The following is a 70710-nucleotide window of genomic DNA, read 5'->3' on the forward strand; positions in this document are numbered from 1 at the left end:
CAGCGCTACCACAAGACTGGAATGGGACGGTCTTGGCTTACTAATTAGGCCATTTTGGTTCGGGAGTAACTTACCGACGGGGCATGGGGGGTGGTGAGCTTCAATGGTGGCCAGGCTACGAGGCTGGTCTGTGTGTCTTGTACCCCCTCGAGGTGGTTACCATCGTTGCGGAGCCTGATTCCTTAGCGGTTACACCTTACCAACGTGTCCTTTGTAACGGCCTCGTAGTGAGTCGCTAGTCATCTCACCTAAGGAAGTGTGATGAACATCTGGCGTAGCTCACGACTTGTGGGTAAAGATGTGCAACCTCTGCAGAGTGTAAAACTGGTATACTAGCCGTGCTCACGGTTATGAGCGGCCCAGATCCTCCTTTTGATTAGTGAAGTTATCTCCTTCCGACGAGGGAGGTGCTTCTCGGGGTTACCTTGGTGGTTTGGTCTTGGTATGGTCCTCAGTATTTACATAATTAATTCTGATTAATTACTATGTAACTGGGTTAAAGGTAATCCATCCACTTGTAGTAAATAGCTTTAATAAAATTTTGCCAAGATTAAAAGCTAATGCAGTCAGTCAGCCAACCTAGAGCCTCATAGTTTGTGTTATACTTGTTGAGTACGGTTGTGTACTCACTCTTGCCTCTCCTATACTTTTTCCTCTTGGGATACTCTACTGCTGCTCAGTTCCTGCCGACGCGAGGGAGTTCGCTCAGCGCTACCAGGACTACGAGGACTTCTAGGTGTTCGTCTCCCAGTCGACGTCCCTGTGGCGCCCTGCTTCAGCTTCGGAGAGTCTTTATCGTATTTTGTACTTCGCTTCCGCTGTATCAGACATTTTGTCATTATTATAATAAATAACATTTGTATTCGTTTTATTATATCTTTTTACGTGATATGTGCTATGATATACTGTTCATTCTGTTGTATATACGTGTGACTTGATCCTGGCACGTATATGATTGCTCGGTTTATGTTCTTTTATAAACCGGGTGTTACAGAGTGGTATCAGAGCCGTATCGACTGTAGGACGAAGCCTAGATAGAACTGGTCGAGTTTTAGGACTTCTTCTCACCAATCCTTGACTGCTGAAATTATTTTACTATTATACCCCTTGACTTCTATGACTTTTATCCTTCTTGCCCTGATTTCTCTCATATACGTGCCATCTGACTACCATGAGTATTAGCTAGGTGACCCTTTTAAAATAATACGATAGCACGTTCTGCGACGCGTTGTGTTAGTCGAGTCTTTTGTTAAACTCGGCTAAGTCGTGAAAATTGTCTGCTTGTTATTATGCTACATGGTTGATTTGGATTTTTGAATGATTGCATAGCTTAGTAGTTTAATTTTGTGAAAAGAAAATCACTCTGATGTTAAAGTTAACTAATTAATAAAATGGTTAGAACGTTGGGGGCAAAACAGTCCACTCTATCCTGTCTACTTTATCATGGCTGAGTCTTTTTCCACAAAGAGTTATCATATCCATCTGAGTTTATTCCTGCAATATCCTTACTCGTGAAATCTTTTGATCAAATCAGATGGTGAACACCAGGAGCACCGGTTCCGGTTCTGGCCAGCAGCAGGGTCAGAACAACCAGGGTACTGGGATCCCGATGTCCGCCGCCTTTGACTCCGGAGCAGTACTTCCAGCTCCAGATGCAGATGATGGCTACCCTGAACAACACTGTTCAGGCTCTTCAGCACGCTCACACTCAGCCTCCGCCTCCTCCACCGCCGCAGCCTCGCGACAGGCGTGCTGAGTTCCTGAGGGGTCACCCGCCGACGTTCTCTCACACGTCCGACCCTCTTCAGGCCGACGACTGGCTCCGTGCAGTGGAGCGTCAGCTGGACATCGCCCAGTGCGATGATCGTGAGCGCGTCTTGTACGCAGCAGGACAGCTACGAGGGGCAGCTTTGGACTGGTGGGAGTCCCACCCAGTTCACGACCGCGAGGCTCTCACCTGGCTCCAGTTCAGGGAGCGTTTCCGTAGCCACAACGTCCCCGCGGGTGTTATGAAGATGAAGCAGAAGGAGTTCCTTGCACTGAAGCAGGTAATCTTAAATATAATCATTCAGCGTTTTCTTTTGAGCTAATGCCCCTTGTTCTATCCTTATGAATCTTGAGTTAATCTTCCGATATCTATCTGTCTTTGCGAATTCAGGGGACTATGTCGGTCACGGAGTATCGTGATCGCTTTCTTCAGCTGGCTCGCTACGCCCCTGCCGAGGTTGCGGATGACCGCAAGAAGCAGGAGCACTTCATGGAGGGTCTTGAGGACTACCTCCAGTACGCGCTGCTCAACCTCCGCTTCGACGACTTCAACCATCTGGTTGACAGTGCGCTCAACACTGAGCGTAAGCACCTGGAGATGGAGGACAAGAAGAGGAAGATTGTCCCCGTTGCTTCCGGCAGCAACACTCGCCCTCGACTCCAGCCGCCCCAGCAGTACCAGCAGCCTCAGTACCGGCCTCCTCAGCAGTACCAGCAGAGGCCACCACAGCAGTACCCGCCTCGACAGCAGCAGCAGGCGGGGCAGGGCCAGAGGTTACCGGCACCTCCGGCTCGTGCTGCTCCACCGGCACCGCAGGCTCCACGTCCGGCAGCTCCTACCGGACAGCAGGCTCAGGGACCTCCTCGCACCTGCTTTCACTGCGGCCAGCCGGGGCACTACGCCAACGCTTGCCCCCGGAAGGCGCAGGCGGGACAGCAGGGGCGCCCAGCTCAGCCCAGGGCGCCACTTCAGGGCAGAGTGAACCACGTGACGGCCGAGTCAGCGGCCGAGGCTCCCAACGTGGTTATTGGTACGTTCATGGTCAACTCCCATCCAGCTACAGTGCTTTTCGATACTGGTGCTACTCATTCTTTCATCACCAAGTCATATGTTGAGGAGCATAGTTTCTTTACCACTGCATTAAGGAAGTGTCTGCTAGTCTCTTCACCGGGAGGGGAGTTGAGATCCCATATTATTTGCCCCCAAGTCAGTGTAGCCATAAGGGGGGCAACGTTCAGTGCTGATCTGAGGGTGCTAGACACCAAGGGTATCAATGTGATTCTGGGAATGGATACTCTTGCCAAGTGGGGAGTCCGTATTGATTGTGCTCATCGGGCAGTTCACCTGACAGCATCTGATGGCCAAGAGGTGACAGTCAGTGCTTCAGAGCCTTCTGGATTTCTTCATCATATGGAGGCTAGACCCACGGACGGTATTCGCGTGGTGTCTGAATTCCCGGATGTCTTTCCGGATGATCTGCCAGGTATGCCGCCTGAACGCGCCATTGAGTTTTGTATTGATCTCTTGCCTGGCACAGCTCCTATTGCAAAGCGGCCCTACCGTATGGCGCCTATAGAGCATGAAGAAGTAAAGAAGACTATTGATGAGTTGCTAGCCAAGGGCTATATCCGTCGCAGCTTCTCTCCTTGGGCTTTTCCATTATTGCTGGTAGATAAGAAGGATGGCTCGAAGAGGATGTGTGTCGATTATCGGGAGCTGAATGCAGTTACTATCAAGAACAAGCATCCACTGCCCCGTATTGAGGATCTCTTCGATCTGCTTCGAGGTGCTCGTATATTCTCGAAGATTGATCTTCGTTCGGGTTATTTTCAGCTGAGGATCCGTCCTGGGGATATTCCGAAGACGGCATTCACCTGCAAGTACGGGCTATATGAGTATACGGTCATGTCCTTCGGCTTGACTAATGCCCCGGCTTACTTCATGCACCTGATGAACATGGTCTTCATGGATTATCTGGATGTCTTCGTGGTGATCTTTATTGATGATATTCTGATCTTCTCCAAGACAGAAGAAGAGCATGAGGAGCATCTGAGACTCGTGTTGCAGAGATTGAGAGAGCATCAGCTGTATGCCAAGTTCAGCAAGTGCGAGTTCTGGATTGACGAGGTTCCATTCCTCGGTCATGTTATCTCTCAGGGAGGCATTGCTGTTGATCCAAGCAAGGTGAAGGATGTGCTCGAGTGGGAGACACCGCAGACAGTGAAGGAAGTCAGATCTTTCTTGGGCTTAGCTGGATATTATCGGAGGTTCATTGAGAATTTCTCCAAGATCGCGAAGCCTTTGACTTCTTTGCTGGAGAAAAATGTGGCCTTCGTATGGACTGATGAGCGTCAGAGGGCCTTTGATGAGCTGAAGAAGAGGTTGACTACGGCGCCAGTCCTGACTCTGCCAGACCAGACGAAGAGGTTCACGGTATATTGTGATGCTTCGAAGGATGGTCTTGGGTGTGTTCTGATGCAGGAGGGCAGAGTGATTGCTTATGCTTCACGGCAGTTACGTCGGCATGAGCTGAATTATCCCACTCATGATCTTGAGTTAGCCGCAGTTGTGCATGCTCTGAAGATTTGGAGGCATTACTTGTATGGGCAGCGGTGTGATATCTACACCGATCACAAGAGCCTCAAGTACATTTTCACGCAGAATGAGCTGAACATGCGGCAGAGAAGATGGCTAGAGTTAGTCAAGGACTATGACCTGGAGATTCACTATCATCCGGGCAAGGCCAATGTTGTAGCAGATGCTTTGAGCAGAAGAAGTTATGTCAACATGGCCGTGGCTTTCCAGATGCCTCCAGAGTTATGCGAGGAGTTCGAGCAGTTGAGTCTGGGCTTCTTGCATCATACTTCCAGTGCAGCATTTGAGGCAGTACCGACTCTAGAGGCAGAGATCAGGCAGCATCAGAAAGATGATGAGAAGCTGCAGGAGATCCGTGAGTTGCTCAGGAAGGGCAAGGCTCCTCATTTCAGAGAGGATGATCAAGGTACTTTGTGGTACAAGAACCGGATCTGTGTGCCAGATGTGAAGGATCTTCGGAAGTTGATTCTGAGTGAGGCCCATGATACAGCATACTCTATCCATCCGGGCAGCACGAAGATGTATTATGATCTGAAGGAACGTTTCTGGTGGTATGGGATGAAGCGTTCAGTGGCAGAGTATGTGGCTATTTGTGACACCTGTCAGCGTGTCAAGGCTGAGCATCAGAGGCCAGCAGGTCTGTTACAGCCTTTGAAGATTCCAGAGTGGAAATGGGAGGAAATCACTATGGACTTCATTATTGGATTGCCTCGTACTCAGAAAGGGTACAACTCTATATGGGTAGTAGTGGATCGATTGACGAAGGTTGCTCACTTCATACCAGTGAACACTACTTACTCCGGTGCCAGACTTGCGGAGTTGTACATCTCTCGGATTGTCTGCTTGCATGGTGTGCCGAAGAAGATTATATCTGACAGAGGGTCTCAGTTCACTTCTCGTTTTTGGGAGCAGCTCCATGATTCGTTGGATACGAAGCTGCGTTTCAGTACGGCTTATCACCCTCAGACAGATGGGCAGACAGAGAGAACCAACCAAGTGTTGGAGGATATGCTGAGAGCTTGTGCCATTCAGTACGGTACTAGTTGGGATAAGTGCCTGTCATATGCTGAGTTCTCATATAACAACAGCTATCAGGCCAGTCTGAAGAAGTCTCCCTTCGAGGCATTGTATGGCAGAAAATGCAGGACTCCTCTCTATTGGGATCAGATTGGTGAAAAGCAGCTCTTCGGCCCTGAGATCATAGATGATGCAGAGCAGATGGTTCAGGTTGTGCGAGAAAATCTGAGGATTGCACAGAGCAGACAAAAGAGCTATGCTGATGGCAAACGGAGAGACCTGAATTTCAGTATCGGTGATTATGTATACCTGAAGGTGTCTCCGATGAGAGGAATCCGCAGATTTAATGTCAAAGGGAAGTTAGCACCTCGTTATGTGGGGCCATTCAAGGTGCTAGAGCGGAAAGGCGAAGTTGCTTATCGCCTAGAGTTACCTCTCAGTCTCTCAGGAGTTCATGATGTCTTCCATATATCTCAGCTGAAGAGGTGTTTGCGAGTACCCGAGGAACAGGCACCTCTGGATGGAGTGGATGTCCAGGAGGATCTGACCTATACTGAGCATCCGGTGAAGATTCTGGAGACGTCAGAGAGGGTTACTCGGAACAAACGCATCAGGATGTGCCGAGTTCAGTGGAGTCACCACAGTGAAGCTGAGGCTACATGGGAGCGAGAAGATGAGCTAAAGAAGACATATCCAGATCTCTTTGCTAGCCAGCCCAGCTAAATCTCGGGGACGAGATTTCTTTAAGGGGGTAGGGTATGTAACACCCTAATTTTAAATTTCAGTATTTATTAATAAATTAATTGGCTTTATTTAATTTTCTAAGGTTTAATGTGTTTAGTTGGCATTTAATCTAATTTTTGTTCCTAATTAATTAAAATTTATCATAGGTTTAATTTTTTTGTTGCATTCATGCTGGTGCATAATTTGATTTGAGTGTGGTTTGAATTCAAATTTAAATTTGAAATCAAACTTTGTTTGAATAAGAAATAGAAATAGAAAAGGAAAAAAAAACCTTAACCCGGCCCAACCCGCAGCCCACCTCTCTTCCCAGCCCAGCCCGCTCTTTCCCCTGCGGCACAGCCTTTTCCCTTCTCTTCCCGCATGCGGCCCAGCTCTGCACGGCCCACGCCGCAGGCCTGCCTCCCCCACGCTCGCGCAGCAGCCCGTCACCCCGCGTCGCCCCGCACGGGCCCGCCTGCCAGCGTGCGCCCGCTCCCACTCGCTGCCCCGTCTGGCCCACACGCCAGTTTCTTCTCCCTCCTCCCGCAACGCCCGCCCGCGATACTCGCCTGAGATCTCGCCGGCCTTCCAACCGCGGGCGCGCACGCCCAGATCTCCCCGCCGCCTTACAAATAGCCCCTGCGGCCCTCCGCGCCTGCCATCTCGCTCAGCCACGGCCGCCGTAACCCGAGCTTGCCTCGCCTGCGCCGCTCCGCCCTGCGCCGCTCCCCTGCTCCGCGTGGCCACGACGCTCCGCACCGCCGAGCCCCCCCCCGGAGCCGTGCACTAGCTCCGCCCGAGTCCCAGGAGGCTCCCCGAGCTCTCCTTCCTCGGCCTAGGCCCCTGCGGCGACCCGAAGTCACGCCGCACTCCATCGCCGGTGAGTAGGGCCGCCGTCGAATTCTCTCGGTTCCTTTAGTACTCCGGCCGCCCTGAGCCTCGCAATCTCTTCGCAGCCTCACCGCGCGCCGGTCAGTGGAGCCCAGAAGCCCGGATCTCTCCTCTGCAGCGACCTCCCCGAGCACCGCCGCGACTCGCCGCCGGTCCGCGACGCTGGGCCCCCTGCAGATCCTCCCTACTCGACACAGGCCCTCGGTGAGTATCACCTAGACCCGCCCCTTCTTTTGCGCTGGTAAATAGGACACATAGGCCACCTTGGCGTGCGGAACGCCGCTCACCGGCGGCCACGACCTGCAGAACCGCCATCGCCGCCGTATCCATGCCTCCGAGCCTTTCCCTAGCCCCGCCGATGCCACAGGTGGATTACGCGTGGTGCGTAGATCCTCCCTGGCCAAGACCTGCTCGTCTTCGAGCCCGGGAACGCCAGTTAGGCGAGCTCCGGCGAGCTCCCAGCCGCGCGCCGCCGCGGAGCAGAGAACTCCGGCACGTTCCGCCGCCGGCCACGCCCCAAAACGCCTGAGCCGTCCGATCCAGAACCCACGCTCAGGATTAGATCAAACATACCCCTTCGTCCAGAACCCTCCGATCGCGATCCAACGACCGAGATGCGAAGATACCGCTTCAGCCGATTCTTTTGCCAAAGAGCCCCCCAGCTTGCTTGAAATAAACCCGCCGTCCTAGCCTGCTCAAAAATATTTCTAACCAGGCCCAGTTTTTAGCTTTTAGGCCCCTGGCATTCCTGGTTTTTGTACCCGCAGTCCAGACAGGTAGTTTTTGTGAGTTAGACCTTAGATCTACCCAGTAATTACATTTCAGTCCCTAGTTTTTTGTAGAAAAGCCCCTGAAACTTCAGTTTTCTTACAAATAAGCCCCTGAACCTAGTTTTTAGCCTAGAATACGCGTTTTAGCTCCGTTTTTAGCATTCTTTTTATCCACGCGATCGTTGTAACGCGTAGAACAGTATTAGAGTAGTTAGTGCGCTGTTTTTATGTATTGATGTACTGTTTCTTAGCTTTTTGTTAGTGTTTGCTTGTATGCTTATTTTGTGCATTGTTTTGGCCATGTGTTCGTGAGTAGACGTTGATCCATCTGAGGAGCCCCAGTACCAGTACCCGAAGCAGCTGTCTTCCGAGCACTTTGAGCAGCAGCCAGAGCAGTACGAGGAAGGCAAGTATAATATGAACATCCTATCACCTTTAATTACAATTTCATTCTGCATTTTAATACTGTATGCCTATAAGGACATTCCTAGCCACTTCATATCCTTTATATATACCTTGGGTTGCATTTTGGTTAGTTGTGCTAGGTTGCTGCGCTACAACATATTCTGGTCCTTTTTAATTAAATTGATTAATGGATTACTTGAATTAAATTCTGAGAGTGGCACTCTGTGTGGCTTGAGTGGCTCACTTCTCGTTAAAATTGGTTTTGTTAGAAACATGGTTTAGGGGGCCAGCACGGTGCTTAGTGCTTGGTTGGCCACTCTCCATAAGGACCGGTTCATAGAGCGACAACCTGGGACAACAGCGCTACCACAAGACTGGAATGGGACGGTCTTGGCTTACTAATTAGGCCATTTTGGTTCGGGAGTAACTTACCGACGGGGCGAGGGAGTTCGCTCAGCGCTACCAGGACTACGAGGACTTCTAGGTGTTCGTCTCCCAGTCGACGTCCCTGTGGCACCCTGCTTCAGCTTCGGAGAGTCTTTATCGTATTTTGTACTTCGCTTCCGCTGTATCAGACATTTTGTCATTATTATAATAAATAACATTTGTATTCGTTTTATTATATCTTTTTACGTGATATGTGCTATGATATACTGTTCATTCTATTGTATATACGTGTGACTTGATCCTGGCACGTATATGATTGCTCGGTTTATGTTCTTTTATAAACCGGGTGTTACACAAATGCTACTAATGCTTTGCCCGAGCTTGCACCTTCTAGGGAAAAGGAATTGATGGATCAAGTGGCAAGCCTCAAGAGTAGTGTGGAGAATCTCTCAAGAGGAGAATACATCCACAAGGAGATTCTCTTCAACAATGCCCGTGACTATGGCAAGAGAGGTCTTGGTTCATTTCCGGAGCCAAACATAGCTACTACTCCTTCTCCGGAGATCAAGATTAGCTTCATCAAGGAAGTTGGTTCATATTGCCAACATTGCCAAGTCACCGGGCACCACACTAGGGAGTGCACTTTACCATCACGTCCTCTTCCTAATTTACCCAAGAATTACTCATCAATGTTTCAAAATAACCATTTTCTCTTGAGTAAAGTGAAGGGCAAGGTGAAGGCCCAATTCATTGGCAAACTCACTAAGGAGTCAAGAAGAAGCTCCCCAAGCAACTTTGGGTCCCAAAAGCTCTTGTCACACATGTGCAAGGCCCAAAGCTTGTTTGGGTTCCTAAAACTCAAAAGTGAAATCTCATGTGTGTAGGTGAACTACAAAGCCGGTGGAAAACATTGGGTACTTGATAGCGGTTGCTCTCAACACATGACCGGCAATGATAGCATGTTCACCACTCTTGAAGACCCCGGCGATCATGAACATGTCACCTATGGTGATAACTCAAGGGGAAAAGTTTTAGGTTTGGGTAGAATAGCAATTTCTAAAGATTTATCTATTTCTAATGTCTTGTTTGTAGAAGCACTTAGTTTTAATCTCATTTCTATTGCTCAATTGTGTGATCTTGGACTAACGTGTACCTTTGACAAGAATGGTGTTGTAGTAACTCATGAAAAAGACAAGTCATTGGTATTCACGGGGTTTAGGCATGGCAACATTTACTTGGTGGATTTCTCTTCAAAGCAAACAAGTACAATGACATGCCTCTTCACCAAGTCTTCTCTTGGGTGGCTTTGGCATAGAAGAATTGCTCATATCGGCATGAGCAACCTCAAGAAAGCCCACAAGAGAGGGATGATCACCGGCTTGAAGGATGTCACCTTTGACAAAAACAAGTTATGCAAAGTATGTCAAGCCGGGAAGCAAGTTGCAACACATCATCCCATCAAGACGATGTTGTCTACCTCCAAGCCGCTCGAGCTACTTCATATGGATCCTTTGGTCCAACTACATACAAGAGCATTGGTGGTAACATCTATTGCCTAGTAATCGTTGATGATTTTTCACGTTACACTTGGGTCATGTTTCTAGGCGATAAGGGTGAAACTCCGGAAATCTTCAAGACATTTGCAAGAAGAGCTCAAAGGGAGTACAACTCTCCGATAGTGAAGATCCGGAGTGACAACGGCACCGAGTTCAAGAATATGAAGATTGAAGAATGGTGCGATGAAGAGGGCATCAAGCATGAGTTCTCCGCCACCAACACGCCTCAACAAAATGGAGTTGTAGAAAGAAAGAACAAGACACTCATCACCCTAGCAAGAGCAATGTTGGATGATTATGGCACGTCTGAGAAGTTTTGGGCGGAAGCAATCAACACGGCGTGTCATGCATCCAACCGAGTGTATCCTCACTGACTCCTCAAGAAAACTCCATATGAGCTCATCACCGGGAGGAAACCAAATATATCCTACTTTCGAGTCTTTGGTTGCAAATGCTTCATCTATAAGAAGAAAAGGCTCGGTAAGTTTGAGAGTAGATGTGATGAAGGTTTCTTTCTTGGTTATGCATCAAACTCCAAAGCATATAGAGTATTCAATCAAACCTCCGGGTTAGTTGAAGAAACATGTGATGTAGAGTTTGATGAATATAATGGCTCCCAAGAGGAGGTTGTTGGCTATGAAAATATAGGTGATGAGGAGATTGACGAAGCTTTGAAGAAGATGTCCATTGGGGATATCAAGCCGGAAGAGGTGCATGAAGGCAATGATCAAGGGGGAGGACCTTCCTCATCTACACCAAGCACCTCCATGGCACCCCAAGTGGATGAAAATCAAGACAAAGATGATACACAACCTCAAGAAGATGTGCCAACGCCAACACCCCAAGTCCAAGAACAAGAGGAGCAAAATGTTCCACCACAAGCGCAAGTCACCCATGATCCACCCCAACAAGCATCCACGCAAGCACCGCTAGTGAAGCATGGTCGCATCTCCAAGGATCATCCAATTAGTCAAATCATTGGTAGTCCTTCCAAGGGAGTAAGAACTCGCTCCAAGCATGCTTCATTTTGCGAATATTACTCGTTTGTTTCTTGTATTGAACCCACTAGCATAGAGGAAGCGCTTGAGGACTCGGATTGGGTGATGGCCATGCAAAAAGAATTGAACAACTTCACCCGCAATGAAGTTTGGGTCCTCGAAGCTCCTCCGAAAGACAAGAACATAATCGGCACCAAGTGGGTCTTTCGAAACAAGCAAGATGAACATGGGGTGGTGATACGCAACAAAGCAAGACTTGTGGCAAAAGAGTTTTCTCAAGTCGAAGGTTTGGATTTTGGTGAAACTTTTGCTCCGGTCGCAAGACTTGAAGCTATCCGCATCCTTCTTGCTTACTCTTCACATCATAACATTAAGTTGTATCAAATGGATGTGAAAAGTGCATTCTTAAATGGCGTTATTAACGAACTTGTTTATGTTGAGCAACCTCCCGGGTTTGAAGATCCGAGGAATCCTAATCATGTTTATAGGTTGCACAAGGCACTCTATGGGCTCAAACAAGCTCCAAAGGCTTGGTATGAGAGGCTTCGTGACTTCCTAATCATGCAAGGCTTCAAGATCGGGAGGGTGGACACTACGTTGTTCACAAAAGACGTCAACGGGGATCTTTTCATTTGTCAAATTTATGTTGACGATATTATCTTTGGCTCAACTAATGATTTACTAAGCCATGAGTTTGCTACCATGATGTCTAGGGAATTCGAGATGTCCATGATTGGCGAATTAACCGTCTTCCTTGGTTTTCAAGTCAAACAAATGAAGGAATGGACATTCATCCATCAAGAAAAGTATACTAAAGATATCTTGAAGAAGTTCAAGATGGATGAGTGCAAGCCAATCAAGACACCCATGGCAACCAATGGGCATCTCGACTTGGATGTGGACGGTAAACCGGTTGATCAATCCCTCTATCGTTCTATGATAGGGTCTTTGCTTTACCTTACCGCATCTAGGCCCGATATAATGTTTAGTGTGTGCTTGTGTGCCCGCTTTCAAGCTAACCCAAAGGAATCACACCTTTCGGCTGTGAATAGAATCCTTCGGTATCTCACGCACACCCCTAGCATAGGCTTGTGGTACCCCAAAGGCGCTAGTTTAGATCTCTTGGGATACTCGGATTCGGATTTTGCCGGAAGCCGTGTGGATCGCAAGAGTACCTCCGGGGGTTGCCACTTGCTTGGGCGTTCTCTAGTTTCTTGGTCGAGTAAGAAGCAAAATTCCGTGGCTTTGTCCACCGCGGAAGTGGAATATATAGCGGCCGGTGCATGTTGTGCCCAAATTCTATATATGAAGCAAACCCTTTTGGACTTTGGTGTGAAACTAGATAGGATACCACTCCTTTGTGACAATGAAAGTGCCGTAAAAATTGCCAAGAATCCGATTCAACACTCTCGCACAAAGCACATTGATATTCGCAATCACTTCTTGCGTGATCACGAAGCCAAGGGGGACATTTCCCTTCAAGGTGTGAGATCCGATGAGCAATTGGCGGATATATTCACAAAACCTTTAGACGAGAATACTTTTGTAAGGCTAAGGAATGAGCTTAATGTTTTAGATGCGGCAAATGTCATGTAAGATTGCTATGTCATATAGAAAAATGCATACATATAGGACACTTGTCTAACCATGGTAAGATAGTGATGAGCAAGGGTTTAGCTAGATGTGGTGGTCCACTTGTTTTCCTCTAGGCTTGTAGAAAGGCTCATCATGAAGAAGCTTCCCGTGGGTTCAAACTTGACAAGTAGATCTTAATTTCTTGTTATGCATTTCTTGTCATATAGATGTGCACTTCATGTTTATTCTTTCTTTCGCATGTGGTTGTAGTTTGCATTATCATTGCATGCGTAAGGGTCACAAAGGAGATCACTTGATGAAAATGAGACTTGTTTCAAATACAAGATCTTAATTCATGAAAAGTGAAAAGAGCAAAGTGTTAGGTGCGTTATTGCCTAGTGAGTCATGTCATAATGAGTTTGAAGCTCTCTATCTTCAATATTCCTATGACAAGGCTCACACATTTTATTTGGCGCTTTATCTCGCTCTTGCGGCTTTTCCTTGTGTTTGAAAAGAAAATTATTTAAGCTAGTGAGCTATCCTATTTGTTTTGAGGGGTAAAGTCGCCTATGCAAGTCCATTAACTTGAGTTTATTTGAATTTTATAAGTTTATTGGACTTAGCATAGAAGAGTGAGCTGAGTGAGGGGTTTTTGGCTTCACCGGTTAAACCGACGCTCAACGGATCTATACCCATCGGTTTAACCGGCGTTACTAAGTTGTGTGTCAGCTCAGTCAGTTTCAGGCGTTCAACCGGCGTATACAAAAGTGACAGCATCGGATCAACCGGTGAACGTAACACAGATCAGACCTGTCAATCAACCGATGTTAGCATCAATCAACCGGCGAGTTCAAATTGCATATCATCGGATCAACCGGCGTTCAGATGGATTTCTGCAGGAGTCTCGGGTGAACTAAACCGATGCAATCGACCGGCGTTCTAAACCTAGTCATCGGTTTAACTGGCGTACCCGATCGCCCTAGCTCACGCCGCTACACATCCACGCCACCGCAGCCGCCCGTTCCACGCCGCCGCCGTCGCCCGCTCCACTTGCCGCCGGCCCGAGCCGCCGCCGCATGTCTTCCTCGACGCCGCGCGCCCTCTCCGCAGCGCATCCAACGCCGCCCACCTGCGCTGCCCGCGCGCGCCTCCACCGCCACGCGCCGCCGTGTGTCTCCGCGCCGCCCCCACGCGCTCAGAGTCGCAGCTCCCACACGTCGAGCAGCCCACGCAGCCGCGCCGCCTTCGCTTTCTCACGCCGTAGCCGCCGCCGCTTCACGCACGCAAACTATTCGAGGGTTTGCCCGCGCCGCTTTTCGCACCACTCGCGCGCCACGTTCTTGCCTTCGCCAGTAGAGATGGGTCGCAAGAAGAGGAAGGGGAAGGAAGTCGTTGTCGAGAAGCCAGTCCGCAAGCGGACTCGCGCAGAGAGAGAGGCCGAGAGGGCCGAGTTGGTGGCCAAGGCCGCCGAGGAGCAGGCGTCAGGCCGTGCTCGCCCGTTCGCGATCAGGGATCCGCCAGCCAGGGGTAGGGCCAGAGGCCGAGGTATGGGCCGAGTCAGAGGTGCGAGGGCCACCAGAGCCACGACTGAGGCAGCAGCAGCAGAGTCAGATCGTTCACTATCAGCTGCAGAGTCAGATGCAGATACAGAGGCAGAGCAGTCTCAGGGGCAGAGCACTCCAGAGTCACCGACTCTACGACGGTCTGGCCGCACTTGGCAGATGTCCCCAGCATCAGAGACTTCGCCAGCGACCGAGCGTCGCACTGGACCAAGGACGCGAGGAGGTCACCAGCCACAGGAGCCTCGCAGGTCCGCAGCAGTAGCAGCAGCAGCAGCAGCTCGTAGAGCCGAGGCCCTAGAGGCCGAGCGCGCAGTGTTCCGTATGGACACTGTTGTGCGTCTGGAGCCAGGTGTGCTGCTCCAGAACTTGACCAAGGCCAATACGGCGAAGGTCAAGAGGCTCAGGTGGAGTGTTCAGGAGGAGGACTGGTTCCCCGTGACCCGTGACAGCAGGGTTGACCGTAGGTTCTGGACGCTTCTTCAGGCTAGTTTCTACGAGACCTACCAAAGGCGGGGCCACAGGATCTTCCCGCACAGAGTGCTTGACTGGGTGTCACTGAGGACAGCCGCAGGGGGAGCAGACGTCAGAGAGCACTTCGCTCACTTCAGGGGCCTGCCCAGGTTACTCCAGATTGAGCAGAACAGAGTCTTCTATGCCATGGCCTGGATTGCTCCCGAGCGTCGAGCAGTACACTTTGTTTTTGGAGGCCAGGTCTTTGGTTTGTCGAGAGCGACGATAGCAGGGATTCTCGGAGTTGACTTAGTTGACGTCTCCCTGCACGAGATGGTTTACGGAGATGCAGATCCACCGCGCAGAGCGATGATTGGCGGGATTGCACCTTCTCACGAGGCGATCTCTCAGTGCTTCCGCCAGCCGTTCCCTGCCTCCTACGCCAGAGTTCCCAGCCTGCTGACCCTAGAGGCATACGCAGTACACATGGCACTCCGGAGGACTTTGCTACCGAGGAGTGGCTACCCATAGGGGTTTACAGGTTTGCAGCAGCTCCTGCTTCTACACATCCTCACTCACGAGCCGTTTGATATAGTTGACTTCATCTTGGCTGAGATCGAGGATGTTATCACCGACGGGATGGGTGTTGTGCGTCAGTTTCCCTTTGCACACTGGATAAGCTATATATGTTCTATGATTGTGCCAGCAGAGTCACCCATCAGCGCTCCCTACCGTCACGACGAGGCTCCCCGGTTCCCAGTATACTGTCCGACAGCACCCCAGGACCGAAGGAGAGGCAGACAGGCCGAGAGAGCTGCCATGGCACAGTTGTCCCCAGAGGCACAGGCCCGAGTGGCACAGGAGGACGAGGCACTGCTAGCCGCCGAGGCACAGCTTCCCGGAGGAGAGGATGAGATACACTGGTCTGAGCTTGAGTCAGACTCCTCCGAGGACGTGGAGTACTTCCCTGCAGCAGCCCCAGCTAGTCACGACCACGAGGCAGGGGGGTCAAGAGAGCCAGCCCCAGAGTCAGCCACTGCTGCTACAGTCTCTGAGTCCCAGGTGTCTCAGCCGTCCGAGCTCACCGCACTTCTACAGCAGCTCGTGACTCAGCAGAGAGAGGACCGGCTTGCACAGGAGGAGGCCAGGAGAGCCCATGAGGCTCAGCTTGCTGCTATACAGAGGGAGGCCGCCCGAGAGCGGGCTGCGACCGAGGAGCGTTTTGTCGGGCTTATTGACAGAGTCTCTCAGAGGACAGACGCTCAGTTCCAGCAGATGCAGCAGGGCATGATGGCGATGTTCGGGATGATCTCACAGCTTTACTCTCACACCGGACTCGCCCCGCAGCAGCCAGGACAGCCAGGCCTTCAGGGTGTTGGAGCACCTCAGCTTGCAGTCACACCAGCTCCAGCCCCTACTGCAGCTCCAGCTACCTCAGCGACACCGGAGACCACGTTCTCGATGTCCGCACTACTTGGGTCTGCCGGTCGTCCACTGTTCTCACCACTGCCAGCGACTTCACTCTTCCAGGAGTCTCCTTCAGCAGTCCAGTCAGTCGCCCTCCCCGTCGTACCACAGACACTACCTTCAGGGGGAGGAGGAGAGGGTTCTTTGCTTCAGCAGTCAACACAGCCGGCAGCTTCAGCACTCACTACTTCAGATGTTGACACATCTTCTGCTGAGCCGGTTACTACTTCTACGGACCCTCTTCCAGGTAGTGCCAGCACGAGAGCCTCGACTACAGCTACACCCCCAGTCAGTTCAGATCCAGCAGGCAATACTGACCAGCAGCTCCCATCTGTCACCGAGGGTTCACCGTCTGACGACGACGACGACGACGACGATGACGACCCGGACCGCTTCCTTGTCGTGCCACGACAGCCGGATCAGTAGCTCGCCTTTTTGGTGCTTTGACGCCAAAGGGGGAGAGAGAGTCAGGGGGAGGGTAGAGTTAGAGAGAGCTCGTAGTTATCAGGACCTTGATGTTTTATTATCTCATTTAGTGTTAGTTCATGGATATGTACATTTGTCGTTTGAGTATGCTGTGGTTTGAGACATATCTATGGATTTCGTTTGAGCCGTTGAGCTCTTTGGTCCTTTTTCGAGTTTGCTTGTGTTTATTCTTGCTTTATCTTTCTCGCTCTCTCGTTATTTATGTTTGTGTTGTCATCAATCACCAAAAAGGGGGAGATTGTAAGCATCTAGGCCCTCAAGGTATGTTTCGGTGATTAATGACAACCATTATTGTGACTAATGAGTTTGTGCAACTTAATAGATCATTATCGCTCATTTGATCATATGTCAGAAGAGGCCCCTAAATTTCATTATTCAAAAAGGCGATCTCGGTATTCAACTCAATTATATGTCAAGACTAAGGATCTTTCTAGTCCTAAGTGTCATAAGGTTGAGAAGGACACTTAGGTTAGTATAGGTTTTATAGTTTTGTAGTGATCGCACTATTAAGAGGGGTTAAGGCCAAGTAACTTGAGCATGGACATGGTCAATCAAAAATGGATGCACACTATGGTCACTGAGGTTCATAGAAGTTCAAATAAGTGGCTTTCAACTTATATCTCAAGAATATTTGGATTTTATTCAAGACTCAAATCAGAAAAGGCAAAATCAGAAAAAGTCTTTAACACCGGTTTAACCGACGCTCTCCCTTTTCTATACGTCGGTTAAATGAAGTCAGCAGAGTCTGGATAAGTCAATACACCGGTTAAACCGACGTGTTTGAATTTAACGTCGGTGCATTAGTCCAGAGTTGGTTTTTCCAGGGTAATTCAAGTTCTATATACCGGTTAAACCGACGCTGTTTGAAATGAGACGTCGGTGCAATTGACCAGTGAGATGGTTTTTCCATGGATTTCTGAAGTTGTACTCACCGGTTAAACCAACGCTGGTTTTGAGTTAACGTCGGTGCAGTTGTCCAGAGACTTGGTTTTTCAGTTGATCAGTGGACAACTACACTCACCGGTTAAACCGATGATACGTCGGTTAATCTGCCCAAGTTGTAACGGCTAGTTTTCAGAAGGGGCAGTTTACATTCATCGGTTAAACCGACGATGACTATTGGAGGTACGTCGGATTAACCGGCGCTACGCAGTTTTCTGGCAGCTTTTCTCCAACGGCTCTATTCGTGCGAGCTGCCTATATATACCCCTCCAATGGGTCATTTTGCAACTCTTGACACCAGGCAACATCCAAACACTCATACTATAGTCAAGAGCCACTTTGAGCTTCATCTTTCACATACTTGTTCATCCAATCAATCAAGAAGCAAGATTAATGACTTGAGTAAAGAGAAGCTTGTGTGCATCCGTTCTTGGTGATCGGTTCTTGCTCAAGTGAAGGCCCTAGCTTGTTACTCTTGGTGATTGGCATCACCTAGGCGATCTTGGTGATCGAGGTGTTTCTCGCGGAGCTTGCCAAGGATTGTGGGAGCCCGGAGAAGAAGATTGTACGTGGCTTGATCTCCACCACGCCGGGATGGTGAACGGAGACTCTTAGTGAGCGCTCTCGTCTCGGTGACTTGGGAGGTGACAAGACTCTTTGTGAGTGTCACAACGTGGATTAGGGGTGTGTGCCAACACATCGATACCACGGGAAAAAATCCGGTCGTCTCTTGTCCACTCTCCTTATTCAAGCATTTTCTTTCATGCAATTTATTCATGTGCTTGACTTAGAGATCATAACTTAGCTCTACCTTACTAGGCTTTACTTCTTATTTTATCTCTCATAGCTTGTGTAGGTAGCTTAGTTATCCGGTTGGTGAATTGGTGCCTTACTAGCATTGCATAGGTTAAGGTTGCTTAATTGTGTTTTAGAATTTGAAAAAGGCCCAATTCACCCCCCCTCTTGGTCCATCAATCCTTTCACCCGGCATACCCCTCAAGCGGAGAACCCTAGTGAATAAATTAGAGGCCACATGCCTGAAGAAAAACCAAGCAGAGTAGGGAAACGGGACGGGGGTAGGCTCGAACCATGGCCTACCGCCGCAATGGCCGGGTGGAGCGCGCGAACTGGGCGAGGGCGCAGGAGAGGGAGGAGAGCCTCATGGCGGCGATGGTGTGGAGAGCATGGGAAGGGAGGGAGGGTGCGCCCTAGGGTTTGGTCTCTGATCCTCCGGTGATCGCGCGGGAGGGTGGTGAACCAATGAGGGATGAGTCGGCGGTTGGCGGCAGAGGCGGCGGCAGATGCGGCTACTTCGTTCTCGTTTAACGGGCGGGTCGACACGTCGAAGATTTGGATTATACCGGCTTGAGCATGTTAAGCTGCGATTAAGAAGAAGCAGCTACTGCTGAGACAAAGGTGGGCTTGCTGCAAATTATATGGAAAGAAGGCCTCGTATTTGACCCATAAGCTAAGTGAAAGCCCATAGACCTTTAACTCAACGTACGACGTCGACGTGGACCAAGAGAATTGGGCCACTAATCATCAGCATAAACTCATGGAAACCCCAAAACACAGGGCATCAGAAGAAACTCAAAACATAAGCCCAAGAACCTGCTTGTCCAAAACTCCAGAAACCTGATCCGAGATGAAACTAGTCAGTGATGCAACACAGACTCCCCAAGAACTTCGAGCTGGAGCATAGGCAGGAATTTGGAAACCAAAGGGCGAAGAAGAAAATATTGTTTGTTTCTTTTGAAGAAAATATCTTTACCATCCGGGAACCGATGGTTTGACTCACCATTATCCACTAAACCGCTTGTCGAATTTGTTTATCAGTTTATGTGGTTCAGGGCATGGGTTGGAAAGAAGCAGCTCCATTCCTATTTTGTGCGTGAACCGCAAGGTTATTTGGTTCCATAGGCAGATTTAAAAGGGTGGGCCAAGCCCCACCTGACCCACCCTAAGATGTCCATATGACCTTATATGAGCTATGTCCATATGGCCTTGTATGGGCTATAGTGGGCTCTGGCTCCCATTGGCTCACAAAATTTCCATTAGTTAGTTAAATAGCAATTTAAAACTGTTTATTAGTTTAGCAGCTCAATTAACAAAGACTGGCCTCTGCTCAGCGTCAGCACTTCAGCAACCGGGAGTCGCGACTACCCCGAAACCGCGCGTCGGCTACTGCCGGCCAGCGGCGGCGTGCCTATGCCCCGCGGCAAGTTGAGCATGAGTCCGACGGCAACCACCGCAGAAAGCTGGAGCGCTTCTGCTGTGCTACCGTGCTGCGACTGCGCGAAGCTTATTCTACAGTCAACCGTGAGTTTCTAAACTCACGGTCGACTCCACCGACTCGCCCAGCGCAAAAGTGACTCAACTCCTCCTTCCCCTTTTCTCGTTTTTTTCCCAAGCACTCGCTGCTCCTTCTCCTCTTCCATTTTTCTTCTCTTCACTTCTCCTCCCTGGCGCTCGCCGCCTGGGCCCGGTCGCCCCCGCCGCGGCCTCCCCAACCTCTGCGCGCCGCCCCTCCTACCTCTCTTCGACGGCACGACGACCGGCTCTGCAGCGGCGCCGAATCCGCGGCGGATCCACGCCGGAGCGGTGCGCCCGGGCGGGGCCGCGGCGGCGGAGCGGCACCGCGAGCCAGCGGGGATGTGGTGCGCGCGGCGGGGGAAGCGACGGCGGATCAGCGGCGGCGATAGCGGGGGAGCGGCGTGCGGCTGGGCGGCGACGCTGGATCTACGGCGGCGGTAGCGGATCGGCGCCGCTCCGGTGGCGCGCGGCGGATCCGCCATCGCCATCGCTAGTTTTTTTTTATTCTTTTTTCTGATACAATTTTTTACCTGAGTTTTTTATTTTGGATGTAAATTTTTTCTCTTCAATTTTTTCCAATTTATTTCGTAAATAAATTTTCTCCTGTTATTTTCTTTTCTATTTTTTCAATTTTTTCTTGAAATTTTTTCACCCTTTTACTAATTTTTTTCTTGAAAAAAATTCTCTCTCCAAATTTTCTTTTTGATTTTTTTTGTTAGAAAATAATAAACATTACTAAAAATGAAAAAAAAAACTAACAGTCAGAAGATCTACCGTAGGGAGAGTCTCCCTACAGTCGACCCTAAACTGGTGTTACCCCTGCGACTGCGAGCTTCGACAGCGTCGTGCGCTAACGGGCCGGTGCGTCACGCGGCGGGGCCCTCTGGCCTTGTCAGCTCGGCTGGTCACCAGTCAGGACCCAGAGCCCAAGACAAGATTCGCGTTGCCACTGCGATTTTGCAAGCAACTACTTATCGTTAAGTTCAAAAAAAATCTACCAAATGACAAGCAAGAAAACCAGCAAGGGTAGCTTGTACAATATGATTATAAATTTGCAATTGGTAGCTGTTATTTCTGGATTGGCCAGCAAGATCATTAGTGTTGCTGAGTTATTTATGGTTGATCTCTTTCTATGTTTCTCGGTCGATTACTCGATTTTCTATATTTTTGTACTATTACACAAAGAGGAAAGATGCTGTGTGATATCTCAACCCAAAGTCTTAATAAGATTAATAGGATACTCATACTAACAAGTTGCAATTTTTTTTCCGAAAGCCGATCTCAGACAGTCTCTGTTCTAGAAAATCTATCAGATGTAAGCAGATCCGGTCTCGAGAACGCGAGACGTTACATGCTTATGTATCGTAAAACTGATGAAATCCAGATGCATATATATATATATATATATATATATATATATATATATATATATATATATTCTATCGTTGAGTGATAGCAACTAAAAAAGTAGAGAGAGAGAGAGTTTGACAAGAAGGGGTTTGTGTTTGATGAGGCGCCATGCTTGCTGGATGAGGTCTGCAGGAACTGAAGAGAAATCTGGCTCGTTCCAGGGGTTGGACGATCCAGGTTGCGATAATCTGGAGCTGTTTTTTCTGTTCGTGACCTTTGCTTGTTAAGGCCAACTGTACATTCATGCTACATTTTTCTTCTTCTTTCTTTCTCCCAGCGAGATTAAGGTCTCGTGCTGAGGTCGGGTTGACATGTGGTAGTTGATTCTACCTGGAAGAACTACATGTGCACAGTTATTTTGAGTCATTTCTAACAAATTTCAGACAATTTTCATAAATTTTTATAGTGTGAACGCGATGATTTATTTTCAGGGTACGACTTTTGACATGGAGCCCACGTGTAGATCTAGTCACACTGTTTTGCACATAGTAGTTGCCAGTCATACTGAGTCATCTCTAATAAATTTTAGCCAATTTTGATAAAATTTTATAATGTGAACGCGAGATTTTATTTTCAGGCTTCGGCTCTTGACGTGGAGTCCATATGTAGATCTAGCCACACTACTTTGCACATAGTAGCTGCCAGTCATACTGAGTTATCTCCAACAAATTTCAGTCAATGTTGATAAAATTTTATGGTGTGAACGCGAGATTTTATTTTAAGGATCTGGTTCTTAATGCGGGGTTCATATTTATGTACTGTTTGTATAAAGGATTCATTTCAATTTAATCTTCTATTAGGGTTAGATGGGATTGTTTGGTTTGATTTTTTACATATTGTGGGATAGTTTGAAGTAGTTTATATCGGCATATTTAATAAAAACAATTTGATGCGGTTTTGGTATTGCACTGATCTCCAACAGTGCCCCCGTCCCGACCTTCCTCCTCACTGACTGATCGATGAACCGCGTCTTCTTCTCCAGAGTGCGGAAGCGCAAGGGACGTCCAAGCGCAAGAGGGGCGGTGGCACCGAGGCCCCTCGTATGAGGGTCCGGATTATATCGGCCGCCTTCCGCACGAAGTAGAACCTATCGATCCGCTTTTTTGATGCTCGGCACCATCGTGCAGATGCGGGTCCTCCTGCGGGTAGAATATCGGATCCGCATCCGCATCGGTCGGGTTGGAAATCCGCGTTGTATCACAAATGTTGAGAAGTGCACAGTTGCAACAATTCGCTGTGTGGGAGTTGACCTCGAGAGGGTACTGGCACTTTTTCCTGCAAAACGGGTTGCATTCCCCTTCAAGTACCTCAGGCTACAGCTGACCATTCACAGGCTACGACGAGTTGATTTCCAACCACTCATCGACAAGGTGGCTGGGAGATTGAGCTCCTGGCAAGGGCGCCTGCTAAGCATTGCGGGACGTAACACGCTAGTCAAGACAACGCTCTCCTCTCAACCAATCTATTTTCTATCTGCACTCAGGGCTTCTGATGAGGTGTTCGATGAAATTGACTCAAGGCGCAGAAGATTTCTTTGGACTGGCCTTGAAAGGATTTCATGAGGCAAATGTAAGGTCAATTGGCGTAGATGCAACAGGCCGACTAAGCTAGGAGGGCTTGGGATTCTTGACCTTAGGAAGTTTGCGTGGGCGCTACGGATTCGTTGGCTTTGGCACTATTGGAAGAGCAACAGCAAGCCTTGGGTAGGAATGGAAATCCCATGCGATGAAATTGACCGACAATTGTTCAATGCGTCCACCACAATCACTATTGGGGATGGAAGTAAGGCCCATTTCTGGCAGTCAGCGTGGCTGGAAGGCCAAGCACCAAAAGACTTGGCTCCTAACTTATTTGCCTCCAGTAAAAAAAAGCGCTTATCAGTTAGAGTTGCGATTCAGGATAACTCTTGGGTGCGGAACATCAGGATTCCACTGCTCACCTCTCAGCAGCATTTTGTGGAGTTTGTCAATCTTTGGACACGGCTGCAATCTGTTGAGTTACGTCCAGGGGTACCGGATCAAATCTAGTGGAAGCTAAGTGCAAACAGAGAGTACTCCACCAAATCAGAGTACATGGCTCAATTTTTGGGTGCCATGGACACGAATCTGGATTAGTTGATATGGAAAGCGTGGGCGCCACTAAAATATAAAATTTTCGCTTGGCTAGCCTACCAGAACCGGTTGTGGACTGCAGATCGGCTTGAAAGGAGGGGGTGGCCGAACCAGAAGAAGTGCCCGCTATGTAGACATACGGATGAGTCAGCTCTGTATTTATTTGTGCAATGTCGTTACACCGGACGTCTTTGGACCGAGCTTGGGGCTAGTGTACCTGCAGCAGCCGCAAATATGGCTTCCTGGGATACTAGCGCAGTCTAATGGTGGAAGGTGGCAAGTGCTTCGACTGAACTGTCACCTAAGACAATGCGATCGCTTTTGTTGCTCATTTCTTGGGAAATTTGGAATGAGAGGAATGGAAGAATCTTCCGACACAAAGAGTCCTCGCTCCTAACGTTGCTTGCAAAAATCAAGGAGGAAGCCCGTGCCTGGCGCTTGGCAAGAGCTAAATGCCTGAGTGAATTATGGCCTGGAGATTAGAGTAGCTCTCATCTTTTTTTCTCTCTTTTGGGCTTAGGCCTTTAGCTTTGTTCTCACTCTTCTTTATTAATATATGAACGGCAAAACTCTTGCCGGTTCGTTTTTTTTTTAAAGAAAAACTGCTAGAATTGCCAAGTGATGTTGAAGCCACCGCTGCCGTGGCCAGCGCATTGACAACGGCATATTCATACTGGGCTGTTGCAGTCAGCCGGGGAAGCAGGTGCGTCGCTAGGCCATTGAGCACCACGTCGTGCTCATGGCGCCTGCGGTGGCTCTTGAGGGCGGGGAGCGGTCCGCCAGACTGTCGTCGCCGTCCCACGCATCGAACCAGACGGATGGCAATACACGCCCGCCGCCCGCGATGACTTCACCGCTTGGGAGGAATACAACCGTGCGAGCGGTGAGTTAGCTTCAGCAGCAAGCAGGTGCTCTGCAATTTCTTCAAGTCCTGGATTCCAGACCCTCCACTATCCAGCCGACAGGTCATGTAGTACAGTCGACGGGGAGAGCAAAAGCCAGAAGGATCAGGCCGTAGCAACACCAGAGATCTCAAGCTGAAAGCCAGAGTGCGGACACGTTGCCTCTGGTTCCATCACAAGCGCCCCTGTCGCACGAGCAATCGACATGCTAACGGATCAGCCCTCCCGCAGCACACCGGCTTCTGCTTCGGTTCTTCCCCGTCGGTCCGTCCACTCCAGACTCCAGCCACCGCCCTCCCTTCAGCCGGCTGTCCTCAAGGGCGGCGTCCCCGCGGGACGGACGCGACGCACGGGCGCACAGCCGGTCGCCGATGGCCGCACACACAAGCTCAGGGCAGCGGTGCAGTGCAAGCTGTGGGTGGCGTAGCCAAGGCCAGGCGCCACGGTCCAGGCGGCCTACTCGAGCACGCGAAGCCGCTTAGGGGCACGACGAGGCTACAGCTGCCGCCGGCCGGGCGCGTCCGAGCCTCCTCCGAGGAGACGACAGCCTTTCACCTTTAAGCTCCGCGGCGGCGGAGGACGACTGGACGATGCCCCTGCGGAGGTTTTCTTTTTTAAGCTGCAGAGCCACATTTAGTGCGTAGGGCAACGGCCCATCAAACACCTGGGCAACGGCTCATCAATCACCTCCGAGGAAACGCGGTTTTTTATTTTTATATTCTTTAAAAATATTTTTACAAAAATATATTTTTAGTTTCATAATTTACAATTTTATACCCCTACAACCCTCTGTGTAGGCATGCATCAGGTGACGTCGTCAAGCTAACAAGACAGAGCAACGAGCACATGCTCCGGCCGGTGCTTGCTCCGCGCCGTACTTGCAGCCGGTGCTTGCTCCGCGCCATACTTGCACGGTTGCGCGCTCGCCTGTCTCGGCAGGGCACGGGACCAGGAGTTGCCGGAACTTCATAATAGTAAAAGAGGGCCCTGCCACCTGTCTGCCAGGCGGTAGGGACCCGCCTCCGACTAGGGGCATACACGCGAGAAAAGATAAAATTTTATTATATACAGATCCTCCTGCCGAGTTGTAGGAGTATAAAGTTGTAAATTATAAAACTAAAAATATATTTCTGTAAAAAACATTTTTAAAAAAAATAAAAAAATAAAAAAACTGCCGAGGAAACAACCTCTTACAATTGCTTTCTTGATAAACAAAATTAATCAGGAAAGTTGAGAATTAAACGGCCCATCCTGGTTCCAACCGTTTTCTAAAATATCGTTCCGAATTAATATGGAACAAGTTCCACGTTCCAAAATTATCATTTCATGGAGATATATCCTCTTGGTTCTAAGAGCATCTTCAAGAGTTTCCGATCTCACTTTTCCATTCTATTTTTTTGGAAAATAAAAAAAATCTCTCCAATAATTTTCTATATTAGTTTGATATCTCCTAAAAATTGGTAAATCTTCCTCTTCTTTGTGTAAAAATACGCACACCATCGCTCCTCCGGAGCTCCCTCCCAACCTCCCTCCCAGCCCCGTTTTTTTTTATCGCGATCTCCCTCCCAGCCCCGTTTTTTTATCGCGGGCTTCTTCCCTGAGCTGCCGATTCGTTATGTCCCCTTCTTCCCTCTCGCTCTGGCAAAAGCTGCCGTCGATGATGCCGATTGCCGGGCATGATCCGGCGCAGGCCACGCCCCTGCCCGATGCTACCTGCGAGGATGAACTTGGCGGCGCGCTGCGCGACGTTCCGCGAAGCACGAGCGGCGGACGCGGCCAGTACGGCGGCACGCTGCTGCTGGCCCTCATGGGCACCAGGCCCAGCGTCGCCATCACCATTGCCGCGCTCTTGCTTGGCAGCGTGCTGGTCTCCGCCGCCGCCGCGATGCACCATCTAGCGTTTACTGCCCACAGCGCAAGGCACCAGGAGCCAGCTGCCCGGCTCCAAAATCCTCCAGAACTTTCACGGCACTATGCCTCCCCCAATCATATATATACCGGCCACTTCAAGCCACCGAAAAATCACACCAAAAACACTAGTCAGATTCTTTTAATTCTTTCGAGCTCCAACTCTATCTTGCGCTCAGTCGCCTCCTCCTCCCGTTGCCGGAGCTGAGGCGCGGTGGATCCACAAATTTTGATTATTGGGAAGAAGAAATGGGGAATTATTGGAGATGAACATTTTTTTCCTTTCTATATTTATTTGGGGAGTTGGCAAACAACTAGTTTGGGGAAGAAAATATAAGGAGCTCTTAGAGATGCTCTAAGATTTTGGGAACTTGGTGACTAGATCCATCCCCTGTTAGTTGGCAACGGTAGTCCATATAGGCACCTACATCAGTTAGATAACAGCCGTCTGTATGAAAACACATCAGCAAAATAAGTTGACGTGGCCATCATTAAATAAAGAAAGAGTGTGTTGTTGTCTACTATCTCGTCTACTATTCAAGCTCGTGCTCCTAGACAAAACAACATCAACTAGAGGAGGCATTAAATATCACACAGATAGCAAAAATAGACAATCCATTGTAAAGTTGTCTATTAAACTGTTTGTATAAACTGTTGTACATGCTCTTTCATTCATGACGCGGGTAACGACTCGCAAACTAGATTACGAGGCACTGTTAGGGGAAACACACAGAGGAGTCTTATAATGGGGACATCACATGATGGCGAAAGCGACGAACCGACGACGAGGATGCGCGCACGGCCAACCAATCCTTACCAGAACGGTGATCAGCGAAGTATTGTATACTCTTGTAAGGTTGGGATGAAAAGGGATAAGCTTTTCTCGTGGTGCTAGAGCAGAGCACGCATTGGCACCTGTGATTTCACACTTGTGAACAGTGACGCCTAGCTTTCACTAGTGTGCAATACACTGTAGCTGTCTGGTTAACTAGAAAAGTGCTAGCCTTTTGTTCACCACCGGCGCTGCATCAGCTTAGGTAGCTTGACGCCGGCGCTGTAGCCTAGTCACTCGGGTTATTCTAGCCCGCAATGTAAATTGCTGGGGTCTCTGATCTTTTGATCCATTTGCTATCTACTACTATGATGTATGTGTACATATATATGTAAGTATCCTATTCCTAGGCGATCCATAGTTACCGGCCGGCTTCTACAGGAGAAGAGGAGCTTCAGGGGACCACGCGAAGGGGAAGTCGGGGCAGGACCAGGTCGTAGGCGGCGAGTCGCAGGTCAGCACGGTAGCAGCCGGCACGGAGGCGGTCGAGCCGCCGTCGCACGAGTCCGCGGTCGCCGCCAGGTGCCGGCGCGCCGCGGCGTCCTCCGCGCGCCCGTTTCCCGGCGCCCCCTCGGCGTCGCTGCACGTCATCTTGTGGTCGTCGTTCGGCGGCCAGCCGCCCGCGTCGTCGCTTGCGCGCGCGGGCGCGGCTGATGACGCCGCCGGGGAGGGGTTTTTGTCCTGCTGCTTCTTCGCGGCGGCGGCCACCGCCGCCGCGCCGGACAGGTCCACCGACGCCCACTGGCGGCGCGGGAAGAGCGGCTGCGGGCCGTGCAGGTGCGGGCCCTCGTACGTGACGACCAGCATCTCCGGGTCGTCCGTCGACTTCTCCACGTGCTTCTTCGCGCCGCACCGGGAGCTGGTGCACTTGTAGTAGCTCCTGCAGGGCAGCAAAAAGGCATGCCGGCACATCATATCATCAGTCATCAGACATAGCCAACCAGCGGTTTAACTTCATGTCTTCATCAGGAACGAAAACTTTCGATGATCAACGCCACATAAACCAAACAATTTATATCATCAGCTAACTAGCCCATGTGTGTGATTGTAACCTAGGTACAGCACTACAGCAGCTAGAAGTGAAGAGGTCGTTGTACATGAAAGGACTGCCTATCTGAAACCAACTTTTTTTAGTTAATTTAGCGCGGCACTTAATGAAACGTCGCATATGGTTGTTAGTTGTTGCCGCGCTGTAGCTGTGCACATCCTGTTTAGACGTGGGGCGAAATATCTATCGCGTGACAGGGATGGACAAATGATTGCTGGAACTATTGCTGCTTCTAGCTAGGCGAGATAAGAGATGGATGCAGCCGTCGCCGTCTGCTAGCCGGTTTCTCTCTCCTCTTATTCTGGGTGCCAGAATAGGCTACCAGTGCATGAAATTATTAAGTTAGGGGGTGTTTAGTTCATTTTGCAAAATTGTGTAAAGATGTAAAGAGGGCATTTGAAGTACTAAATGAAGTCTATTTGCAAAAATTTTTGCATAGATGGGTTGTAAATCGCGAGACGAATCTAATGATGCTAATTAATTCATTTTTAATCAATAATTAGCGGATGGTTACTGTAGCATCACTGTTGCAAATTATAGATTAAGTAGGCTCATTAGAATCGTCTCGCGATTTACAGCCCATCCATACAAAAAGTTTTGTAAATAGACTTCATTTAGTACTTCAAATTAGCAAGATTCCGTTTCACTTTAATGCGTTTATGGCTTTTTTGCAACAACCTGTAAAGATCTAAACAGGGCCTTAGCACCTTTGGTCCAATGTATTGCACCCTCCTTGCTTCTTTCTCTCTCTTCCTGACACCATCTTAGACACAACAAAGGAGCTACATCGTACAAACTGCAATTCATCAAAGGGGGAAAAGCAGGTTCTAAACATGTTTAATTAGCATTCTAAAATTTTACATCGTTTTTTCAACTGTGTAGACAAATTACCAATAACAATATTCCAAATCAGGGCCGGCCCTAGGCATGTGAGATGCGCACCCGGGACCCTTAATTATTTATTTGCTTAAGCGTGTACTACCTCCATTCTAAATTATAAGTCGTTGTGATTTCTTTAAGTGCATAATTTTTGTTATGCATATATATATATATATATATATATATATATATATATATAGGGAGAGCTGTACGAGTTCTTGATAAGACTATTCTTTTACAAGGCTTACTATAATAATAAAATAGTGAAAAGAACTAGCCCAATCTTACCAAAGTAGCCTACTGTACTTCTAAAATGAGCTTAAGGTAGAAGCTAAGGTATAGTGTGCTAGTGAACAAACTTTAACTTGTACTAAAACTGATTTGGGTTTAGCAGGGACGACTCTAAAAGTAATTCAGGTTGTTCGTTACTGTTTGCAGCGGCTGCGAGCAAGGGTGATTATAGATACTAAGTTACAAACCAAATTTTATTGCGCCTTTGTAGCTAGAGCTGCAGTCCAACCGGTGAGCGAGCAAGAGAGCTAGGAGATGAGCCTGATGAGAAAGCAAATCTGAAGTCAATCGGCTTGGAGAATAGGACACTGAGAATACGAAACCTAGAAACCTGCCACACACGTCGCTCTCTCTGGTTGTTTCCTCTGCCGGGCTCTCCTTTTAGTCCAAGTACTTTCTTCTTGCTCGCGTCAGTACTCTTGGTCTTTCCCGGTTCCCCGCCGACGGCCTTCATGGCCTCATCTGCCATCTCCCCATCTGCTCATCTCATACGTAACACGCTGCACGGCCGCGCGCCGTACGCGAGGCTCCCCACCGGGCACCAACTACTACTAGTAGAGGCCCAGAAACGTACGTGTCGGCCTCTGGCTGTCTATCATCGGAGATCATCGGCACACGTGCTACCTGCGCCAGACCGCGACACCGCATGCCCGGCGACGCGCCGCAGCGGTGGTTCTGCTCTCCAGCTGCTAGTTCATCATGTACGCGAGCATGCGCGGCCACGCCGCGCCGGTCCGCTCCGCGCGGTTCCACATGCGCTCGGCCGCCGCCGCTTGCTCATCCCCTGCCCCGGTGGCCGGGCCGCCGGCCGCGTAGTTGCCTGCGGTGACATTATTGCCCAAACTCGCGTGTGTATCATTGCATGATCGCGTCGACGACGACCATGCCGAAAACTCGACACGATTTGGATCTACAAGCAAGCGACCTTCTACCTCTATCGCGTAAGCCAATAATGCTCCTACATGACCCCATGAGGCCGGGACGCATGTGCGAATTGAATCCGCCATGCGATCGGCATGCCGAAGAACAACGCCAAATTCGAATGGAACTTGTATTAATTAATTTAACGGCCAAATTAATTTAACGTTGCAGAAGTAGAGAGAGATAGAGAGCTAGACGCGTGTGGATCGTACTGCACCTGGGATGGGGGTTGTTCTTGATGGACTTCTGCCCGTACTTCCGCCACTTGTAGCCGTCGCTCGGCGTCTTGCCGCCGCAGCTCCTCACCTTGGTCGTGTACTTGCTCTCCGGCGCCCGGCTCGCCGCCCCGAACCTGCTGCCACTTCAATTCCAGCCAAAACCATGCGCGGATCATTCATCAGACTAGCTCCTTGCTGTGTCAGGAATTATGTTGAAAGCCACGCACGGATCGGATGCACCTACATCAGATGTATCGGGCTGTAGCGGCGGCTGCTCCAGGGGTAGGAGGGCCGCGACGTCGACAGCGCCATCTCGATGTCCCGGATCGTCGGGCCGGTGTACACCGAGCACAGGGCCCTGCTCACCGCCTCCGGCTGCGGCAGCAGCTCCTGCTCCGCCGCGCCGCTGTCGCACGGCGCGGGAGCAGCCGCTGGCGAGGCCCCCGTGTCCACCGAGCCGTGCTCCGAGTCGCTGCCGGCCGGGGGCTGCTGCAGGGCGCTGAGGAGGAGGCTGTCGTCGCTGAGGAGCTCGGTTATGAGCTGCTCGTCGAGATCGCCCGGCCAGAAGGCCTGCACGTCGCCGGCGCCGGCCTGAGGGTGCAGCACATCCCCCATCAAGTGCCGGTCGGGAACTAAGTCAACTAACAACCCCCCATGTACGGGAACGGAGTAATGGGACGGGAGGCTTTTATAGAGACGTATGAAGGTGGATCGACGATGCTTTGGTTGACGCGGTGTGCGTCCGAGACTCCAAATCTGCACTATTGTTGGGGCAGTCAAATCAAGTAGTATGACTTAACTGAAAATAGATGTACTAAACCAGAAAAAATAGCAGCGCGCGGCTACAGTCTAGGTATGAGTATAGAACAGCCTACCTGTTAATTGCAAATCTTCATAAAAGGGAGCGTCAATCTGATACTTCAATGGTTACTCAACTGGCTTGAATCACAACGCAAGACAGCTTAGATTTCATAAAACACTAAAACATCACATTAAGCTGCTAAATGCTCAAATCAACCGCTAATGGACGCTACCCCGTACCGGTAGTCCTATATATTCATATTTGACTATATTTCAAGGAAAAGAAAAAAAATAGGGTGCGCCCTGGGACGCACAGCAGCACTGGTGCACTGAGCCGAGCTGGCCGTGTGGGCGCAGGGTCATCACATCTGGACGAAGGGGGAGGTGGTGGTCATTGGGCCGGGGCCGGGGCCGGGGGGCGCACCAGCACTGCTGTGCACCCGGGGCTCACCCAATTTTCTTCCGTATGTCAAGTGCCTAATTTACAGAATTACGAGTAGGCGAAATAACCGCAGAAGTCAAAACAACCATGCCTCGTGCAGGCGGCTGAAGGCGGAAGACGAAACCAGAACCCCAGAAGAATGTCACAGCAACCTGACAGTTGAGAAAAGATCCAGGGTGTGGCCGAGCAGAACCGCGGAAACCTGAAACGTCCGTCCGCGCCTCGTGCGCGGCTGCCGCAGCGACGTCCACCCTCGCCGGCCACGGGGGCCATCCCATCGCGTCGCTCACCAGACAACCAACCGTCCAGGAAAAAGGCCGGCGAGGAACGGACCGTCAGGCCCAGTGGCGGAGCCACCACTAGGGCGAGCCAGGGCGGCCACCTAGGTCCCTCTAAGTGAAGTCCAGAGTATATTTGTTAACAGTAGAGGTAGCAGAAAAAGAGAAAAAGTATGGATCTGAAAAACATAGGAAGAACATAAGAGAATAGGAAATTGTCTTCCGCAGAATAGATTACTTGAGAAAGGAGTAAGAGTTCAAACAAGTTGTTCGATACCATTCCTCCTCGCACGCACTCAGTATTTAACTAGCGACTTTCTTGCGTTTACATGGGCTTGGCCTGATACGTGCGCGCAGGCACATCTAGCGAACCCATTCGCGCCAAGACAGACACTAGGCTTTCTGGTGTGGCGGCCCATAGTAGGAGATGCTTTCTCTGGTTCGTGGGTGCAGACAATATCCCCGTGTTCAACTCCGGCAGGGGCTCATGGCGGTGCGGCGACGCCCCCCGAACGCGAGGTCGAGTGGGCTGCGGCGTCTTAAGTGGTTCAACCTAGCGCCCCAGCCCAGCACTGCATCTTGCCACCAGATGCCGTTGCCAATGCATCTTGCCACTAGATGCCGCTGCCAATTTCGGCAGTTCACCATCTACCCCCCTGCAGTCCCGCTCAGGCGCTCACGCTGGCGTGTCGATGCCGTTGCGCGATGCCACTCCACGCCCGTCCGTTCAGCAGCCCCATCTCGGCGCCCGTCGGTGGCGACAGCAGATCCCGTGCGCCGCCGGCGCGGGCGCCTGCAGCCGGGCAGCAAGTCTCGGCGTCTCGCTCTGGTCGTGCAAAAATTTTATCGTAAAAGTCCGCCCTATGTCATTTTCTAGGCTGGCTTCGCCACTGATCAGGCCGGCAAGCCCCCCCCCCCCCCCCCCCCCTCCCAGCCGCAGCTTCCCCCGGATTTCCCAATTAAATCGCCAATAACTCCGGCGACGCTGACGGCCGCGCCCCGGCCGAGGCGTCGGCGTCGGCGTCGGCGTCGCGATCTGGAGACGTGCCGCCCCTGTTGAACTTGATTTCCAAGGGGAAGACCCGAAGAGGAGGGGCTGGCTCGCTTGCATCACATTACTCCGGCGAGGTTCTCGGTAGGGATTACTCACTCGAGTCTGGTTCTGGCATTAACGGGCCTAATGGCCACGGGCGCAACTTGCTCGTGCATGCGTTGCAGAGCCACAGCTACCCTGCCGGTTTCATTCCGAAAGGTGGCATGTCCTTGCTGAAAGGGAGATGATATGAAGCCAGGAGGCAGGAGCCCAGGACCGCAGGGCTCCTCATTCTTGAATTGCCTTGCCGAGTTGCCGGCCGAGGGGAGAGAAATGTCAAGAGAACTCAGCCTCGTTTCATTTCGCACACGAACACTTGGATGAGTCAGACTGTTATGTCCTGCATGTCACTTCCTGTGCCGCAGCTGCTAGCACACGGATTGGGCCGAGTGGATCCATGGATTTATTTATTTCTTCAGCAAGGTCGGGCAGATGAGGTGACTGCAGCTGGACAATGTATCCGTCGAGCCATTCCCCGTCAGGGGCGTTGAGAATTCTTCAGACATCTTTTTGTCAACGTCCAGGTCAATTCACGGGTGCTAGTAACATGGTGGACTAGGATGGACGGATGGTGCCTTGTGCCTACTGCCCAAGTGCCTAGGTGGCCAGTTCCACTTGAGTCTTCCAGCAGTCCACCCCGGATAAGGAGAACCCAACGAGAGACCAATGGAATGCATGGGAGCCTAAACAGAGTGTCAGAGAGGTCGAGCATCGAGCACCAAGTCCTTGTGCCCTAATAACTCTGCCCGTCGGCTCAACCGCCGGAGCCGGAAGGATGCGCTGACATGAGCAGCAGAGGGTGATAAGTGCGTGCATTTAGTCCCGGTCGTTTTTACACAGTGCCGAGGGAGGGCTCCCTCAAGGCGCCGCCGATCGAACACCGGGCGCGCGGGCATCCAAGGAGCCAAGCAGCCGAGCACGAACCAACAGCGATCTTTGCAGGAACCGACGTGTTCCAGACAGGCACCACGAACAATCGCAAACCCTGGCTCGGTGGCTCTAACCTCGGCACGAAACGAAAGCTTAGGGGGTGTTTAGTTAGGCCTTTTTAGATCACTTTGCATTTTGTATTTTTACATTTTTAGAAGAGAATTTTCAACATTTGAAGTATTAAATGTAGACTAATCATAAAATTAATTATGGATCTCGTCTGTAAACTACGAGACGAATATAATGAGCCTAATTAATTCATCATTACTTCATGCATGCAAAATTCTTTGTAGCGCGCCTTCTTCATCGTGCTGCACCCGGGACGCCCATACCGATTCGGCGGAGCAGGAGCAGGATATCCTCAAGATTTCACTGTCCACGGTCCACGGCCACGGCGGAGACAGGCACCGGAGGAGTGAGGCCTTTGCAAAATTCAAAATTCCAAAACTATCACATCGTAGAGGAATCTTACATGCATAGAGTATTAAATCTAAACGAAATAAAAAAACTAATTGCATAGTTTGCTTATAAATTATGAGACGAATCTAATGAGCCTAATTAGGCCATGATTAGACACTAAATTGCTACAGTCCCATGCACTAATGATAGATTAATTAGGCTCATTAGATTCGTCTCGTAATTTACAGACGAGTTCTGTAATTAATTTTATGATTAGTCTATATTTAATACTTCAAATGTGAAAAGATACCGTTTCAAAAATTTTACACCCGCAACTAAACAAGGCAATGTTTAGTTCATTTTGCATTTTGCATTTTTATATTTTTAGAAGAGAATCTTCAACATTTGAAGTATTAAATGTAGCATAATCACAAAACTAGTTACAGATCACGTCTGTAAACTACGAGACGAATCTAACGAGCCTAATTAGTCTAGCATTAGAGTATGTTTACTGTAGCATTAATGTAGCAATTTAATGTCTAATCACGTCCTAATTAGGCTCATTAGATTCGTCTCGCGATTTACAATCCATTTGTGTAATGCGATTTATTTTTCGACTACATTTAGTACACAATGTAAGCGATTTAAAAAAAATTATATTTTGTATTTTGGAATCTAAACAGGGCCCAGCTTTGTAAAGCTGACAGCTCTTTCTACTGATCAGGTGTGCACGGAAGTCGCTGCCGCACACTGCTCAGCCCGGCAGGCTTCTCTGGAGTGACACGGACGGAAGGACCATCGCGATCAGGGCGAGCGCGCGGACGGGTCAACCGCCGATCGACGGCGAGACGGTCCCGGTCATTTCCGTCGGCGTCTCACCGGTGCGCGCCGTTATGGCGCGACAGGTGAGTCTGCGGCCATGGAAACTACTGCTCCGACCTGTATGGCCCTTTTAAAGCTTACTGCTGGCCTTGCCGTTCGGAGTTGATCGGGAAAAGTCAAGGCATTGGACGCATCAAGGGTGGCCATTGGGTGCCGGCAGGACCCAGGGTTGACATTTCTGTCCGGGGCACGTTGGCGCTGAGCCCACACACACTTCAATTCTTGACTCGAATCATGATATTGATCTAGGAAGATCTCACCATGTATGATACCTTGTCGATAAACGAGAGGCCAAAGTATTAGAGATTAGACATGGCATCAGCTAGGACTAGACGGTAAGATGAGACATACATGCATGAACCTGACTGTTAGTTTCTGTTTGGTCAGACGAAAGGGATCTGTTTGTCGTTGCCGAAGATCATGTGTGTTTGGTTATACGAGGCTTATTTAATCTCTATCACATCAAATATTTTGATACCAATTAGAAAGACTAAATATAGGCATAAACTAATTATAAAACTAACTGCATAAGTCAAGTACTTATTTAAAGGACAAATCTATTAAGCATAATTAATCTATAATTAGTACATGTTTACTATAGCATCACATAAGCTAATCATGAACTAATTATGTTTAACAGATTCATTTCACGAAAATCTAGAGGTTGTGAAATTTGCTTTGTCATTGGTGTATGTTTAGTACTTCTAATTAGTATCCAAATATCCGGTTTGAAGGAGCCTAAAATAAACCTAGAGAAACCAAACACCCCCTTAAACTGCGCAGAGTGTAGATATTGCCTTCATGTCTTTCTTTCTTTCCTCTTTGAGAGATATAGTGAAGATGCTTCCTTCACGTTGTTGTTTGGGATATTTTGTTTCGAATAAGTACGCCATGGCCAACCTGAGAAAGATGTTAAGATTGGGATAGGCCATTTGGCAGAAAATCGTGGGCCAGAGAGAGACCGAACAACGAGAAAGGCCCATTTACGGCCGAAGCCCACGTAGTCCCCGGCCGTCTGCGTTGTAGTACGAGTCAACGCAATGCGCTGCGCCGCAGTTTTTCCCACCAGATCTCCTCCAGATGCGGGACCCACTTGCCCCGGGAATTCGAGGCGGAGGGGATCATTCCAGCAGCTTCAGACAACCGCCCGCACCGGGTCCATGTGGACCGTCCCCGCACGCGGCCGCCATCGTGCGGGCAGCGGCGCACCAAGGCCCTGTTTGGTTATTGGGTTCCAAAATTTCGGATGTCCAGTCTAGAATTTTAGCCGCTGTGTGCTTGGTTGATTTAAAATTTTGGGCAGTTTCACCTCTCCTCCTCCATTTTAGCCAACACTTTTCTTGATCCTTACGATCCAAAATTCAGACAGCGTTTGGAACTTGGCTCATTTCGGCCTAGACTAAAATTTGGAGCCCAGTAACCAAACAGGGCCCAAGACCGGGACCACGCCGTGGGTTCGCGTCGTGGATATGGGGCGGCGCCGAAGCCGGGGACCCCACCGTATTCGGTCGCCCATCACTACCCGTACACCTGGCACGCCAAACACCCCACGTAACGCAGTGGAATCCAATGCGGCATGCCCTCCAATCTTACACAAAAACCCTCGGTACCAAAGATTGCTCCCAGAAACCGCGTCCTCTCGTGCTCCATGAAGGATGAAACGGTAATATCACGAGGCCCTTGGATGAAAGAGTTTCCAACGAAACAGTCCGTCCTGGGTTCCCGCCCATCGGCGGGTTTTTTCCGTAGATGGTATTTAGTTGGTGAAATAGTTTGGTTTTGATACTGCAGTATGTTTTGTTGTTATTTGATAATTAATGTCTAATTATGGATTAATTAATATTATTAGATTCATCTCGTAGGAATTAGTTAGACTGTGTAATTAGTTATTTTTTTCAACTGTATTTAATATTCATGCATGTATCCGAAAACTCGATGTCACAGGTACTGTGTGAAAAAAATTGGGAACTAAAACGCTGCCTTAATCCGCTCCCAGGATCCTAAAACGCTGCCTTAATTCCGCTCCCAGGATCAGACGGAACCGGATAGGCCACGTCAGCGATCCCGCCCCGCCTTGCGCAGCACGGAGCCGTCCAGTTCCGTCCTTCGGAAGCCTGATCCTCCCGCCGCAGCCGCCCTCTCTGCTTTATATGCTCCGCCGGCGGCGTCTCTTCCCTCCCAATCCTGCGCTTCAAAATCCCCCCAGCCCCAATGGAGAGCAGCGTAGAGAGTGCGGTGGCGGCGGCTGTGGCGGCGGGCGGCGGAGGGTACTGCTGCGGCGGGTGGGAGACGCCGAAGCGGGAGGAGTGCCGCATCCCGGCGACGCTCCCCTGCCCCGCGGCGCCGAGGAAGGCCGTGCCAGACCTGGGGAAGCGGCGGAGCCCGCCCAAGAACGGCTACTTCCAGCCGCCGGACCTGGAGGCGCTCTTCGCGCTCGCCCCGCGCCGCCAGGCCTCCACCTGCGCGTGACTTTGCCGCGGTGGGCGGAGAGGAGCTCTGTTCTAGATCGATTTTGGGAGCTGTAGATACTTCGCCAGTTTCTCCTCTGTTGTACTCTAGGGTTTAGTTGCGGGCAGATAGGGATCGGTAGGAGGGTTTTAGGGAGTAGTTGGTAGGTAGGTGGTGGATGCTTCATGCTTGAGATGAGAGCTCGTTAGCATACTGTTTTGTATTGGTTCAGATGATGAAATCCTCATATGCTTCTTGCCTCGCCTGATCTCTGAATGTTGATGTGAGTATGTCGTAGTGGATGTTCACTGATACCTGGAAGGCTGCAACTGCTGTGGCGGTGATTGCGGCTGTTGCTGCCGCTCAGTTCCACGGCCCTGAATATGCAGGGGGGAGGTCAGTTTCAGTGTCTCAGTTCTTTGCTTCCCTTGTGTGCGCGGCATCTGATCTGAGCACCTGGGATACTTACTAGGGATGATGTTGATCGGTGGCCAGGTTGTATCTTGAAGGCTTGGTAAAGCGTCTCCTGTATGCTTCATCGCTACTGCTGCAGTCCTGCTCTAACAGTAAATCGGTGTTAGTAACAGTAATCTTAATTGAAAGTTAGGAACAGTAATCCGTGCAGGTGAAATGAAGTTAGCAGCTGTTCATCGCAGGTGGTAGTACATGAACTGGAAGGCATTAACACAACCGAGAGGGAAGTTGTGCTCTCGAACCCGGCCGCAGTTGTTGTGGCTGCGGAGGGGGAGGGGAGCCAGCCCTGCGGTTCGATGTGGGTGGGCTTCGGATTCGCCTGCCTCCTCGGCGCACTGCAATGTATGTGGCCGTCCCGTGTGTGTGACTAGTGTCAGGGGGGTTTCAGAGCTCGCTTCTGTACGTGGTCCTGAAGCGACCATGGAGAAGGGCCGAAGGGGTGACGCGGACGCCTTCCAGATGATGTGAACGACGAGCCGGGCTGCGGGGTGGCAGCTTGTTTGGGCTCTGTTTTGTTCCAAACTTTTTTCAGAAGTCTTTATCATATCAAAAGAAATCTTACTATTTTATAGTATTAAATAAAATCTGTTTATAAATATTTTTTGACAGCTGAGTACTAATTCGCGAGACGAATCTAATGAGCCTAATTAATTCATAATTTGCTACAATGATGCTACAGTAACCATCCGATAATCATAGATTAATATACTCATTAGATTCGTCTCGCAATTTAGCAACAGGGTTCTGCAGTTAGTTTTATAATTAATTTTTATTTAATACTTCTAAATACTAAAAAGTTCCAAAGACTTAAAAAAGTACCTGGAACCAAACCACCCCTTGGTGATCGATGTGGGGCTGGCATGTGTTCGTGTTGTGCTTCGAGGGCGCCAGGCGGTTGCCGGCCCTCGTGTCCCGTGCAGGGTTACCCGAACCGGTGGGGACCGGTCCGGTTTGACCGGTTACCGGTCAAACCGGACCGGTCCGGTTCCGGTTCCGGTTCCGACCGGTATGAAACCGGCCAAAATTCAAAATTGAAATAAAAAAATGTAAAATTCCCAAAAAATTTCTAAAAATACTTCAAGGTGTGACGAATCTAATGGTGTCAAATTTTCTCAAAAATTCATTTGTTTAACATACTTTTCAGGCATTTAAAGTTAAAACAAAAAAAAGAAAAAGAAAAAAAATGAGACGGCCCATTAAGGCCCACTGATAAACCGGTCTAACCGGCCGGTAAACCGGTCAAACCGGTCGGTAAACCGGTCTAACCGGCCGGTATACCGGTTGCACATGCGATTTTAAATTTGGATTTGAATTCAAACCGGTCAAACCGACCGGTATACCGGTACGAACCGGTTGAACTGAGGTTTTTGAATTCAAATTTGAATTTGACCGGTTTCTACCGGTAACCGGTCAAACCGGTCCGGTTTACCGGAACCGGAGTGCTCCGGTTTGGGGCTACCGGTTGGGAAAAAAACCCTGGTCCCGTGCCGCCCCATGCCTGTGGCGTGGCTCGCGGGACCAGCAGGGCCGCGAGAGGAAGGAGAGCAGTGTATTGAGCACTCTGACTGATGTTGTGTGATTTTAGGTTCACTGCAGTTTCCACTACAAGTCTTAGAAGATCAATTTTTTTTTAGAAAAGCACATTGCGCTGTGCTCGTAGATTGACATCCATCCACATGTGTTGCAATAGGTTGCCAGGTAACTTTCTCGGTTCCCCTTTCCTCAACGACCAACACTCGTGACGTGCTGCTCAAAAAAAAAAAAACCCTCGTGACGTGTAAAATCTCACTCGGCTTAGCAAGGCACCCCTGACGGCAACACGGCACCGACCAATCAGCACAATAGCCATGCAATTTGATTACGATTAAAGCGTGTTATTTATACTATATTCTGCGACTGAAGCAACATCCTTCTGTTGCAGCTACTGCCTGCATTGCATGATGACACGAGAGGAGTGCAGCCCAAGGGGAACAGCGTCCGTCGCCCAACTACTCCACGACGCCAAACTGCGAGACCGCGGAGAGACCTCAGTAGTTCAGTCAGATCCTTTGCCCTGAAGCCAGACATCGCACACAGTTCGGTGGCAGCGTCACGTCTAAACGGGCGACACAAAACCACTGAGGGGGCGTTTAGTTTCCAAAAAAGTTTGCGTAGTACCTGTCACATCAAATTTTCGAACATATGCATGGAGCATTAAATATAGTTAAAAAACTAATTACATAGTCTAACTGTTTCCTACGAGATAAATCTAATAATGTTAATTAATCCATGATTGAACATTTGTCAAATAACAACAAAATATGCTACAGTAGCCAAATCCAAAATTTTCACAAACTAAACACCCTCTAAAGTATTTGTCCCATCGCAACCAACACTGATTCGTGCTAATCACGTCGTACTCGCAGCCCAAAAGAGCACAATCGGTAGAAAACCTTTTTCGGTTCAGCAAGTAGTAGAATTCCCATAGTTCCATAAAGAACAAGGGTCCTAAGGGTCTTAAGACCGACCTTATACATACCAGGTCCGGTCCTAAGGGGGCCTAACAGAAAAAGTCAAAGACCCGACTCTAAGCTAAAGACCGGGTCACAAGGAATAAAAAATCGATTGCTGGGCCACAGCTCCGTGCGGATGCACAGATAGGAAGAGAGATAGACGGAGAATAGAGACACTGGAATTACTTTTTTATTCTGTGAATGGGACTCACCATTAAAGGCGGCTCGGTCTTATACATTAGGACCTTGACCTTAGTGCACCATGGGACCCACCTTAGAGGCGCTCGCGACCATATACATTCGTGATGCCCTAACAGGCATAGGCATATAGATGGCAACGGGTAAAACCCGCGCGGATACTAACTTCAGAAACCCGCACCCGCAAGGCGAAACTCGTGCCCGCACCCGCGCCCGCAACCCGCGACGGGTGGAAACCCAGACCCGTACCCGCTATCCGCAGATATCTGAGTACCCGCGGGCACGCCCGTGTACCCGCAAACTTTAGAAAATGAAGCACAAAATTCAATTTTAACAGCAAGCAAAAATTAATATACATAGCAAACATAATCAAAATCAAACAAGAGTTCTTGTTCAACATAGATTAACACAAACAAGTGATGATAGAGCAAGGCGCTGGGGTTGGGGTCAGGCCGCCTAGCGCATCTCGCTGGATGCGTGGCCTGGGCGCGTTGCCTGGGCACGGGGCGCGTCACCTGGGCACGGGAAGGGGCGGCTGGCGGTGGAACGGCGGCCGAGCGGGTCGGGGCTTTGGACCTCGGCGGCTCGGAGCTGGGCAGCACCGGCGGGCGACGTCTCTATGCAGCACAGGGGGCCGAGGAGGAGGGATGGGAGGCGGAGGGGCGATGGGGATTGGGCGGGGCGCTTGGGGGCGCGGCACTGGCCGCTAGCTGGGGGGCGTCGGGCGCGTCGCTGGTGGGGGATTGGGGCTTGTGGGTGGCGGCCGGGACAGGAGAGTGGGGAGGTCGGGAGGGGATGAATGAAACCCTAGAGATCATTGTTGGATTGATCTCCTTCCTAATAGACCCAACGGTCTATTAGGGCCTTAATCCGCGCCCTGATCGGGGGCGCCCAACCCTTAATGGTTGGTGGGCCCCCGCTGCACAGCGCTAAAATAAAAGGGGTGAAGGGGCCGGGGCACTCACAACGAAGTTGGTCGCGCCGCCAGTACTCTCTCCCACATCCTAAACCCTAGCCGATCTAGGGAGAGTGCTGGAGCAGCGGGAAGCCCCACCTTCGCCGCTTTCACCGCCGCCAGCTCTGTCACGTCGTCGCCGCCATCGTCCACGACGCCATCACTCCGGCATCGACTACACTGCACCAATCGTCGCCGCCTTTGAGCGGATCTGCATCAACGAACCCGTGATGGCCGGATCTAACTCCGCTGCAGGCTCTGAAGGTCCTCTACCCCGCTCCACTCTCTCTTTTCTCTATGCTATTGTTGTAGTTCTAGGTTTTTCTTGAACTCAGATCAAGAAAAGTAAAGGAAGTCCCTCTTGATCGTGCACTGTGTGATCCTAGATGCTTAACAATCATTTATATATAAAAGGGTAGTAGGGTCCGTATGTCAATGGATTTGCGGGTTTGGGTATTAAATTTTGAAACCCGTTATAAAATACTTGTCAGGTTTGAAGTCGTACCCGCACCCGTGCCCGCGGGTACAAACCCAGACCCGAATCCGCGCCCAACGAGTTCGGTATCCGCGGATTTGCGGGTATTCTGTACCCGTTGCCATCTTGACATAGGCAGAGGTTTAGGCCTCGCTCTCTCGAGGGTGCAGAGTGACGCGCGTTTGGTGTGAGTTCAGTCAGGGTACTGAACTGATTTGGCAAAAGAAATGTACAATCAGAGGCAAGTCGTTGCATTCTATCCGTTTTCCCCCCAACCTTTTAATACTCTAATAATGCCTTTTCGAGGCACAACAAACGCTGCTTGACATGTTCCTGCTCCTGGATGATTCTGCCTCCTCGCGCTGTCATAACGTTTTGTGTACAAAGTCGATGCTAATTATGTCAGTAACATATGGAACTGATGGAAATTTTTACATTGGTTGTCATATATAATAATTATATAAATGATAAGTTGGAAAATATATCGATGGATATCACTTGGTGCTAAGTATGCGGAACATTGCTGAATATATAGAGAGGTTTGGACCTTGAGTGAAACACTCAATTCATGGCTTGCCAGGCACTTTTTCTTTACAGATATCAGAAAATGCCTAATTATCAGGTGGCTAATACCTCGAACTGAAAAGCAAGCTATTCTTCAGCTAATTATATGTGGTTGGAAACACATGATCTTCAGAAAATTATACGTTTGCTTATTTGATGGCCAAAATTGACTTGCCTCCCAAAAATAATGAAGCACCTGACTGTTTTTCTCTTTAGGCAAATTTTGATTCCAAAGTACATTGTTCATATCTTTTCAAAAAAAAAAGTACATTGTTCAGACCTTGAGGGCCTGTAAATAAAGTAGATTGGACGGAAGCCTCAAATGCCCAACCGGCAAGGTAGGGACTCTCGCACGATGCCTGATTGCCTTTTTCTTCTCGAATATGCACGAGAGCAGCCCATCATTGTATTAAGGAGAAGAATAGTTGTTTACAAATAAAAATGCACAATAGGTGCTTTCCCTTGTACGGATTACTCACAAAATAAACGACCTAGCCTATGTGCTCCGGCAGCGATCCAGAGGTCAGCATCATTCTTGATGCGTTGCACAATCAGTGAGGCGCCAGCAGCTTGGCCCTCAAAGAGACGTGCATTGCGCTCTTTCCAGATGTGTCATCACGTAAGCATGAAGAGGGTGTTGAAGCCCTTCCTCCTCTTCGTGCCTGATTGCCTCTATTGCTGGAGTACGGGAACATTGCCGGACTAAGTACATTGTTACAACTAACAGGTGAGATTTGTTCGGCTAGCTGTGGCTGGTGGCTGGTGCTGATTTGTTGTGAAAGAAAAGCACGTACTACTGGCTGGTTGGTGGTTCTGGTGTTGATTTGGTGTGAAAAAAGCACTGCTGGCTGACAAACCAGCCGAACAGTGTAGTCAGATATTCATCCCTGCAGGACTCGGCAAACTAACGTGATCTTCCAAGATTGAATTAGTTAGACTATGGTTGAAGATATGCCAGTGTGCGGTATAGGAGGTCGTCAAGACTAGTCAACTGGTGTTGCACGGCCAAACACATTGCTATTAGTCCCTGACATTCTGGGCTTCTTCTTCTTTTACCATCCAAGCGCATTGTTAACTTATTATGTGGTTGTGGTTCGTAACCACGAAATCTAATGAGATCACATGGCGGCCCGAGCATGTCAGTGTAAATCCGTCTGACAAAAAAAAGGCAGGCAGATTGCTTGGCCAATCGATTTGTGGCGACCAGATAGAAAATCTAATGAAAAATCGGTCCGCTAGCTCCACTTCAACAAACACACAGCTCTAAGCAACGTAACGGCGGGCTGTTTGGCTACCTTGTTGATGTTCAGACCCGGTGGTCTTATTAAACAAGCCCCAAATCGCCACCGAAGGAAAGGCAAAAAAGGCATGCAGGCTTATAAGATTGACGCAGGGGGGCCATGGTTAGCTCTAAATGCTCACAAGACACAAGGAAATGGACAAAACAAAAGGCCCATGCAGAAGAAGGGGTAAACAGTACTGGGAGTTGATCTGTGATAAGAAAGGCGTCATGTGGAGTTTCTTGCACGCTGACAGAAAAGGTCAACTTAAAGCGAGTGTTCCATGTTCCAATTAGGACTTGATACTTCACCTTCTTGGAATAATATCTTCTCCGAAATAATTAACCGTCCACCATGCAGTGTGCCATATAACAATTGCTTAATCAATGAAAAGTGGACTGGGAATGACATTGTTTCCAAACTGTAACTCTGAATATCTGTCCTGAGTCCATTTATCTGTTCCCAGCTAGTGCAGTCACCGAAAAGAAATCACATCACTGCATGGGTTTATTAGAGCTGATTTATAAGAAACTGACAAAACGAAGAGGCTTCACCTCAACCAAACCATACAGGGCCTAGGCCCTGCCGGAGGAGCTAAAGAAGGAGCAACGAACGAGTGGCCCATCGACAAGTTTTTCTATTTTCTTCCACCAACTAGCAGGCCAGCCAACCACCACCGCGCTGTGACCTCCTACCATGCAGGCCACGAACACCGCCGGCGGCCATCATGGCGCCTACTATATAGACCGCGCACTCATTCGCTGCCGAAGTGTGCACCACTTCACTTGCTTCAAAGCGCAAACACAACACGAAAGGGCGGAGGTCCGATCCGCCATCAGCATGGGCGCTCGCCATGGTCTCCGGCGAGGGCACGCCGCCTCCGCATGCCCCTTCATCGCATTCGCCGCCGCCGTCGTCCTCGCCGCCGGCGACACCCACTACTACACGTTCAACGTACGTACACGTCGAGCATGAGCATCGCATCGTGAAGTTTTGTACTATGCAGGTGCACTCACGCGTGCATGGTTTTGATCTGTGGTGCACAGGTGCGGATGACGAACGTGACCCGGCTGTGCGTGACGAAGAGCATCCCGACGGTGAACGGGCAGTTCCCGGGGCCGAAGCTGACCGTGCGGGAAGGCGACCGCCTCGTGGTCAAGGTCCACAACCACATCAACTACAATGTCTCCTTCCACTGGTAAGACGAAGAGCAGACACCGAGGTCGTCGTCGATCGACCGGTGCGCGTACTCCCTAGGAATTCGCCGGCGGCGGCGGCGGCTGACCTGCGTGCGTGGACGACCGGATGAATGCAGGCACGGCGTCCGGCAGCTGCGCAACGGGTGGGCGGACGGGCCGTCGTACATCACGCAGTGCCCGATCCAGGGCGGGCAGAGCTACGTGTACGACTTCACCGTGACGGGGCAGCGCGGGACGCTGTGGTGGCACGCGCACTTCTCCTGGCTGCGCGTCCACCTCTACGGCCCGCTCGTCATCCTCCCCAAGCGCGCCGAGGGATACCCGTTCCCGCGACCCTACAAGGAGGTGCCCATCCTCTTCGGTGAGCATGCCCAGTCATCTCCTCTCCGTGGATCAGCTTGAGCCATGCAAATGCAGATCGTGAGCAAGTGAAAAATTGGCAGGTGAGTGGTTCAACGCGGACACGGAGGCAGTCATCAACCAGGCCCTGCAAACTGGCGGTGGACCAAATGTCTCCGATGCCTACACCTTCAATGGGCTTCCAGGCCCAACATACAACTGCTCAGCCCAAGGTACATTTCCCCGTTACGGCTAAAAATCCGAAAAGTCCCGGATTTGCGTTGGGCCAAAATGATCGCATGAGTTGCTGCTCCACGTGCTGTCAGACACGTACAAGCTGAAGGTGAAGCCCGGGAGGACGTACATGCTCCGGCTCATCAACTCCGCGCTCAACGACGAGCTCTTCTTCGGCATCGCCAACCACACGCTCACCGTCGTGGAGGCGGACGCCAGCTACGTCAAGCCGTTCACCGTCCAGACGCTCGTCATCTCGCCGGGGCAGGCCATGAACGTGCTCCTCACGACGGCCCCGAGCCCGGCCTCCCCGGCGTACGCCATGGCCATCTCGCCCTACACCAACACCCAGGGCACGTTCGACAACACCGCCGCCGCGGCCGTCCTCGAGTACGCCCCGACGCCGGCCGCCGCCGCGCGGAGCCTCCCGCTGCCGGCCCTGCCGCTGTACAACGACACCGGCGCGGTGACCAACTTCTCCCGCAACTTCCGCAGCCTCGCCAGCGCGCAGTACCCGGCGGCCGTGCCGCTGGCGGTGGACCGGCACCTGCTCTTCACCGTCGGCCTGGGCACGGACCCGTGCCCGTCCAACCAGACCTGCCAGGGCCCGAACGGCACCAAGTTCGCGGCCTCCATCAACAACAACTCCTTCTTCCGGCCCCGGACGGCGCTCCTGGAGGCGCACTACCAGCGGCGCTACGCCGGCGTGCTGCTGGCCAACTTCCCCACGACCCCGCCGCACCCGTTCAACTACACGGGCACGCCGCCGAACAACACGTTCGTGCAGCACGGCACGCGGGTGGTGCCGCTCAAGTTTAACACCTCCGTGGAGCTGGTGCTGCAGGGGACGAGCATCCAGGGCGCCGAGAGCCACCCGCTGCACCTGCACGGCTACAACTTCTTCGTCGTCGGGGAGGGGTTCGGCAACTTCGACCCGGTCAACGACCCGCCCAAGTACAACCTCGCCGACCCCGTCGAGCGGAACACCATCAGCGTGCCCACCGCCGGCTGGGTCGCCCTCCGCTTCCTCGCCGACAACCCGGGTAATTAATTAATTACCTTTACGCCCATCCATCGGCGAATGGACATGCCTGCTCAATTGCTCAGCTTGGTTGACTTTCGTTGACTGTGCTTTGACTAACGTTGACTCGTTGCGTGCGGCAGGTGTGTGGCTCATGCACTGCCACTTCGACGTTCACTTGAGCTGGGGACTGTCCATGGCGTGGCTCGTCAACGACGGCCCGCTGCCGAACCAGAAGATGCTACCCCCGCCGTCCGATCTTCCGAAATGCTAGTGACCGATCGCGTTTCCCGGAAGGTTTTGGTGCATGCCTGCGTATTCTCTTATCATGTTTGAAATAATTTGGTTTGGACTATTTAATTGCTGTGTGCCGATTTTGCGGCAAGCGGATAGGGGCATAGGGCTCTTCTCTCCGCTTAATCACTCTTTTGAAACGGAATAAGATGTAACTTCTGTCACTGTTAATCTATCTTTTGTTTTAACCATTTTCAGAACATTCAGCGTTGGTGTGTCTACTACACGCTTGAATGCAACGATGTCAGTATGTAAACCTATAATGACTTGTGTTTAGTAATACCTTAATTGATCTGGTCTCTATTCTTTCTATATATCTATGTACATTGTCCAGTACTGAATCCCTCTGCCACCAGAAAGTTTCAGGCACCTACTTAAAAAAAAAGAAAAGAAAGTTTCAGCCTTTTCAGGCATGCACCTGCCCGTAGTATTATAATGGCCACCTACCACAATGGCACTAACTGAACAGTTGGAGTACATGAACATCATGCGACTGAAAATAGCATGTGGCAAATTGGCATGCTAGCCTACCCTTTTTAGTATAACATCTAGCTCCACAAAAGCTATGCGGTAATGTGATCATTAACTAACACATACCTTGTCTTGTAGTAGTGCACAGCGGCACAAGAAAGGAAAAAAAAAAAGAAACTACTGAACTTGTATACAGCCATACAGGCCTCATCAGTCTACCGTCGTTGTCGTTAATCGCTAATGTTAGCCCCTACGCCGCATCTTATGTCTTGGCAAACGGCTCCACATATTACCCCTCCCCGGCCGTACACCCCTTCACAAAGGTTACAAAATTTAGGCTAATTCGTAGGATACTCACCGGACAAAACCTAATGGCGCCGTGACAGTGAAAGCTTACTGCTGCTAGAACAATCACAGATGGTTTGCAGAGGGGTTCGCATGCCTTCCGATTAGAATCTAGAGCGAATCATCAGGCGTCAAGCGGCGGCCTGCCTGCCGGGCTCCTGAGTCCTGACATCGTGTTGGTATGCAGTGCTCTATGCTAGATTGCTAGTTGCAAGGTTCAGGCCACGTCGTCGGAACTGGGAAGCGTAGGGGCTCGAAGGATAGCATGCTCAGCTAGAAATGATGGCGCACACACTTGGGAGCAAAGGCAGCACGAGCAGCCTGATACGTGCCGGCGCGATCGAGTAAAGCGACGATTCGATTGGATGGTTTCACCTAAGCACTGGCTGTAAGCCTGTATCATGCTAATACCGCAGGTCAAAGGAATAGAAAGCCAGCAGCCCCGATCGTCGACCAACATGCATGAGCAATTCCTTGGCTTGTATTCTACGGGATCATTATACCCCTTTCTTGGTGCGTATGACGGCAGGCACGAGCTAGCGCCGGGTCTTTCGGAGTTTCCACCGAGCCACTGACGCCACGGAAGGAAGCAAGCGGGCACGACATGGCGGACAGGGACTCGTTGCCCGTCGCTCTTCTGGCAATATTCTGAAGGCACCGTGGCGCCGCGCGATCGCACACCGTGTAGCTGCGCCTGCGCGAGCTGCTAGCCGCTAGGACCGGCCCCGATCGATCGCCGCCGGGCCTTGTCGTAGCCGCTAGCCGGGGCCGGTCGACTGCTAGCATCAGCATCAGGCGGTACAGCAAGCATGCCACGCGTGTATCCTGCGCGCCCTCTCGCCGGCCGGGCCCTCGCGCACGCACTGTGCGTAGAACCCAGAAGACGTGGGTGCCCCTGCCAGAGGTTACAGGTGCGTACTCGCTCAGGAAACGGGCACCACCGTGCGCTGGCGGGGTGGCGGCCCCGGCCCATGCCCAGTCGTTTCGCGGGCACGTACGCGCGCGTAGGTTCCTGGTATTTTCCCCATACGGGAGAGGCCTGGTCGCCTGGATCTCTGGTAGCGTAGCCTGATCGACGTGAAGCGCGAAATAACAGGGTTGGATGATGGAGTCATGGAGACGGGTGACGCGCCGCACAGTACGTCCGTACGGAAGCAGTTGGTCAGAGAAGGCACCGGGGCGGTACTCCTCCACAAATGGCGCTGATAGGCGGCAGGGACAAACACGTCAGGGAGACAGGCCACTACCTCCTCTTGTCCAGCGAAAGAACTCTGGCGCTGTTTGGTTTTCCTTCTCTTCTGGCACGCACATTCCCGAAGAGAGAATCTCGCATGCATAATGACATAAATGAAATTTCTCTATAAAATCTTTTCAGAGATGGATATGTAAATTTTCGCGACGAATCTAATGATGATAATTAATCGATGATTTGCTACAGTGATGCGGTGGTTCTGAAGTTGGTTTTTTAAACTAACTTTATTTGACACTGTAATTAGCAGTCAAAATGCGTGCTAGTCCATTCTAGAAAATAACCAAACAGGGCCTCTAAAAAAAACATAAAAAACTCTCAAAAAGTGCCTGGTTTCAATCCATCTCCGGGTCATGGGCTCATATGGCTACACGAGCGGAGGCAGCTAACCTTTTCTTTTTGTGTTGCCTCTAGTTTAGATGTCTTCAAAATTCCAAAATTTTACTAGATTCTTCGTCACATCAAATCTTTAGACGCATATATGAAGTATTAAATATAGCTAAATAAAATAACTAATTACACGATTTGTTTATAATTTGTAAGACGAATTTTTTGAGTCTAGTTAATTAATGACGGGACAATAATTATCAAATACAAATGAAAGTGCTACAGTATTTTACTTTCAAAACTTTATATATCTAAATAAGACCAGGTCATGTTTTTGTTTCCTCTGAGAAAGAACGAACCGGCAAAGGGGGAAAGAAAATCCAGGAATCGTGGGCCAGGCATGCTCCGTGTTTGACCGGTCCACTGGGCAGCGGCAAACCATCGGCCTCGTTTGGTTGGCCGCGCTAGAATTCTAGCGTGTTTTTTTCTGGTCTCCACGTGAAAGATCAAATGAAATTTATTTGTAAAAATTTTTTTAGAGATGAGTGTAATTTTTCGTGATGAATCTAACGACGGTAATTAATCGACGATTTACTACAGTGATGTTATAGTAATCATCTTCTAATTGCACGGTTAAAAGCCTTATTAGATTCTTCAGGGTCACTAGCGCGGGGTTCTGAAGTTGGTTTTGTAAACTGGATTTGTTTGACACCATAATTAATGGTTAAATTGTCACTATTTACTAACACGCTGCAAACCATCGTACCCGTTTGGCCCAATCTGGCTTTAATCATTGATCATCCCTCGGCGAGCTCCCCATGCCATCACATGGCGGACCATAGCTGTGCCCCATGCAGCAGCCAGGAGCTATCCCATCTACCTCCTCCTCCTCCTGGGACCGAAGGCTGATGGGACGGCGAATTGAAATCTGTAGTGTACATCACGCGCGCGGATCGCAGTCAACGTGTCGCAGATGCACCCGAGCCTCTGTTCATCTTCTTAGGAATTTCTAAAAAATTTCGAGATCTCCCGTCACATCAAATTTTTAGACACATACATGAAACATTAAATGTAATTTTAAAAAATAGTCAATTGCACAGTTTTGTTGTAAATGATGAGATGACTCTTTTGAGCCTAATTAATTCATAATTACATAATAATTATCAAATAAAAACGAAAGTGCTACAGTAACTGAATCAAAAAAATTTCACGAACTAAACCCGCCCTTACCTTAACGGCCGTCAACGAGCTAGAAAAGAGCGCAGGTAGCCGGGAAGGGGTGGTAGGTGGTCGGAACGGCCGTCGGCGAGGTCGCCGACGGTCAGGGTGGTGGTCAAGACGTCGGAGTCTTTAAGGTTTCGAAATTGCAGAAACTTTCATAACCGATGCCTCTAGAGGAGCAGGGGGCCGGGGGCGAGGTTCGGCGGCGGCGAGAGGTTGGCCGGCGAAGGATGAGACGGTGCGGGAGTGCCACTGGTCAGATGGGATCGGACATTTGGTGGATGGTGGTTGGCGGTGGAGGCAAGAAAAAAACGGTGACGGTGGACAGGTGGCGTGGCAGTGAACTTGGTTAGCTGCGCCGGAAGACGCCTGACCGGCGGAATCCAATCGCAGCCTGATGAGGAATAGAGGGCCCGATGGCACTAGTTGCGCTGCTGCCATATCGGACGAGCCCGGCCGATGCCAGCCGCTTTGGCGCGCGAGCGTACGATACGAACCGGTCGGGCAGGTGCGGTATGCTGTTGTTTCTGACCCGGACGATGACGCCGCCGCCATGCCACCAGTAGCACGAGCGCGAGGGCCCCGCCCCGGGCTCCGCTGTGGGCTGTGGGCAGGGTGGCCGACCGACCGTCCATCGCCACCTTCCCGAGGCAGAGGACGAGGGAGGGAGCACAGCGCGCTGCGCCTCTGCGCCCCCCGGCTGCCTGTAGCCGAGCCAGGCGAGCACGCCCGGGAGCGGGGAGCCCCCCACCTCCACGGCTGACGGCTCCACCACCGCCTGGTCCACCACCGGCGCCAGTCTGATTCGCGCGCTACAGTGTAAAGCCGACGCCGCTCGGCTCGGCCTCGGCTGCTGGCCCGCCGCCACTCCCCACGGCCCCACGTACGGCGGCGAGCTCCGTCGCGACGCTCGCCATCCGTCGCCGAGACGGCCGCGCTCAAGGGTGAAGCGGAGTGCGGAGGGACTAGCGATCGCGCGCGCCGCGGCACTGTGCGTGCGCGCGCGGCTTTTTGGGCGGCGGGAGCTTTTGACCTCACGCACGGGCCGGGGGCGGCCCACGGCGGCCCGGGCGGGGGGGGGCAGGCACACCAGTTGCTCAACTGCAGTTCTGCACTGCCCGTGCATCTCCGTGTGCATGTGGTTGGGGGCAGGGTTCACCAAACCGGTGGGAACCGGTCCGGTTTGACCAGTTACCGGTCAAACCAGTCTGGCCCGGTTCCGGTTTGGACCGGTACCAAACCGGCCCAAATTTAAAATTCAAAGTTAAATTCAAAAAAATGAAAAATTCTCAAAAAATTCCTAAATATACTTCAAGGTGCAACGAATCTAATGGTGTTAAACTTTCTCAAAAATTCATTTATTTAGTATAGTTTGCGGGGATTTGAAGTTAAACAAAAAAACGTGCATACAAAAATATACAAATACAATGTAAAAGTATTAAAAAAAGAATTAGAGGGTTCATTTAGGCTAAAACATGTTATATAAACATTCACATAGTATACTTTGCGGGCATTTGAATTTAAACTAAAAAGAAAAAAAATGAATTTGGCCGGTTACCAGTCAAACCGACCGGTTACTAGTCAAACCGACCGGTAAACCGGTCAAACCGATCGGTATACCGGTAATAACCGTTTGCACAGAGGATTTTAAATTCAAATTTGATTTCGATCGGTTTGGACCGGTTTTCGGCCAAACTGGTCCGGTATACCGGTACCAGACCCTGCCGGTTTGGTTGGACCGGTCGGTAACTTAAACCCAACTGGCTGCTCCGTGTCTGAAGGTTTGAATATTTGCATGCCGCATGCGCGAGCTCGCCCTGATGCCATGCGTCTCCGGCTTCGCGAGTCAAATTCACTGTTCATCTTTTGCTGCTTCTCGAGGGATAAAAAAATATATTCTGATTAGGTGTCGGGTGGTTATTTCTTACTCCTACAAAATGTTGGAAGTGACCGTCACGTAAACCTGCAGGCTTGTCTTCTCCGACAGTTTGCTTTGCTCCTCCAAGGGCAGTCCAAGCACTCGCGAGAAAGAAAAGAAAAAGGATGGCATCATGGCAATGCGGGGAGCCAAGTGAGAAAAATTGTCCCCGTGGGGACGAGGCCCTACAGTAAAAATGCAGAGCAATAGTAGGTTTCACTTCGGTGCACCGCCGAGGTCAGAACGGCTGCAGAAAATTATTATAAACGAGGTGAGCTTCGAACAGCAAAACCCCTGCATACTCATAGAAAAACATCAAGTGGGTCCTTTTTTTCGGAGGGGCCCTGCAACTACATGGCTGTGTTTGGTTTGGGCTGAAAAAAAATTTATAAAAACTTTTTGCACTTTTGACTACTAATTTAAAGTATTAAATAAAGTCTAATTACGAAACCACCTGTAGGACCCCACGTTTAAATCGCGAGACGAATCTAATGAAATCTTTGGTCGCGTGATTAGCGAATGATACGGTAGCATCACTGTAGCAAATCATCAATTAATTAATGTCATTAGATTGGTCGCGAAAAATTACACTCATCTCTAAAAAAAATTTGCAAATAGACTTCATTTAGTACTTCATACAGACATTCGTCTTTTTGTGTAAAGTTGATGGGACTCCTAATCAAAAGGCCACAAGCACACACCAGAGACCACCACCAGTAGGCAGTAGCACCAAGGCTCCCCTAGAGCATCACTGTAGTAAATCATCAATTAATTAATGTCATTAGATTGGTCGCGAAAAATTACACTCATCTCTAAAAAAATTTTGCAAATAGACTTCATTTAGTAATTCGTACAGACATTCGTTTTTTTGTGTAAAGTTGATGGGACTCCTAATCAAAAGGCCACAAGCACACACCAGAGACCACCACCAGTAGGGCAGTAGCACCAAGGCTCCCCTAGACCACACTATATAACCGGCTATGCGCTTCCTCCGCATACAAGAGCTTCTCAGATCTTTCAGTCCCAGTTCACTCACTCATCTCACTCGAAGTGGTCGTCTCCCCCGTTCCCTCCGTCATCTATCCTCTTCGTCGGCGAGAACCAAGGAGGCGCCCTCCATGGAGCTCTTGGCGGCCGAGGAGAAGCCGTACTGCAGCCGGCTGTTCAGGAAGCGGGGCGGCGGGAGGGGCGCCATGGGCGTGCGCGGCGACGGCAAGGGCCGGTCCTTCTCCGGGCGGTGCGCGCGGCTCGTAAAGGAGCAGCGCGCGCGGTTCTACATCATGCGCCGCTGCGTCACGATGCTGGTGTGCTGGCGTGAGTACGCCTGAGGCGAGCAAGGGCAACTGGGCAAGGACAGGCCGCCGCCGCCGCCGCGGTGCTGCAGGAGCAGACCAACAAGGCAGATCGATCGCCTACGTTAGGAGGAACTGAGAGCCATGTGTAGTGTAAAAAGGAGAGTTTTTTCTTCTTCCTTTTTCAGTCTCCTCTCTTGTTTTCTTTCTGCCCCTCCGGTTTCTTATTTAGAGCTAGTGCTAGCAGTCAGCTATGGTACTTCTTGGATCCGATGATCACCGCACCGCGCATTCTGTTGAGTCGTCCTGGATTGGATGAGATGTGAGTGTGCAGCAACTCTAGCAGTCTCCCGATTCCCAATTCAACTACTGTATTGGGAGACTAGATAATATTGGAAGACTGATAAAAAAAACAGTGCTCCAGCAGTCTTCTAAAATTTTTTTTCCTAATAATTATTGGAACATCTTAATAATTCACCTCACATCTCCCTAAATAAAGGGGAGTTGTGACTCTTGTAAGGCTGACCACAGCGGAGGGAGAAGAGCAAATTTGCTCCCTCCTTGTTTCCCACGCTCTCTCTGTCTACAGTGCCAAACAGTGCATCTACAGTGCCAAATAGTGTATTTGCTCCTTCATTTCCTCCTTCCACTGTGGACGGTCTAATAAGGTAGTTGGATTGGGAAATGATTATTGGGAGACTGCAAAAATAACTTCTCCAATAATTCTAAAATTGCTATTGGGACATTTCTCATTATCAATTATTGAGAAAGAATTATTAAAAGACTGCCGGAGATGATCTAATACAGAGGAACTTGACTTGTGAAATTCCTCATCAGGAGCTGATGGCACCCTTTCTCCCAAGTCCCAGCCTCTGTTGGGGCTGCTCCTCCATGCGGTGATTCCTCATAGGAGGGCGGTGTGAGGCGGCGGTACTGCTGGACTGTTGCTCTGGCGCTCTGCTCGTTCTTTACGCTTTCCTTTCTGCAATCCGTGTAGTCCTGAAAAAGCGGGCAGGACATTACCGCCACTAGTGCCTGGCAAGTGTGTCCGATCACCGATCAGGCGATCACCATTTCCACGGCTGGAGCGGCACAATTGTATGCAGTAGGCTGCATCTGCAATTCTGTATGCATCATGCATGCAGCATGCATAGGAGTACTTGTAGGGTTGGTGCTACTTTGGAGTGTTTCAAGGGTAATTTTCAGGACTTAAGCCCTGTTTAGTTCCCACTCCATAAACTCCGTAAACATAAAAAAAACATCACATCGAATATTTCGATATGCATGGAGTATTAAATAAAGTCTATTTATAATTTTTTTTGCATGGATAGGCTGTAAATCGACAGACGAATCTAATGAGCCTACTTAATCCATGATTTGCAACAGTGATGCTATAGTATCATCCACTAATTATTGATTAATCATAGATTAATTAGCATCATTAGATTCGTCTCGCCATTTACAACCCATCTGTGCAAAAAAGTTTTATAAATAGACTTTATTTAGTATTTTAAATTAGTAAGATTACATTAAAAAAAAATTTGCGTTCAAACTAAACACGACCTTACTGTAATGTAACAGTAGCATCGAAGAGGGGGCAGCGCAGCCGTTGCTGCTAGCCTACTACACGACCATTCCGCGCTGGGGAGACGTTGCTGGCGGACTCTCGAGGCCCGGGGTGTGCTGGCGCGCTGCATAATTTACTCCCAAAACGACGCCTCCGTATCTGAGCGCGGCTGTGCCCCGCTGTGGACTGCACGCCATCGCCCCGTCCCACTTGGGCTGTGTTTTCTAAAATGGTGGTAAAAAAATTGTATTGGACATTGTAGCACACCGTAGTACTTCTCATTTATTTGTAGTAATTATTGTCCTACTATGATCTAACTAGTCTCAAAAGATTCGTCTTGTCGTGTACATCAAAACTATACAATTATTTTTTCATTTACCTATATTTAATGCTCCATGCATGAGGTAAAAAATTTGATGTGGTAGATAAATAGTGAAGCGTGTACATCAAAACTATACAATTAATTTTTTTATTTACCTATATTTAATGCTCCATGCATGAGGTAAAAAATTTAATGTAATAGATAAATAATGAAGTTTGGAGAGAGAAATTTTTAAACTGACCAATTGATCGCGCAGTGTACTTGCACTCTTGTGTACCTCTCGCTCACAGCGCGGAAAATGGAACGCGGTTTATTGTTTAAATGTAACTTTAATATTATTAGGATGAAAATACATTTGATTTGTTCGGATGGCTGTGGCTGGTAACTGGTGCTGATTTATTGTAAGATAAAAATACTGCTAGTTAGCTGCTGGTCATAGTTTTAAATAGCGGGCTATGATAAATAGCGGCGTATTTTTCCCCGAGGCTAAGAGGCTATAGCGGAAGTTATATCGGGCTATGACAAATAGCGGTTTACTATTAAACCATGAAAAATACAAGTAATAGATGCATAAAAACATAGTAATTAACGAATTTTATAAACATAAATATGTTTCTAGAGCTATGAGAACATTACTTAAGTTGATAATGCAATAAAAATCATACAATCAAATATTTATTTGTCCAAAAGACCAAAACAGTAGCACTAAGCTAAGGATAAAGGCTATAGCGGAGCTAAATCTATGCTATTTAGCGCAGTTATAGTTCAATTTAGTGTCCATAGCTGTCGTAGCGGTACAAATAAAAATAGCATAGCGGAAACCCTCTAAAAAAGCTATAACGGGTCTATAGCGAGACTATAGCCTACTATTTAAAACCATGCTGCTGGTTGGTGGCCGATGCTAATTTAATATAAAATAAAAATACTATTGTCTTGACAAGTCAGCTGAACAGAGCTATTCATATTCCGTCACGGGTACAATGTTTTCTGAACAAGGAACGTGGTGACTGTGACTCCCATGCCTGTCTCATTCACCCACGATACGAGAAGGCTACGGGGAGACTAATTTACGATCCACCGTACGGAAAGAGTCGGTACGGTCGATTTCCGACCGCTACATTTCTTTTTCACTTTTAGTAACTTTTTTGTTGTTTTTAGAAAAAAAATTTTAGAGAGCGAAAAAATTTCAAGGGAAAATGGAGAGCAGCAGAAAATTTTTTGACCACATAGATTTTTTCAAAGTAAAAAAAGAAAAAACTTAGGGGAGAGAGGAAACTTTCAAAAATAAAAATTGGAAGGTTGTACGGAAGCAAATTAAAAAAATTCATGAGAAAAATTTTTACATCAAAAAAATATCAGGTAAAAAAATTGAAAAAAAAAGAAAAAAAGGGCGTCGGTACCCGAGGAGCTCGCCGCCGGAGGCGAGAGCCCGGGGGAGGGCCCTCCCGCCGCCGGCGGCGCGAGCCCGAAGCTCGCCGCACCTCCAGCCGTCGGGCTGCCGCACCTCTCCGCGTGCCTCGCTCGCCCTGAGGTCCAAAGCTCGCCGCACCTCCCAACCGCCGGGCTGCCGCGTCTCCCCCCGCCAGGCTGCCGCGCCGCGGCGAGCAGCGGCGCCGCTCGCCCGCGGCCGCTCCTGGGGCCGAAGGTTGCGCCGCTCGCTCGCCGCCGCTCCTGGGGCCGAAGCTCGCGGGAGCTTCCCAAGCCATCAGATCGAGAGCAGGTAAAAGAGAAAAGAGAAAGACGAAGGGGGAAGGAAGGTTCGTGGGAGGAGAATCACGTGGGTTGGGCCCACCACGTTGGCCTCTTTTGCGGGTGGTCGGGTCGACCGTGCGTTGGGTTACGTCCGGTCAACCGTAAAACCAACACTGGGGAAGGCTACCACGACCTCTACGGCTCTACTCTACTGTTCTCTACCCCGAGTATCCCAACCTACTGTTCATCCAGGCTTCCAATCTTGGCACTGTTTGGTTCTTTGTAGCACAAGTAGTACAAAAATTTCGACCAATAATTAGGGGTATTAAATATAGGTAATTTATAAAACTAACTCCACAACGCTGTGCTACTTCGCGTCTTTGACAACACGATTAGACGATGGTTACTGTAGCATCAATGTAGCCAATCATCGATTAATTATTATCATTAGATTCATCGTGAAAAGTTACACTCATCTGTGAAAAGATTTTGCAAATAAACTTCGTTTAGTACTCTATGCATGTGAGATTTTTTTCGAGAATCGTGTGCTATGATAAGATAGGGAAAACAAACAGGGCCCTTAACTGAAGTAGGAAAGCATCACCGTGCTTGTGACTTCTATATACGAGCTCGGTCATCGGCAGGTGAGGTTCATTTTTTTTGGGAGGTCTAGCTGTGGCCTATGGCATACTATAGATTACTGGGGACTGCACCAGTTTTGCTTTTGCATCCCTGTCGTGCACATTCCCCTGCCCATGCTTCTCCCTCTTGCTCTGCCGTCCCTCATCCTTTAAACTAACAGCACGCTGCTCCACTTGCGTCGGATCGGAGCGGGCTCATTTCAGCGACCAGCACGGCCAGCACCGATCGATCACGCTGCTTAGATGTGTCAGGGGACCCATGCTCGGGGTTGTCCTAAACATCGTCGCTCGTCTTGCGCCGCCGATCGAGGACGCGCTCAAGCGGCAACTCTGGGACGGGGAGGTGATCCTGTACGCGGACCTGCTGCACGTGTGCCAGGAGGCGAGCGCGGCCAGGACGCGAAAAACTGCTAGGGTTTAGGACATCGACGGCATTCATGCTTGCTAGATTCAGGTACCTGGCTGTTCTTGACGCATTTACTTTGGTTTGCCCGAGGCCTCTTTTTCTATCCTTTCTTCTTTCCGCATTTGACCTCGATTCTTTTCGTGCATCTATTTACCGAGATCTGTAATTAGTTTTGTGATTAGTCTACATTTAATACTTTAAATATTGAAGATTCTCTTCTAAAAATCCAAAATGCAAAACAAGGCCTTACCCAGTACCGGCCCTCTGGAACTTTTTAATATTTAGAAGTATTAAATAAATGTTAATTATAAAACTAACTGCAGAACTCTAGGCTAAACTGCGAGACGAATTTAATGAGGCATCTTAATATATGATTAGCGAACGGTTACTGCAGCATCACTGTAGCAAATTATGAATTAATTAAGCTCATTAGATTAGTCTCGCGAAAAAGCACTCAGCTGTCAAAAAATATTTATAAATAGATTTTATTTAATATTATAAAATAGTAAGATTTCTTTTGATGTGATAGGGACTTCTCAAAAAAATTTGGTTGCAGGACCGGCGCAGCGCAGGATCATCATCAGCACCGGCGCCGCAGTGGCATGGCAGTGGTCCTGCGCTGACTCCCCCTATGGCGGGGGCTGGGCGAGTCGTCCTCGCGCCCTAGGCCCTTGCAGGTAACCGAGGGTGTGTTTAGTTCCCACCAAATTTCCAAATTTTCCATCACATCCATCACATCTCCTATCACATCGAAATATTAAATATAGTAAATAACCCATGTATGGAGTACTAAATGTAGTTAAATAAAAAAATTAATTGCATAGTTTTGATGTACGTTGTGAGACGAATCTTTTGAGCCTAGTTAGATCATGGTAGGACAATATTTACCGCAAACAAACGAAAAATGCTACAGTGTGCTACAGTGATTGAGTGTGCTACAGTGATTGATGTGACTTTTTCTCTCCTTTTTCACCTCATAACACAACACAGCCCGGGTTAAGCCAACAGAGGGCGCGCGGCGGCAGGACCCCCACAGCGGCGCGCTGCCTCGATGCAAAGCCCGCAGAGCACAGGCTCAGCACGGCCGCCTGCATACGGCTTCTGGATGGATGCCCTCTGTGGTCTGTACCTCAATTCCTGTCAAAGCCGGTCCTTCCGGAGAGTTCATCCATATCTGTATCCGACATGTACTGTTCGGGTGCAAGCGTGTTTAAATCTGCCTTTTCTTCTTCTTTTTTTTGAATTAATAGTGTCCTAAAGACTTCCGAGAGCTCTTCTGCTTGGGTTGGGAAAACAAGAACTGTGCAGACAGTCAGCTAAGCAGCATCACGCTCCACTGCACTAGCAGTTGAGTTTTACACCTACTAACCTACACATACACCTCATCATCCCAAAACGAGTGCCGAATCGTGACGAGCATTGCCCACAATTTCCCCTAAAAAAAACGTCGCTGCAAAGGATCGGAATGCATGCAAGTGTCGCCTAGCCTGTGTGCGTCTCTAGGAACAAAGGATTTAGCGACACATGCTTCCCACGTGATCGGATCTCCTGGATACCTTTTCTGCCCGTGCTCGAGCAGCTCGCCGAGGAATAAGCAACATACGCATAAGGTAATTTATTAATTGCTTCATCGGGTCCCACCTTCACATTTGCGTGTATTCTGAATCCATCATCTGAATCCTTAACTGACGGCTGTCTGTCTGTTTCTGATGAAGATGCAGCCATTATTTGAGAACTGAACGAGCACAGGAAACAAAGGAATTTGACAAAGCAGCAGTTTGTGTGCCGTTGTTACTTGTTAGTAATCGGTTTAGGTTATTGAAGCAAACTGAAGAATTAAGCTGAATAAACACCATATCTGAAAGTGAAAGTGGAGGAAACTTTTTAGTGTTCACTTCTAACCAGTTGTGGTTCTATGGAGATTATTCATGGTAGAGTAGCCATAGCCTAATGCTTCATTTAATCATTTGCCCACTCTCCAGCAGAGCCCCTTCTTCCTTCTTCTGATGAAGAGCTAGCTATCCATGCCTGACACCATGGATTTAACCGGGGATGGAGGTCTTGTAAAGACGGTGATCAGGAAAGCAAAGGCGGACGCTGTAGCACCTTCAGGTAGCCTTCCTCTTAGGCCCTTATCGTTGGTATTGCTTCTCATCTTTTTCTGTAATCATCAGTTACACGCGCAATCAAGCGCTGTTCCCTGACGCCATCCTAGATCGGTGCCATACTAAAGCACTGTTGGCTTTGATAACACACACAGAAATGATAGTATACCGCCATTGTTTGAAAAAAAAATGTATACCATCCCAAGGCACTATAGTCACTTGATGGAATACTGTCATCAAGGCATGGGATATAGCTGTCAGAACCATGAAGGTGGATGCATGTTCTGATCACTTATTCCTATGTTGGGAATAAACCACGCATTGGGTGTGTCCATGGCGTGGTGAGTCTGTGTCGCGTGTGTGGCGCGTACGTCGTGTTCGTGTGTGTGCAGGCGTTCATGGCGTTTAGGTTGTTAGGCTTGTTCGTGTCATAATCTAGAGTGTGTCTTGAGTCCATTGGTGCGAGAGTTCGAGCTCAGGTTGGCGCCATGGACGACATCGAGTCGGAACGGCGGTGTGGCCACGTTCCAGGACAGAACGGCGGGGGGCACGCGCGTTCTGGCCAGTCAGGGCAGCGGGAGCTTGAGTTCGTGGTACAGAGCGATTGCGTGCGCGAGTGTGGGCTCGTGTTCGGGCGCGTCGCAAGCCAAGACAGGACGAAACAGGTGTGGCCGTGTTTGGGTCCGTGTCGAGCCATGGCGATCTCGTGTCCGGCGTGCCCGGCGGAAACAGAGGAGGCCAAGTCGTGGAGAATGGCAACAGCGGGAAGGGCGCCACTTGATGAGTGGGCGAGGATCAAGACCGGATCTTGCGCAGAGTTAGTTGCTCACGTTGTGGAGGAGGCCGGATCGCCAGGGGAGTGCGTGTGTGCGTGCGTGCGCGGCGAACTCGCCGGAGTGGTGGCGTGAGTGCTGTTGGGCCTATAAATGGCGATGTAATCCCTCTGTAAGCCTCGAGTTGAGTCCAATTGCATCAAGAGATCGCCAACATACAGGCCGTGCGGCGGCCGGGGCGTTCCTCTGCAATTTCGTGTCCGTGCACTGTTCATCTTCCTCCTTGGGTCGCTGGCGAGTATGAGCGAGGGAGAGTGAGATTGAGGGCTCAATTCCGACATCCTAATGAATCATGGCAATCTTTTAAGCATTTTGTCTGATGATTGCGTCCAATTGTTGAAGGTTGGGGATCAAGGTGCAGGCGGGGCGGGTTGTGGCCCACCGCAAACCCACAACGCTTGCCGCAAATGATCATTTGCGGGTTTGAGGCTGGCCGTAAACTTAATCATTCGGGCAACAATTCTTCGTGGGCTTTGTGGCCAATAAATGCTAATCCCGCATGTCCCGCAAAGACTGGCCGCACTGCATGCACATGCACGCTAAGTACTGTATACACAAGACATGCTCCGAATATTATATTAAATAAAAATGAAAAAAGAACAGCAAAAACAACATTGAGAACGGATGTGTCGTTCAATGTTACATCATTAATTCATCACGGATGACACAAAAACTGTAACATCATTAATTCATCATCTAGGATGAACAAGGTGTGACAGACAGCACTTATAGCACGAATAAACAAGAACCGGTAACGTCTTCCAATAAACTGCTAGGCCATGTTTGGTTGTGGAGTGAAAATGTTTTGATGAGAGAGAAACGATGCTTTGACCACTAATTAGAAGTATTAAATAAAGTCTAATTGCAAAATTACCTCCACAACTATGGTACTGTAGCAGTTGCTCTAGCTAATGAATTCTTTGACCGCACGATTAGAGGATGTTTGAGCACAGTTACTGTAGCATCACTGTAGCCAATCATGATGGAACTTGGCTCATTAGATTCGTCTCGAAAAATTATACCCATTCCTAAAAAAATTTTGCAAATAGACTTCATTTAGTACTGCATGCGGGCATTCGTCTTTTAGTGCAAAAGTTTTCATGGTTGCATCCAAACACGGCCCTAGCTTCTTCCAGACTAGGATGAACAAGATGTGACAGTTACTTTTAATAGATCGACTTGCAAACAATTGGCAAACGGTAAGCTGAACCAGCGCCACATGTCACTGAGGCCCCGGTGAAGCAAACAATTAGCTGATAAGGTAACACTAGTATCTTCAGCTTCAGGACTTGAGTGCCCGTGCAGCCTGGACCAAGCTCTATCTGCTGCCCTGTGAAGCCTGCAATATAGGTGACATCTGATCATAGTTATTTAGAGTTTAGAGCTCTGATTTCAGAACAATCAGATAGAATAACACACATTATATGCAAGCTATGCACAGAATTAGTGACCACAAGCATTGACAGTTATTATGTGTACTCTCTGATGAGTATCCAGATCAAAAATTTATTAACACAATACTACTCTTTAAGTTCAGAAAGTGGGAGACAGAACACCTTAAATTCAGAAACTAATGTGACAATAGGAATTAGCATATATACTAAAGAATATTGGCTGACATCTGGTCCATTTTGTCCTGACAAACATGATTGCAGAGGTAAGATGGAAGCATTAACAGCTAACACATGAAAACAAAAATGGGATACATGATAAAATGGTACAACTGCATTGTTATTCAGAGTTCAGAGCTTTGTTTCAAAAAAATAGTGAACAAAAATGGCAGAATAGACATTATAAACAAGCTCTTATCAGAGTTCAGAGCTCCTACTGTTATCTACAAGCATGCAGGAAATGCATCAGAAAAAAGATAGATGATATCTTCGAAAATTAAGATGCTATCTTGAGCTGGAATCAGCTGGTAGCATGAAAACTTTTGAGCAAGACATACCAGTTAATTTGCTACCATAAGTTCAGAGCTCCTACTATCTGAATTGAAATGGACCTCCCAAAAATTAAAGAACAGGGCACTGCTTGCTATCTGAATTGACAAGTGACCACAAGCATTGACAAGTGACAAGTGCTAGTTGCATTGACAAGTGCTCCAGATTAATTAAACATTCGAGTGACCACAAGCATTGACAAGTGCTCTATGACTGGAATTGACAAGTGCTAGTTGCAGACATGAGGCAACTCTGCTGCATAACAGATTCAAGAAGAAAAATACCTGTTATTCTAACTGACCCTCTTCATCGCTGATATCACCTTCTGCAATCTTGAAATTAGTATGGCCTGAAATAAGACAAAGAGGTGAACATATATTTTAGTATTACAATCTTGAACAAGCATGCTATTAAAAACAATTAACAAAAGATTATCTTCTGCTCTCAACCAGTCCTGGAGGCAAATTAATGCTTCTACATTCTTACTTGTCAACCGGCTTCTATAGTCGCTAAGAACTCTCCCACTAGTAGAGAACGCAGACTCAGAAGCTACAGTTGATGCAGGTGCTGCAAATAGATCCCTTGCCATATGCGAAAGCACAGGGTATTTAGCAGAGTGCATCCGCCACAATTGTAGAATGTTGAAATCCTTTTGCCGAGGAAAAAGGTCATCTTGTAAATATATTTGAAGCTCATTTTTCACTGCGCTCTTTTTTTGTGCTGTAAGATGTTGTTCCCAATCTGCCCATGAGTCATCTTCATGGATGCTCTCATCATTGTATTGTGGCTAGTAGTTGGTGTTTGCATCAGGTGTTTGTGATGAATATGCATAAAATAAATCCTCCAATGTTGACTTCACTTTTGCAGTGTATGTGGGACCTTTGTTGCCAAATCCTGCCTCCAAGCGAAAGGCTATGAAATTGAACTTGAATCTAGGATCTAGAACAACAGGCACACAGATCTGCAGCAAGGATAAATCCCAATACTTCATAAACTTCTCTTCCATTTTAACTGCCATTGCAGCAATAAAATGATCTTCATTTGAAGCCTCCTTTTCTATCTTCTCTTTTACTGTCCAGACCTCATGATAGTATAGGTGGGCGGTTGGGTACAATGAGCCTGAAATCACATTTCTAGCATCATAGAAAGGCTTGAATATTTTGCAGAGAAGATTGTTGGATTGATCTTTTTCCTAATAGGCCCAACGACCACAATGGTTGGTGGGCCCCCACTGTACATCGCCAAATAAATAGGGGTGAGGGGCCGGGGCACTCGGTACGAGGTTGACCGTGCCGCTGACGCCCTCACCCACATCCCCAAAACCCTAAGCCGATCTGATGGGGGCGCTGGAGCAGTGGGAAGCACCACCATCGCCGCCGCCGCCTTCGTCCTCGACTTGTCGCCGTTGGCGCCGTCGTCCACGACAACGTCGCCACTACCGCGAAGCCGCTGCATCACTCGCCGCTGCCCTAGCGCGGATCTCCATCAACGAACCCGAGATGGCCGGCTCAAGCTCCGCTGCAGGCGCTGAAGGTCCTCTACCTCTCTCTCTGTGTGTACTCGTGTAGATCTAGATACTTCTTGTACTCAGATCAAAGAAAAGAGAAAGAGATCCTCACTGATCTATGTTCTAGTGGTCCTAACAGTATAACAATGGTATCAGTCGCCTTGCTAGCGCGTAGATCCAGTAGGGGAAAAGACGGATTCGAACTCGAATCGAAAGACTCAGAGAAAGGAAAAGCAAATCGATCTCGAATCGAAAAGATTTTCAAACCCTAACCCTAGCAAAAGAGGAAAGAGGGGCGGCAGACTTACCTGGGTCTTGCCGCCGACACCGCCGCCGATGTGCGGCAAAGAAACCCGCCGCCGCTCGTCGGGGCGGAGCACACCGAGGAGCCTCAGCTCGCCGACGGGACGCCGGAGGCGCACGCACGTGGGCTCGAGAGGGCACCGTCCACGGCTCACTCGACGGCGGCGCACTCACTCCGACGAGTGCGCGCGCCGGCGAGGAAGCCACGACGGCGCCGCCACCTTCCGCGGCCACCCATGGCTGCCGCCGTACGCGAGAGGAAAGGGGGAGGGAGAGAATGAACCCTAGTGTTCGGGGAGCGCCGGCCGTCGCTAGTTTTGGTCGTGCGACGCGCACGAGCAGCCGTCGGATTCAAATCCGATGGCGAGGGGGCGACGCGCCGGGCCAGTTTGGCGGCCTGGCCGTCAGCTGTTGGGCCGAAGGCCCGAGCGCCGCGCGTGACGATTGCACTAGGCTGATTTCTCGCCCAGGCCGCTTCAATAGTGAAAGATTTAATTCATTTTTCTATTTTTTCATAAGCCTTTTTCAATAGTATTTTGTATGAATTTGTTTATAGTTTGATCTCTATTCAATTTTACACCAACATATACATTGTTTAGAGATAAAAGTCCATAGTATTGCTTCTGAAAAATAGAAATTTAACATGTTTCCGCTGCAAAGTTTAAAGTAATTGCTCTCTAATTTAATTTGAACCAACGAGACAATTAAATTTCAGAGCATGTTTAAAGTATTTTTGAGGATTATGGTATTGTTATTTTTCTGACCAACGTTGTTAATTACAATACTGTAATTTCATAGTTCTTGTGCATTTATTTCTATTTCTACCCAATGGTGATATAGATTTAATTGCATAAACAGTTGTATGTTTTTTTTGACCAACGTTGGAATTATTACATGCAATTGTTGTTATTATGTTCTCACTATTTTTCGAAATTTTCAGTGGGGATGAGCTTGATGGGATTCATCAATCACATCCCAACTCTAAAAGAAGACAACTATGGCGAATGGATCAAGAAGGTTGATCTTGCTTTCGTCTGTGGAGAGGTGGATGAGATAATCACCACTCCAAAGCCCACTGAGCCACCGGCTCCAGTGAGTAGGGGTGGGCAAATTTAACCGAAACCGAAGAACCGAACCGAAAGAACCGGAATCGAAACCGAAATAACCGGAACCGAAAAATTCGGTTCCTTGTTCGGTTCCAGATATTGAAGAACCGAAATAACCGAAAAAAATTCGGTTCCTACCCTCGGGTAACCGAATTAACCGAAAGAACCGAATTACATAAACTTTGCATTTTGTAAGAGTATATTTAGTTTACATGTGATGTATCATACTTCAATTGCCATGTATTTCTCTTACTATATTGTTATTGTTCTCTTCTCAATTATTATTCTCTAACGTAGAGGAAGTATTGTCTAAATTTGCTATAGAACATGTATATTTTTCTTGTTATCTTAGCTTTCGGTAAAAAAAATCGGTTAGTTCGGTTAGAACCGAAACCGAACCGAAATAACCGAGAACCAAAATACTCGGTTCCTGAAATTTCTTGGAACCGATCGGTTCCTATTTTCTAGGAACCGAATTTCTTCAAAAACCGAGGAACCGAACCGAACCGAACCGAAGAACCGAATGCCCACCCCTACCAGTGAGAGGGGAATCTGACACTGATACTGAGTGGCAGAAAAAGAAAAGGGACTATGCTCCCTTAAAGATGGCTTATGATCTCAAAAAGACAAAGTGGAACAATGCCAACAAGAAATGTGTGGCAGTGATAAAGAACACAATTGAGCCTAACATTATAGGCTCAATTGGAGAGTGTGATACTGCTGCAGAGTACTTAGAAAAGATAAAGAACCAGTTTACTTGTTCTTCAAAGACTTATGCTGCACAGATTGTCGTGGTGCTGCAAACCACAGCCGGGTGGCGGAAGGCACCCGCCCTAGCCCAGAGGGTGTGTACTCGGGGGTTAGCTAGTCCTAGTTCGATCTTTCTCAAGAACACGATAAACACAGCGGGATTAGAGTGGTTCGGGCCGCCAGAGCGTAATACCCTACGTCCACTGTGTGTTGTATTGCCTTCCCTCGAGAGAGAGTTCGCGAGAGCTTGTGTGTCTGGAGAGCTTGTAGTGCGCAGCGAGCGCCTCCCTTTTATATCTCAACGGAGGCGCGTACATGGCTGTTGGGTCCCCGACAGGTGGGCCCAATGATGTAGTATAAAATAACATACTGTTCATACATTATGGCGTCGCAGGCAAAGGAGATCTCTCTCCTAGAATCCCTTGCCTGCTCCTGGAGTCCCTCGTTCATCATGTCCAGGCGCTGTCTTGTCGGGATGATGCCAGACGTAGCTAGTGGCGCCGCCTGCCACGTAGCTGAACGGGCTGTGTAGCTTGCGGCGTAGGCAACATGATGGAAAAGTGCCGTGCCGTCGTATCCATTTAATGCTGCAGACGGGCTCTGCGCGGGTGCGGCACAGGCGGCTGCACTGTGTACCTTGGTAATACGCGGTGCACAGTGAGGCCCGACAAAAGCTGTCCCGCGTGCCGCGGCGTCAGAGCACGCCTCAACCATCCACATTAAATGCGGTGGGTGGGCGAGTCTCCTAGCGGAAGACTCGCGCACGAGCCCGCGCCCGTGCCTCCGGGACATGTGGCGGCTCCGGACCCCCACGCGGTAAGGGGGGTCCGGATAGACGCAGGAGGCCCCGGACCCCTACGGGGGGTCCGAGGCCTCGGCTGTCAGCTCGGAGCTTCCCTTCCTTAGAGACACGTGGCGTCTCCGGACCCATCCCCAGGCGGGGAACGGGACCGGGGCCGTTGGCCTGGTGAGGAAAGAGCCTGACCCGTGGGGCCTGGCTACTCCGTCCTTTGCGCGCAGTTACGGATAACTACGCGGGTCCTGCCTTGTCGCAGTAAGAGTGGGTATCCCTGCTACAGGGTACCGACAGTGGCCCCCGGGCCCACCTTGGGGGAGGTACGAACCCGCAGGTGGGGCCACTACTGCGACTTGGCTCTGCATAGCTTGAAACTTCCTACTGCAGGGGTCTTGACCGGCTTTGACCATCCATCGGGTTGTTTGCTGCCTCATCACATCGCAACGGCTTACTGACTCATGGCCCCACGCACAGTGGTTCACCTAGTCACACGCGCGACGCTTGGCATTGTTGTGGCCGGAGTAAACGGATCATTTACCATCGGCGCAGTTCCCGAAAAGCTCAGCCACGCCAGCGCTTAATACGCGCACGTCAGTTCAGTTTCCGCCTCGCTTCGCGCGTGGGCGACGGTTCAGATCCCGTCTTTTCACACCTTTGTTGGTTACCCGCTCTCCCCGACAGGTGGGCCTGGGCCCCCATGTCATGGACTGGGCGGTTAACACCAGGTGCGGGCGTCGCTTGGTTTTCGGCGACAGTTCCGGGGTGCGCCGGTTGAGTCAGGCTTTATAATGGGGCGAACCGCATACCGCGGTTACTTTCCCGCATTCGCCTTCTTCCTTCCAACCTTTGCACCCCTTTGCCTTCGAGCTTTTCTTGCCCCTTTCTCCCCCACGCAGGCTGCTCCTCATCTCCACAGAGAGATGACATCCCTTGTTCATCCCCGCCGCTTCCAGACCGAGGAAGAGTTGAACACGGTGCACCGCCTGCTTGGGTGGAGAGCACAGGAGACCAGCTGGGGGGTCCGAGCAGGCTCGGTTCCCCTTGGCAACCTCCACGCCGGGGAGTTTGTGCTATTCACCTCGCACATCTCCACTGGCGTGGGACTGCCGATTTCTTCGTTCCTGTTGTTGCTGCTGGAAGACTTCGGCCTCCAACTTCAGCACCTGACGCCCCACTCCCTCCTCCTGACGTCCATCTTCGTGCATTTGTGCGAGATGTTCATGGGAGTGCGGCCCTGCGTCATCCTCTTCCGCTACTTCTTCATCTTGGTGAGGTCCAGAAGGAGCAAGGACGAAGTGGGGGGTACTACTTCCAGATAAGGAGTGACCTGCCGACTCCTTACATTCCCGACCTTACTGGCGGGAAGTGGGAGGAGTGGCGCAGGGATTGGGTGATCACCACCATCGAAGCCAACGAGCGTCTCGCCCTGCCGACCGAGGGGCCGACCACCGACCGCGGATCCTGGAGGGCCAAGCCGTCCCTGCAGCCGGAATTCGACTCTGTGCTGGGCAAGATCAGGTCGCTGGCGGAGAGCGGCCTCACCTCGTGGCACATGCTCGGAGACTTCCTAAAGCGCCGGATCGCCCCCCTGAAGCAGCGCCCGCGCCCCTCTTGGAGCTTCACCGGCCTCAACGACTGCAGCAGGACCCAGCGCGGAGAGGGGAGCGACCAGACCCAGGAAGCCTTGGAGGTCCTGGTGCGGGCCGTGACGGGAGACGTCTTCATCCCGGAGAACCTCATCCTCCCTCAGGGTATTGTCCCCCTTTGCAAGGACTCCGCGAGGGTGGCGGTGCTGGCTACCCTACCAACTCTTGACGACGGGGGGCTGGCTCCACACCAGACCGAGGGTGATCCGAACCGTGGGCTCCGGATCCCTGGCGCGTCAGGGGATCAAGCTACACTGAGCACTGCAGGGTCCGGCGCCTCCACGAAGGGGAAGCAGGCCGTGGCCAATAGCGCCGCCACAGCCGGATCCAGCCAGGTACAGAGCAGCTCCGGTGCGTCGTCGGGAGAAGCAGGCCGGCGCAGGCTACTTAGGGGCGACGGGACCCTGGTCTCAGAGCCGGCCGCGAAGCGTCAGAGGACCTCTGAGGGCGCGGGCCAGGGTAGCTCCCGGGCTACCGGCCCTCGCGGGTCCTCGGGGGTGACTGCGCCGCCACCATCGCCGCCGAGAGATACCTCCCGCCGGCAGCAACTGCAGCAGCAGCAGCCTCGGGAGCAGCTGCAGCGGGCGCGAGAACGACAACAGTAGCAATAGGCTCAGCCTCGAGTTGCGCCCGCGCCGCAGCCACGGGAGCAGCAGCAGGAGCAGCCCCGGGTTGTGCCTGCATCGCCGCCGCGGGAGCAGCAGCAGCAGCAGGAGAGGAGGTCGGGCCTCCGAGGATGCTGGGTACCCGGCACTTCTGGGTTAGTGTTACTCTGCTTTCTTCCCCTGTGCCAGGTGCCCTGCTTTTTGCTGAATGCTTCTCCGCTTTGTTGCCAGGGCTCCTCGCCCCAGCAGTTCTTCCATCATCGCCGGCTCGGAGGCTGGTGCCCAGGCGGCTGCGGCCTCGGCGGCGACAGTAGCGGCGACGGCGGGTGCGAAATCCTCAGGTACAACGACCTCTGCCAGCCCGGTGATGCGCGATGTGATGCTGACAGATGCATCATTACTCGACTCAGCAGCACACAACGCTGCGGCGGCGGGGGCACCTGTA

At 49.9% G+C, this 70710-nt stretch overlaps 4 protein-coding genes across 4 annotated transcripts; 3 read left to right on the top strand and 1 right to left on the bottom strand.

The window, feature by feature from the left end:
- Positions 1-27093: 27093 nt before the first annotated feature.
- Positions 27094-31094, bottom strand: LOC120676077 (WRKY transcription factor SUSIBA2-like). Its single transcript, XM_039957295.1, has 3 exons — positions 30670-31094; positions 30425-30568; positions 27094-27948 (listed from the first exon to the last, which is right to left on the bottom strand). Exons 1-3 carry the CDS (start codon positions 31038-31040, stop codon positions 27444-27446), a joined length of 1020 nt encoding a protein of 339 aa, XP_039813229.1. The 5' UTR covers positions 31041-31094; the 3' UTR covers positions 27094-27443.
- Positions 31095-37321: 6227 nt separating this feature from the next.
- Positions 37322-37966, top strand: LOC120674110 (cyclin-dependent protein kinase inhibitor SMR4-like). Its single transcript, XM_039955226.1, has one exon. It carries the CDS (start codon positions 37462-37464, stop codon positions 37717-37719), a length of 258 nt encoding a protein of 85 aa, XP_039811160.1. The 5' UTR covers positions 37322-37461; the 3' UTR covers positions 37720-37966.
- A 6947-nt stretch (positions 37967-44913) lies between these two features.
- On the top strand, positions 44914-47537 carry LOC120676396 (putative laccase-5). Its single transcript, XM_039957661.1, has 6 exons — positions 44914-45090; positions 45183-45334; positions 45452-45696; positions 45779-45907; positions 46001-46951; positions 47073-47537. The coding sequence occupies exons 1-6, from the start codon at positions 44977-44979 to the stop codon at positions 47201-47203; spliced, it is 1722 nt and encodes a 573-aa protein (XP_039813595.1). The 5' UTR covers positions 44914-44976; the 3' UTR covers positions 47204-47537.
- A 6146-nt stretch (positions 47538-53683) lies between these two features.
- LOC120675576 lies at positions 53684-54444 on the top strand. Its single transcript, XM_039956773.1, has one exon. The coding sequence runs from the start codon at positions 53735-53737 to the stop codon at positions 54080-54082; it is 348 nt and encodes a 115-aa protein (XP_039812707.1). The 5' UTR covers positions 53684-53734; the 3' UTR covers positions 54083-54444.
- Positions 54445-70710: the final 16266 nt, after the last annotated feature.

This window comes from Panicum virgatum, chromosome 5N, assembly GCF_016808335.1.
Source record: "Panicum virgatum strain AP13 chromosome 5N, P.virgatum_v5, whole genome shotgun sequence".
NCBI classification, from domain to species: domain Eukaryota; kingdom Viridiplantae; phylum Streptophyta; class Magnoliopsida; order Poales; family Poaceae; genus Panicum; species Panicum virgatum.

Bases quoted from the DNA above. Each gene is read 5' to 3' on its own strand.
- LOC120675576 (XM_039956773.1), top strand. From the start codon at position 53,735: ATGCGCTTCCTCCGCATACAAGAGCTTCTCAGATCTTTCAGTCCCAGT.
- LOC120676396 (XM_039957661.1), top strand. From the start codon at position 44,977: ATGGGCGCTCGCCATGGTCTCCGGCGAGGGCACGCCGCCTCCGCATGC. The intron at 45,697-45,778 runs GTGAGCATGCCC...AAAAATTGGCAG, and splicing joins GGAGGTGCCCATCCTCTTCG to GTGAGTGGTTCAACGCGGAC. The intron at 45,908-46,000 runs GTACATTTCCCC...ACGTGCTGTCAG, and splicing joins ATACAACTGCTCAGCCCAAG to ACACGTACAAGCTGAAGGTG.
- LOC120676077 (XM_039957295.1), bottom strand. From the start codon at position 31,040: ATGGGGGATGTGCTGCACCCTCAGGCCGGCGCCGGCGACGTGCAGGCC. The intron at 30,569-30,669 runs GTAGGTGCATCC...CTGGAATTGAAG, and splicing joins TACAGCCCGATACATCTGAT to TGGCAGCAGGTTCGGGGCGG. The intron at 27,949-30,424 runs GTGCAGTACGAT...GCTGCCCTGCAG, and splicing joins AAGAACAACCCCCATCCCAG to GAGCTACTACAAGTGCACCA.
- LOC120674110 (XM_039955226.1), top strand. From the start codon at position 37,462: ATGGAGAGCAGCGTAGAGAGTGCGGTGGCGGCGGCTGTGGCGGCGGGC.